The sequence below is a fragment of the Cydia amplana genome, chromosome 15 (genome assembly GCF_948474715.1).
Source record: "Cydia amplana chromosome 15, ilCydAmpl1.1, whole genome shotgun sequence".
NCBI classification, from domain to species: Eukaryota; Metazoa; Arthropoda; class Insecta; order Lepidoptera; family Tortricidae; genus Cydia; species Cydia amplana.
The window spans coordinates 13,164,622-13,236,710 of record NC_086083.1 but is presented as its reverse complement, the minus strand read 5'-3'; the positions used below and the strand labels follow the sequence as shown (position 1 = coordinate 13,236,710).

Sequence of the window (72,089 nt, the reverse complement as noted above, 5' to 3'; positions counted from 1 at the left end):
CACACTTAAAAAACACGAATCATACTATAACTATATAAATAATAATAAAAATAATAATTCAGCGTATATACCTCCCACTGCTGGGCACAGGCCTCCTCTCACTCGCAAGAGGACTTGGGCTATAGTCCCCACGCTGGCCCAATGCGGATTGGGGACTTCACATACACCTTTGAATTTCTTCGCGGATGTATGCAGGTTTCCTCACGATGTTATCCTTCACCGAAAAGCAAGTGGTAAATATCAAATGATATTTCGTATATCATCATCTTCCTCGCGTTGTCCCGGCATTTTGCCACGGCTCATGGGAGCCTGGGGTCCGCTTGGCAACTAATCCCAGTAATTGGCGTGGGCCCTAGTTTTACGAAAGCGACTGCCATCTGACCTTCCAACCCAGAGGGTAAACTAGGCCCGTATTGGGATTAGTCCGGTTTCCTCACGATGTTTTCCTTCACCGAAAAGCGACTGGTAAATATCAAATGATATTTCGTATATAAGTTCCGAAAAACTCATTGGTACGAGCCAGGATTTGAACCCACGACCTCCGGATTGCAAGTCGCACGCTCTTACCGCTAGGCCACCAGCGCTTCTAATTGTCTGTCTGTATTCTTACATCTAAATAATAATATTAAAGATATTTCTAGAGGACACTAAAGTCATTATAAGAGAGGTATGGGCACTGTGAATGTCATCTCGCTTTGAGTTGAACACTCAAAGCGAGATGACATGACATACCTTTTCAACATTCCAAATGTTGTAATTAAATTCGTCTATTGTTCAATCTAGCAGAGCAACCGAAAGGTAGAGGTCCAATTAGGGGGCAGAGATAGGGACGGTTCAAGGATTGCCTTTCTTTAGATCCTGCATTATGAAGCATAGGTATTACAATTTGTTGAAGAGGGTGTACTTATCTAGATTATCTAGAAACCTTCCCTTGACAAGAAAATAATGCCTTTCACACGACCATAGATTAGTATATGTTATTGCACACGACTGCCCAAAAAAGGAGTGTATCTAGGTATTATTTTTTACTTGAACGATTTAACAAATTATATACATTATACATACATAGCATTAGGTTTATGTTAGTAAGTGTTATCTAAGATATATGAAGAGTGAACAAACAATATATTTTACAAATTAATAATATTCGAATTTTCATTGCACTGCTCGCGGAACGAGTTTTATTTAATCACATTATGGATATTTGCTGACGCCGAATGGGTTTGAGTAAACTAATACCGTTAGAATGAGAGCCGATAGACAACGAGGCTTCTGACGGTGGTTGGCAACCAAATTGTATTGCGCCCCGACCAAGGTAAGGGTGACTATAGACCGTTGGAATGTTGATTGCCAGTCGGATAGAACGAATTTAAGCGCCATCTATAAGTATTGATCTGTGAAATGGGTAGCGGAAATCAAATGCTGTGAAATGTAGGTATATGGTTTTGTGAATCGAAATGTAAAGGTGCTTCCACACTAATGCACTTGAGGGTAAACTATGTTTCGCAACAAAAGGATACACGTGTTCAACATGTTACACGTGTCAGAGCCCGTACCATGAGTCATTGACAGTGTCAAAACTGACATAAACGCTTTAGAGAACATAATTTACTTTCTATCAGAGGCGGCTGGTAGCTATGTATTATGGGTGTTCACTCACAATAAAAAACAAAAAACCGGCCAAGTGCGAGTCGGACTCGCGCACGGAGGGTTCCGCACCATCAACAAAAAATAGAGCAAAACAAGCAAAAAAACGGTCACCCATCCAAGTACTGACCCCGCCCGACGTTGCTTAACTTCGGTCAAAATTCACGTTTGTTGTATGGGACGGACGGACGGACGGACGGACAGCGGAGTCTTAATAATAGGGTCCCGTTTTTACCCTTTGGGTACGGAACCCTAAAAACTAAACCTACACATTCAATTAACCGTCGCAAAGGACCTAGATGTCGGTTTCCGTCCACCCGGTCATTGAACTCTCTCATAGATTTTCGGTATTATGAATATCTTGACGACCGATAGACGCCAACTGCAGTTCATTTTACAAATGGATATAATGTTTTTATTTAAATTTTATGGAAAGATGTGCTAAATTGTTAACACACCTGTTTCGGTCCAAACAAACAAACTCACCGCACAGCCGTCGCCCGCGCCCGCGCCCGCGCCAAACACAAAACATATAGGTAACACGAAAAACAAAATAAGCTAGTTACTTTTATCACATTCACACAACACAACCACGGTGTTTTTGCTTATTAATCTGATTTAAAAAATATATAAGTTTTTGCTTTTGACTAACATGTAACATTGCTACGAAAGTTCAAGGTCGTCCATAATTTAACTCGAGTCGATTTTGTAAACTTTTTCACATTCTCACGTTAAATTCATTCATTTTTAAACACCTCACAACAAACAAATTATGTGCTTTAACTGTTTAAACTCTTGTTTCATTATTTAGAATGAAAAAAGCCAAAATTGCATGCCCGCACATACTTTAAAATTGACTAAGATCTGTTTAGAAACAAGTGACAACATTCTCAACATGGCGCGCGGGATGCGCGCGCAGATCAACCGGGCTCGGAGCGCCGCACCGATTTTGCCTCTTCCCTCATAGAAAATATTCTATTTCACGCGCAGAGCTCTGTCGAAACTTCTCTTTCGCTCTTATTGAATTTCCTATTGATCGAATGTACTAAATCTTTTTCCATAGGAGCGCAATCCAAAGCGCTCCGCTTCGCGCGTTACGTTTGATTTCTATGAAATTATAGGAGTACGCCGTGTAGGTAGTGGTGAGCTGTCTATAAACTTAAGTATAATGAATAAAGGTTATTATTTAATTGGTATTGAGTTTTTTACGATAGATCTTAAATAGTAATAGATTAAATAAGTACGATAATTTCATTTTGATTATTTATGGGAGTGCACCACACAAGCGCTCCTTAAGGCGGGCCGCGCCTGCTTTCTATACATCTCGCTTGCACTAATATGCGAGTACGAGCGAGATGCAAAGAAAGTAAATTACGTTCTCAAATACAAAAATACAAATACAAATGTTTATTTCTTAGAATATGGTAGATACAATGATGGTCAAATTACAATAAGTGACGATGACGACGATCTCGATGACGTTTATGTCAGTGACAAACTGGTGGTAGTGGTACAGGTCTTTCTTGAGTAAAGTTGTTTACAAAAACCAAAACGCGAAAACGATTTATGCTTAGATCTTAAATATCTTGACATTTAAATTAGGGTGCCAAACCAATTAAACGATCAGCAAATAAATACTTACTTAACCTAACCTAAACCTACCATGGCAAAAAAAATAATTGCATATCAAAACAACATTCTGGTTTCTGATGTGCGATTAAAAGACACTTATTACAGCGTACATTGAAAATAATATTTAATTTGTATGAAAAAGAGAACATCTAAAGATTTCATAATTTTTCAAAGTTGTTAGTCAAAAGTCATATCATTTGAGGAATACAATATATGGTTTAATTATTTGCTCGTGTTAAGTACAGGAAACACCCGGTGTACGTCTTTTTTTATTTGTGCTAATTTAAGTATGTCACGGTTTCACAATTTTCTTCAACTTATATAACTGCCCATATAAATAAGATTGAGGAAATTAAATTCCATTAACAGTCGAAAATGCTCTTGGCGATGCGAAATAATTTGATTAAATTTGATAGGTTTCGGTATCGCGACACTGGATAATTATTTATTATTTGGTTTAAGGAAAATTGGCAAAGAAAATGTGTAGGTACCTATCAAAGAAAACTCGACGGTGAAATATATATAAACAAATAGTATTTTATACAATCGTGATATAATGAATGGAGAGCCAGCTGACAGTCAGCAGCAGCAGAATTTGGGGAATGATCGAAAAGTTCGAAATTGTTTTAGATTCTAAAAAACATTTGGGTTATTTACCGATAGGTATACAGTGAGTATACACACACTGTGTGCTGTGAAATGTACACCTAAATGTTTTTAAATAATACTTGAGATTAATATTACTAACAAGCACTAACAAGTTTGTCAACATGCGTGTAGTAACATATAAATAAATAAAATAAAATATATTCAAAATTACAATTAATAAGAATTAACTATAGGATACGGGATAGGGTAGGTTTTTTTATTAAGTTAATCTTAATTTATTAACAAGGGTAGTTAGGGTAAAGGCAACAGTGGTCAGCCTTTCTTGCTTATTTTTGGCTGTAATTAGCAAAGTTTTTCTAATTTTCATGTCAAAAGTAGGTGATATTATAGATTGAGAAACTATTAATTGACTTGTCTTGCATGAACCACAACACTACTTTAAACAAGTGCTGTCTTTTGACATGAAGAGTCATGTGATATGCGCCAAGTTTGTGGAGTGTCACATTGTATTTTGATAAGACGTTAACAAATTAAATGTGATTTTTTGTTAAAAGAATGTGGACTTATTCACAGAATTAACAGTTAATCTATCTGCAAAAAAAAAAAACATAAATATAAATCCATATAGTAAAAGTACCATTTTTAAGGCGACTGACTATTGGAAACTACTTTTTTGTACTAAATCCAATAGTCAGCCTCCTTTGACCGACTACTGGGTCTGAGGCAGTAATTTTAACTTCAATTACATTTTATTCTTTTCAAAACATAATTATACTATGTATATTAAATTCTTGAATAATTCTTTTTGGTCAATTAGTAAACAAATTAAATAAAAAAAAAAAAATTTAATTCAGAAAACAGGTTCCATAATTTGGTTAGTAACTATTAACTTAACTTAAGACCTATGTTAGAGATATAAAAATAATTAATAGATAGTTTTACAGGCACACTACAAGTACTACAACGAATGAATCTATGAGCCAGCATATTGCCGCGAACGGACAAATGATCTTGAACATAGAAATGTCCCTATTAACTTTGGTTTATATGGTATTTATGATAATTAAATAAAGAATTTCCGAAAAACAAAATATATATAATTCCAAGGTTCCAAATCCATAAAAAGGACACACGTGTAACAAGGTTATTGTAATTAGGTTAGCGACACTTGCACCATCCCAGTAACCCGGGGTTAACCGGTTAAACCGTTAACCCAGTGTCGAATTATACTGGTAACCATGGTCTCTCCAGGTTTAACCGGTTAACCCCGGGTTGGTGAATGGTGCAAGTGGCCCTTATTGAAGTAATATAACTTTTTGGAGAGGAAGAAGCAACTTAGATTTGTTCTTTACTCTTGGGAAATTAAGCATTTGCGAAATAAACAGTTATGGCAAACAAGTTAAGGTAACCAATAACAAATCCGTGCCTAAAGATGACGTTCGGATGGCAACTGCTGCTGACATTGGGGTCGTCCAGAAATCATGTGATCATATTTGGCCTATTTTTGACCCCCAACGCAACCCGCAGGGGGTTGTGTTAAAATTGCCCCTGCCATAAGATCACGTGATAATTAGGATGCGGGTACTCTTAGACGCTAAGCAAGTCTAATGTCGTTTCTTCTGTATTGCGTATATGTTCAAGGTGCTATCTCTCAAAAACAGGCATCGTAAATATCTGCTTCTCACTTATACAAATAAAAATAGAGCGGATTTATATTTATCAGATTAAATTTTCGAGAAAAATTGCTGTTTTTGGTTTTCCCGCTTTGAAAAAAAAAATTACACTTGATATCTTCTCTGACCCCCCCCTCCCCATCGTGATAATCCGTGATATTTTCCTTACCCCCACCCCCCCTCTAAACGATCACATGATTTCTGGACGACCCCATTACTGCAACGGCCTTGACCTGGGCGCTGTATCTGTCAATTTCCTTGAGTGATGGAGCGTCATAATCGCGGCAGTAGGTAGTGCGGCGTCTAACGTCATTTATTTTATAAAGGTAGTTGACAGATACAGCGGTGGCAACAATGATGCCACAACAGTAATAGTAACAGTAATGCAGTTGCAGTTGACACCAAACGTCACATTTAGGGTAACATTGCATTTCTGACCGCAGCTGCACTACTGGTACTGAACGCGTCGCTGTTACTGTCAATTTCCATACTAAATGAACAGTAGTGCAGCTGCGGAAATGGACTGTCACCTTTACACCGCCCAAATCAACGCCAGTGACGTTGCAACCTTACAGTAATGCTGCTGTAGTGACCATCTGATTCATATGCGAGTTTCGATACAGCTACACTCATGGACAAATTTAGAGGAACGTAAAAAAAAATACTTGATTACTAATTTTGAAATTATTTAGGTGCTGTAATCCAGTAACGAAACCTTTTCTTTGCGTTCCTTTAAATTTATCCATGAGTGACTGATCGAATTGGGTTTACCTCACTAGTCACAGTCACGAAACTGGCTTATTTGGAACTGAAAGTGGCTTATTTTCTCATTTATGAGTGTCACTCTCCGAACCCTGAGAAACGCGACAAGTTCTTTAAAAATAGTCGAGTCACGGACTGTAAGGGGGTTGAAAAATGAGGTTACGACACAATGACGAAGTGCCTGCCTTTTTAAGAAACTGTTACTCAATTGTTTTACACTAATGATCTGAAAAAAAAAACAGAACGATTATTAAGTTTTAAAAAATAAATACAGTCTGGCAAACCGATTTTATATATAATAGGAGAATGAAATAAATGTGTGGGGGATGGTAGACCGATCATAGTTTTTAAATATATTTACGAGCTGTTTTTTTTAACGTGTCACAATATAAAACTACAATTTTGAGTTAGCCCCTCTTCTTTTTCGTGTAGAGGGATCAAACTACATTTTTGTCTACCAATGCTTTGCCCCTTCTAGCCGTTGGAAGAACAAAGAGAAGAAAAACATCCTTTAAATTAATCTGGATGTACGTAATGATATTATATAACCATAGATAGGTTATACTACTTGAGGAGCACAAAAAATACTCCCATATTTATTTCTGTGCCTACGAAGAAATCTGTTATTTTTGATTAATTTTCTCATTCCATCCATCTTTGTCACACTCGTTGTTAAACATAAGGTCGTCTCTTTCTCTTTCGGTGTGCGGGAGCTCGTTAGCACGTGCACATTTCTCGCTTGTCCAGCCGCGACTAAAGGCAACTTGTCCAATTTGTCACAAGCGCTTCAATTTTGGAACGCCTATAACCTATCTTGAGTTAAAAATCATTGGATGTACGGCTGACATAGACGTTTCAATAAAAAAACCTCCACCCATCCTCCACCCCTTTATTTATATCCTTTATATAAATACCCCTTATCTTCATTGACATTTCTTTTTATTATGACATTGTTTTATTTATTAATTTTATATTCTTTTATTTTCTCTTTATGTTTTTTTTTTAATGTTAAGTTGACGATTTTATTTTAGTGAATGCCTTTGTTTTATCCTGTTGTGTAAAATGCTGTGTCTTTTTCTGTACGAAATAAATATATCTAATTTAATCTATCCTCATCTGAGTCTGTTTGGTCTTGCTGTCCGTCGTGAACTAATCTTATTTTGTCGTGTCGTTATCTTGTCTAATTTTGAATTTAAATGTCCGTAGTTCCAAATATGTATGTCAGTCAGCCAGTCCGTCAGTTGGTATATGTCAGGTCGCCACGGAGGTTGGAAGCCACGACACTCATCGCTAAGGGACGTGAAGAATGTGGACACTCTTCACCAGTGCTCTCCAAGCCGCTCTGTCTTGGGCCCGGTGCATGCTAGCCTGCAATGTGGCGTTTTTGTCTGCCGTTATTCTGTCCGCCCAACGCGTGGCCATACGTGGCCCTACTCTAGCTACCTACATATTTGTTTACTCCCAACATTTCCTGAAAACTCTTATTAATATGTATATTGGTTTGGAGTAATCAATCTGGCCTCAATCAGCTTATGTGCTCCACGTTTCAATGTTTTGTCCATCTTCCTCAAATTCAGCTTAGCTTTAAACATGTCCCTACATAATCTGATAAGCGGTTCGGGCCAAACTAAATGAAATGTTTTGCGTCAGTACCTTTTGAAAATTAAGAATGTTTTTTTTTTCAGTTTTGTGATGTGTTTATAGTTTTTAAATATTTTTAGTAACTGAACTTTTTACCTAAGAGTGACACAATCAAATTTACGCTCTCATTTTAAAATGGCATTCTGAAATAACAGGAAAATTGACTTGAACATTTAAGTCACACATAGTTATATCTGTTGGTACTAGTTAAAATTAGAAGCGTGTAGAAGTTTTAAGTAGGCCACTGAAGAGCCTTCCAAATGGATGCCGTTACAATGGATTCATCCAAATGGACGGCATCCTAATATTAAACATTGTACGTTTTTGACATTCACGGACCGATTTTGGATTGCAGCCACGCTATTTGGACTGTTGGAAGGCTCGTCAGTGGCCACCTTTACATAGGTACAATACAAAAATATTTTCTATGTATGTTAAGTAAATGTTCTTGCCAAGTTTCATGTAATTTAAGTATTGCATTTAAAATGAGAGTATAATTTCGATTGTATGGGAGCGTATGGCAGCTGGTGGATTCATGTAGCTCTTACAATGTTATATTTTCTATGAATGTTAGCTGCTGACTGTGACTACTGCAAGTAAGCAAGAAAGTGACATACAAACAGTGTTTTCTGGAAAGGTTTAGTAATTTCTATTTAATTCGCAATGTTATTTCATTCTACAGCTGTTTCTTATTGAATTGTATTACTTTATGTTACGAAAAATCAATAGACAGAAGTTTAAATAGATCACACATGTCATCCCACATTCTTATTCAAATTGAACTTGAAAACTTTTTCAATTGAATCACTGTAGCACTTGTGAGTATTCTTTGCCGGTTCCAAGTCATTTAACTTTTTAATCTAGCTAAGAGATTTCTGGAAAGGCTTTGAAGCCCTGAAAACACGACATTGTTAGAAACTGTCTTATAGGTTACCTATATCATCATTATAGAGTACCGTATAAGAACTTAGTGTTAAGGTCTTACACAGAATTGGTGTTCTAGTTTTTGTTTAATGTTCTAACTAGAAATAGATTGTCGCTTTCTGTGACAATGTATGTTTTTTTCCTGATGTATGGTCTATATGGAGCAGACATCGGCATATAAAATTTACGCCAAGCCAAGTAAGTTGATAACAAAAAATAGTGTTTGAGTAGTGTTTTGGGCGGTTTCATATACAGTTTCTTAATATATTGCACCTCTACAACTAAGAGTTTATTGCAATTATTGCAAATAAGTTTTTTTTGGATTACTGTAGTAATCAATTATGGCATAATAAAAAGAACAAAAATAAACACACGTGTAGGGTATTAGAAAGGTCTCATAGGATTTAATTAGCGACGCGACAAGACGCCCTCATCGCCCATGTTATGGATTCCAAAGATGTTAATAAAAAGGCGTTTTTTCAAAAAGGTCACTTATTTTTGAAATAAGGGTTTTTGAAGTGAAAACTTCTTTAGCGGCGCTGGGCACTTTTTGAGGTTGGGAAAAATGATAAACTCGAGACAGCGTAAGGCGATCACGTGACCGTAAGCCCCGTAAGGTGGCCACTCATAATTTAGATGGCATTTAAATCAATAAAGAAAAACTAAATGTTATTTGACGTTTATGTTGCGGACTCCTTTTCAAAACCTATACTTGCCTTTTTACACACTCTTTACCTATGTTCAAATAATTTGACGTTGTCATGGCAGTATGTAAATAAACATGCCAATGAGAAAGTGTGATCTTATTTGAGAATGATAATAATTATAATAAATAAATAGAATACCTCCGCTAAACGTATTTATCGTGTTACCGGGCGTCAGTAACATAGTGAGGTGAGTTTTCACTTCTATCGGCACTCCCGGAGTGCAACCCGTTATTTTTTTAACTTGGAAACGGGAGTACTTACGACCTACTTACTCAGGTACTGGTGGGATGCCAACAATCCCTATTGATCCTCTATACTCTATTTAAATACTCATAAGTAGTCGGATTTAAACTGCCGTGATTAAACGAATGTTACGATTTAACTAGAGCCCGTTAAAGCTAGGGTTACCAGATACAAATTTAGAATTTCCTGACAAAATTCCTGATTTCCGAATATTTTTCCTGACATTCATATTTTTCACGACGACGGGGGGGGGGGGGGGGGTCTGTAGCCGTTAGCGATGGCCATTCGATTGAGCCGAGAGTGTCATGTATATATGTATGCTTGATTAAAGATTTGTTAATTAATAATTACCTATGACGTTATTGATAAGTTGAGTGGATCTCATTTTTTTTACAATGTTTTTGATTAATTGATTAATTTAAGTAAATAAAAAGGTACTTTATAATACAGTCTATCAATTAAAAAAATTCCTGACATTTTCGTGTTCCGTCCCCATTCCTGACGAAAGGCCAAAATTCCTGACATGTCAGGAAAATTCCTGTCATCTGGTAACCCTAGTTAAAGCTAACTTAGTCTCCCGGGTACATTATTATTAAGCTATATATTAATAATGTACCCAAGGGAATACCCGCTGGAAATGAGACATTTGAAACGTTACATTATTCAAAACGAGAATATTAAATACGAGGACGTCAACAAATTCCTTGGAAAATTCGTCTTATCAAGACCGGGAATAAATGGTTACGATAAATAACTTTTCGTGTGCTGTTCATGTTAAATGAGGTATTGGGAGGACAAGTTGTTTGAAAAAAAGTGTCAAAAGTGACGTTTCTTCAAACAAATGCGTCACTTTTGACACTTGTTTGACACTGACATATCCGATATTTGACGTATCTAAAAGTTCGAATATGGCTGAAAGCAACTTTGTTAACGTAACCCCACGGGAGTTTTATCCGATAAACTTTTGCGTATTGCGCGTCTAGCTGTATGCTTAGTTGCAAAATGAACTACTTTGCGATAGAGCGTTATTTTAGATAAGCAGCGTTATAATATAAATGTTGGGTCCTATTTCAATTTTAACGAAATTGAATGTGATTTTTTTGAGAAAATCATGTCATTTACGAGTTTTTATTACATTACACCTCACAGTGGATCGCGGCTTTTCACCATCCAAGATCGACTCGATTTGCAAAGTGTTATTATCATAGTCTATCTGTACGTTTCACAAATTTCCTATTTTACAAGCTTTTATTTACTTTCACCTGACCGTTGTCTGTTTGTCGGTCTGTAATCAAATTTTGCAAGTTAAATTTGATCCACTTCCCGGTTTCCGATTGAGCTGAAATTTTGCATACTTACACATGTAAGTCGGGTGACAATGCAATATTATGGTGCCATCGAGCTGATCTGATCATGGAGACAGGAGGTGGCCATAGGAACTCTGTGATGAAACAACGCAACCTAATTGTGTTAGGGGTTGTTAGAATTGTCTCGATGAGTATTAGTTGTCTGTCGTAAGTAGAGTACAGTCAGCGATAAAAGCTTGTACCGAAAATGAAATTTTTGCCAAAAACTTATTTCATTTAATATTGATTCCCCTATGGCACGGCTACACAACCCACACCGTTTGATGGATTACAATGTATGTCTGTGGTATATTAAAATTGCTTGCGAAGCCTTACCGCACTTGGGTATTTAATTTCACTTGTTATATATGTTGTGTATATATGTATTTTATGTAAGTATATGTGTATATAGGTTTATATATAGGTATGTTTATAGTTTATGCGTATTTATAAGTATGTAGTACTGGTTTTCTCTGTATTTATTGCTCTCGTCTTCCTTTATGTGTATCCAAAATTCTCATATTGCTATTTGTCCATATTAAATTATCTTTCACCTGTTAGTGTTTGATCCTTTCGAATTTTCTCAAAGGTTGGCTGGAAGAGATCCCTTTTAGGGATAAGTTCGCCTTTGTACATACGATTTTTATTTTTGTTGTGTTTGTCCGTTTTATGTAAACCTGTTTATGTGCAATAAAGTGACATACATACATACATATATAGCCGAGGGATCTGAAAAGCAAACATTTTAATATATATTCAAAGTAGGTACCTAATTGCGTAGGTAACGAGGCAGGTACGCGATAAATATCAAACGTGACACTACACGCTAGATAAATATCACGATACAGGATCTAGGATCAGATCACAAGCATTTCCAGAAATCCAGCGAAATATTGTGATCCGTCAATACACTACCCTACACGTCAATAAATATCGTAATCCGTCAATGTAATTGACGAATCACAATATGGATCTTGCGTGTAGGGTTCGCCTTAATAATATATTGGTAAAAAGAAAACCGTATCCGCAAATGACGGGTAAGAACACGACAGACGTGGATCTACTTGTGATTGATCGAATCTTATAACCAGAATTTAACACATTTCTTATTTTAAGATACCGATGACATAATGGAGATGAATTGGTTGTATTTTATAAAAAGCCTGTAACCTGTAATCGTACCTATACAGGGTGGCCCATTTAGATCGGTCAGTATGGGAAAGTCTGAAACATATGACATCTGAAATATAAGACATACGAAAATCTGTTCTTAGGAACCATGTCATCGATTTTAATAACAAGAAGAACTGCATTGTACTGCCATTCAATGACGAAAAAATGCCATATACATCTCAAAAGCGCCTTAAAAATTGCTAAATAGTGCCATACAAATGTCTATCTTTAGACGTCCATATCTAGCTAACTATAAAAAGTAGAGTGGTGCCTCGTACAGTATATTTTTTGTTGTAAAGAATCCTTCCTAAATCGATGATTATAAATCTAAATTTCCAAAAATAAAAACTTGCCAGACAAATGTCGAAAAAACACCACTCAAAAATTTACCCACATATTTCTTTCTTCCAAATCTTCCGAGCACATGTGGTTGTTAGAAAGAGAGGTAAACGGAGATTGCAGGTTACAGGTTCTCATAAAACGCCATTCTTAAAGCGCTGTCATGCAAACTGAAGATTGTAGGGTGTTGCTTATTTCGTCGAAATTGAAATGTTCTATGTCTCACCCCCTTAAATTACGTGAAGAACCTTTTTTTAATGTATCATAATATGTCCGAGTGTCCCACTACTGGGCAAAGGCCTCTCCCCTTGATCTCCACGACTCCCGATTTGGTGTTTCCTCTGGTCAGTTGTTCAGGAAGCTGTCCAGGCTGTGATCATAATATGTATGTTCACATAGGTATGCCCATTAAGTATAGGTCTCGACAATATGTCGATGGCGTGTATATGTAGACATAGCACTGTTAGAGCATTTTATGATCGAGAGGGGAGGCCACTATACGTATAGGCTTTTAATAATAAACAAATCGACACGCTGAGAAGTGCGCGTGATATACAATTAATACAATCTATCTAATACCTTTAAACGAGCAATTCTTGTTTATTTATATATATATTTCGGGGATCTCGGAAACGGCTCTAACGATTTCGATGAAATTTGCTATACGGGGGTTTTCGGGGGCGAAAAATCGATCTAGCTAGGTCTTATCTCTGGGAAAACGCGCATTTTCGAGTTTTTATATGTTTTCCGAGCGAAGCTCGGTCACCCAGATATTTACAATTATAAGTATCTACTCGTACATTAAGCGTCAGTAAACCACTTTACGATTGGTTTAAATATAAGTGGCAATTTTGTCGACTTCTTTGAACAAAAAATATTTTACTAAGGGATCAGATAAGTAAATATAAAGAGTAACAGAATCATTTCTTTACTTTTCTAGCTAAATATAATTATTTCTGTGATGTACTTAAACGACCGAAGATTATTCTACCTACTCGAAGCTTTTTCTTTTCTTAAAATAACTTAAGTAGGATTTGTAGATATAATAAGTTCTACAGAAAGATACATCCTGAAATAATATTTTATTTGCCATGTTTCATAAACCCACACTTAGCCTTATTGTAGGAACAAGTGTGGGTTTATAAAACGAACGAAGTGAGTTTCATAATAGGATTACAGGAGTGTTTTAATGCTTATTATGTACAGCTACTTACAAACACTGCTGTATCTACACACATATTATGAGCGCTCTATGATGCGCTCCAGAACCGCATGTTACGACTGGCAATGTGGCATTGTATTCATGTCGCGGGTATCACGTCTCTTGCTCATTAATCATTTTAAGTACTGTGATTGATCGAACAATAATTGATCGCTCATTTTACTCGAAGTTTTTTAGGCATGGAAAAACAACATGGTTGCCTCACTTTACATTTTGTGAAACATATTCTTGACTCAAATTTTCCTATCAACGAAAAACCAAGGAAAATTTCGGAAAACTAGTTAAGGAAACCGCGTTTTCACTAACTTAGAACATGTTTGTACAAAAAAACGGATTTTTATATTTCCATTTTATTTTCCTATAAAAATATAATACCTGTATATATTTATTTAGTATGCTTTATGAAATAAAATACTTTTCTTTATTTCTTCCTATCCTGTTGGCACGCGGTATACGTGACAAACCTTTAGCCATAACAAAACTTTGGTGTTTGGAAGCCTTATAAAATGAATTTTATTATTCTTTATTAATGAAAAAGGCCCCGAGGCATAAACAAAAAAAGCGGCCAAGTGCGAGTCGGACTCGCTCATGAAGGGTTCCGTATTTAGGGGATTTATGACGTATTAAAAAAAACTACTTACTAGATCTCGTTCAAACCAATTTTTGGTGGAAGTTTGCATGGTATAATGTACATCATATTATATTTTTTTATGTTTTATCATTCTTTTATTTTAGAAGTTACAGGGGGGGCAGGCACACATTTTACCACTTTGGAACTGTCTCTCGAGCAAACTATTCAGTTTAGAAATAAAATGATATTAGAAACCTCAATATCATTTTTGAAGACCTATCCATAGATGATAACCCACACGTATGGGTTTGATGAAACATTTTTTTTGAGTTTCAGTTTTAAGTATGGGGAACCCCCAAAATTTATTGTTTTTTTTTTCTATTTTTGTGTGAAAATCTTAATGCGGTTCACCGAATACATCTACTTGTTAAGTTTCAACAGTATAGTTCTTATAGTTTCGGAAAAAAGTGGCTGTGACATACGGACGGACAGACGGACAGACGAACAGACAGACAGACAGACAGACAGACAGACAGACAGATAGACAGACAGACAGACATGACGAATCCATAAGGGTTCCGTTTTTTTGCATTTGGCTACGGAACCCTAAAAAATCGAACGGAAACTTAATTACAAATTTTCCCAAACAAATGAACTGCGAAAAAACAATGTCACTTGATGTATTAATTATTATTTTTTTGGTTTCTTTAAGTAATTACTTATTGTGGTTTACTTTTATAAAGTTTTCTCTTTGTTACCTGTTGTTTTCTTATTAGAAATGAATAAGATTTGAAGGAGAACCAAATTCGTTAACAAAGGATAACGCCTTACAAATACGACCGCTTGAGTACAATAATACAATACAAATACTATATTGCACAGCTCAATAAAAGAAAACAATACATAAAGAAACATAAGCATAGGTAAACAAAAGGCGGTCTTATCGTTAAAAAGCGATGTCTTCCAGACAAGCGGAAATTAATAAATTTACATATGTCAGTGTCAGCGTCATACGTATATGTAATATGTAAATAAATAAATAATAGATATTATAGGACAATTTGACGCCCGTCGACCTAGTCCCACAGTAAGCTAATTAAGGCTATAGTTCGTTTTTTTAGCTTTAGAAAGAACTTGAAAGAAGGTAAGCGATTTTGACATGTCTTTTAATTGAAAAACTCTTTTTAAAAATCAATAACTATTACTTATGAAAGCAGAAGACTATAAAAGATCGTATTAGATTCATAATTGTTACATATTTACCGTAACTTATTTTTATAAATGTGTTTTTCAATTAAAAGACACATCAAGATTGTTTACCTTATTTCTAATGCTAAAAAAAACGAAGTATAGTGTTATGGTTACTAGGCGACCATATATCATATAATATATAGTTATATATAGATACTTATGTAGTAGACGCAATGCCATACGACTAAATAAATATATTTTATGGCTGCATGGCATTTTAATTTTATTATTTTATTTCAGGTGAATTATGATTGAATGATACACAATGATACTAATACAGAGAGAGCAATTAAAATATACCTAAACCACGCGCAGTAAATCAGGTAATTGAAACGGGTAGTTTTATAAAGTTTCCAGTTATAATTACACTAGAACTTTGCCTAGGCTTTTAATAAACCAAACCTTGATTGATTGACAAAGATAGCTTCCTTCGAAAACAGGCAAATCATAGAAGTCAATAGACGTATCGAAAACGCCTGGAGGAGCTTCTGGTCCATGAAGGCGCTATTGAAGGGTGACCTTCCCTTGTGTCTCAAGCGCAAACTCATCGACATGTGTATTCTGCCTATCCTAACCTATGGCGCTCAAACTTGGTCATTAACGGAGGCTCTAAAGTCCAAACTCAAGGTATGCCAACGAGCGATGGAGCGCAGTATACTAGGTGTTCGCAGAACTGATCGAATCAGAAACACGGAACTGCGCTCCAGAACTCGAGTTGTAGATGTAGGTGCCAAGACCGCTAAGCTTAAGTGGGACTGGGCGGGACATGTCTGCCGCATGCACCCTGAAAGGTGGGCCAAAATGGTTACCGAGTGGGACCCACGGAACACCATCGTTGGTGTAGGCCGGGGTTCAGGCAGACCAAAGAGGAGATGGCGGGACGACTTGGACGCATTTTATCCGGATTGGCGGGAAAATGCAAACGACAGGGTTGAGTGGAGGAAGGGAGGGGAGGCCTTTGCCCAGCAGTGGGACACTAAACCAGGCTAACAAAAAAAAAAAAAAAACCTTGATTATTATGAGGGCAGTTTTAATTGCGATTCCGACAAAGTGACGCCACAAATTGTGGAAAGCCGTTCAAACATTTTTTTTAAATAATTTTCATATGATAGAAAGGGACTTCCACTTGTATTACAAGTTACAAGCTTTTAAGAAACGGGCCCCTGTTATCATACGGTTAATTTTTTGTTCATTTTCTAGTTTCATTACTCATCTTTCATTCAAAGTGACACATCTGAACACAAAATGAACCAAAAGTGAAAAATGAATTCATTAGTGAAAGGATCCAACAATGTTGGATATTTTCATTCGGCATCTTTCACTCGCACTCCGAATGAACAAAAAATGAACAGTGTGAACACAGAAATGAACGTTCATTCGGATTATGCATATTTTTCTCGAGTTACATACCTACACAATCTACACAATCTAGCTAGACAAAGATTACAATTTGGAGTTTTATTCGGCTAGGTATACTGTCTCTCATTAAAGAGTTTTCTTTCGCTATTAACGGACCTACTAATAGTAGAAGTTCTTCAAAATTATTTTTAGTCATCCGCAAATGATTGCAATATGATTCCGGATCTTCATCGGCTATTACTTCTCTCTGCAATGTTTTCGAGGCTCCAAATAAATTTCGTCTCGCGATCCAAGGTAGCACACACCACCGACGACGCTTCCGCACAACTGCATTCGACGCCATTTAAGTATTGCATTTAAAATGAGAGTATAATTTCGATTGTATGGGAGCGTATGGCAGCTGGTGGATTCATGTAGCTCTTACAATGTTATATTTTCTATGAATGTTAGCTGCTGACTGTGACTACTGCAAGTAAGCAAGAAAGTGACATACAAACAGTGTTTTCTGGAAAGGTTTAGTAATTTCTATTTAATTCGCAATGTTATTTCATTCTACAGCTGTTTCTTATTGAATTGTATTACTTTATGTTACGAAAAATCAATAGACAGAAGTTTAAATAGATCACACATGTCATCCCACATTCTTATTCAAATTGAACTTGAAAACTTTTTCAATTGAATCACTGTAGCACTTGTGAGTATTCTTTGCCGGTTCCAAGTCATTTAACTTTTTAATCTAGCTAAGAGATTTCTGGAAAGGCTTTGAAGCCCTGAAAACACGACATTGTTAGAAACTGTCTTATAGGTTACCTATATCATCATTATAGAGTACCGTATAAGAACTTAGTGTTAAGGTCTTACACAGAATTGGTGTTCTAGTTTTTGTTTAATGTTCTAACTAGAAATAGATTGCCGCTTTCTGTGACAATGTATGTTTTTTTCCTGATGTATGGTCTATATGGAGCAGACATCGGCATATAAAATTTACGCCAAGCCAAGTAAGTTGATAACAAAAAATAGTGTTTGAGTAGTGTTTTGGGCGGTTTCATATACAGTTTCTTAATATATTGCACCTCTACAACTAAGAGTTTATTGCAATTATTGCAAATAAGTATTTTTTGGATTACTGTAGTAATCAATTATGGCACAATAAAAAAAACAAAAATAAACACACGTGTAGGGTATTAGAAAGGTCTCATAGGATTTAATTAGCGACGCAACAAGACGCCCTTATGCCCGCCCATGTCATGGATTCCAAAGATGTTAATAAAAAGGCGTTTTTTCAAAAAGGTCACTTGTTATTATTTTTGAAATAAGGGTTTTTTGAAGTGAAAACTTCTTTAGCGGCGCTGGGCACTTTTTGAGGTTGGGAAAAATGATAAACTCGAGACAGCGTAAGGCGATCACGTGACCGTAAGCCCCGTAAGGTGGCCACTCATAATTTAGATGGCATTTAAATCAATAAAGAAAAACTCAATGTTATTTGACATGTATGTTGCGGACTTCTTTTCAAAACCTATACTTACCTTTTTACACACTCTTTACCTATGTTCAAATAATTTGACGTTGTCATGGCAGTATGTAAACAAACATGCCAATGAAAAAGTGTGATCTTATTTGAAAATGATAATAATTACATATAATAAATAAATAAAATACCTCCGCTAAACTTATGTATCGTGTTACCGGGCGTCGGTAACATAGTGAGGTGAGTTTTCACTTCTATCGGCACTCCCGGAGTGCAACCCGTTGTTTTTTTAACTTGGAAACGGGAGTACTTACGACCTACTTACTCAGGTACTGGAAGCCAACAATCCCTATTGATCCTCTATACTCTATTTAAATACTCATAAGTAGTCGGATTTAAACTGCCGTGATTAAACGAATGTTACGATTTAACTAGAGCCCGTTAAAGCTAGGGTTACCAGATACAAATTTAGAATTTCCTGACAAAATTCCTGATTTCCGAATATTTTTCCTGACATTCATATTTTTCACGACGACGGGGGGGGGGGGGGGGGGGTCTGTAGCCGTTAGCGATGGCCATCCGATTGAGCCGAGAGTGTCATGTATATATGTATGCTTGATTAAAGATTTGTTAATTAATAATTACCTATGACGTTATTGATAAGTTGAGTGGATCTCATTTTTTTTTACAATGTTTTTGATTAATTGATTAATTTAAGTAAATAAAGAGGTACTTTATAATACAGTCTATCAATTAAAAAAATTCCTGACATTTTCGTGTTCCGTCCCCATTCCTGACGAAAGGCCAAAATTCCTGACATGTCAGGAAAATTCCTGTCATCTGGTAACCCTAGTTAAAGCTAACTTAGTCTCCCGGGTACATTATTATTAAGCTATATATTAATAATGTACCCAAGGGAATACCCGCTGGAAATGAGACATTTGAAACGTTACATTATTCAAAACGAGAATATTAAATACGAGGACGTCAACAAATTCCTTGGAAAATTCGTCTTATCAAGACCGGGAATAAATGGTTACGATAAATAACTTTTCGTGTGCTGTTCATGTTAAATGAGGTATTGGGAGGACAAGTTGTTTGAAAAAAAGTGTCAAAAGTGACGTTTCTTCAAACAAATGCGTCACTTTTGACACTTGTTTGACACTGACATATCCGATATTTGACGTATCTAAAAATTCGAATATGGCTGAAAGCAACTTTGTTAACGTAACCCCACGGGAGTTTTATCCGATAAACTTTTGCGTATTGCGCGTCTAGCTGTATGCTTAGTTGCAAAATGAACTACTTTGCGATAGAGCGTTATTTTAGATAAGCAGCGTTATAATATAAATGTTGGGTCCTATTTCAATTTTAACGAAATTGAATGTGATTTTTTTGAGAAAATCATGTCATTTACGAGTTTTTATTACATTACACCTCACAGTGGATCGCGGCTTTTCACCATCCAAGATCGACTCGATTTGCAAAGTGTTATTATCATAGTCTATCTGTACGTTTCACAAATTTCCTATTTTACAAGCTTTTATTTACTTTCACCTGACCGTTGTCTGTTTGTCGGTCTGTAATCAAATTTTGCAAGTTAAATTTGATCCACTTCCCGGTTTCCGATTGAGCTGAAATTTTGCATACTTACACATGTAAGTCGGGTGACAATGCAATATTATGGTGCCATCGAGCTGATCTGATCATGGAGACAGGAGGTGGCCATAGGAACTCTGTGATGAAACAACGCAACCTAATTGTGTTAGGGGTTGTTAGAATTGTCTCGATGAGTATTAGTTGTCTGTCGTAAGTAGAGTACAGTCAGCGATAAAAGCTTGTACCGAAAATGAAATTTTTGCCAAAAACTTATTTCATTTAATATTGATTCCCCTATGGCACGGCTACACAACCCACACCGTTTGATGGATTACAATGTATGTCTGTGGTATATTAAAATTGCTTGCGAAGCCTTACCGCACTTGGGTATTTAATTTCACTTGTTATATATGTTGTGTATATATGTATTTTATGTAAGTATATGTGTATATAGGTTTATATATAGGTATGTTTATAGTTTATGCGTATTTATAAGTATGTAGTACTGGTTTTCTCTGTATTTATTGCTCTCGTCTTCCTTTATGTGTATCCAAAATTCTCATATTGCTATTTGTCCATATTAAATTATCTTTCACCTGTTAGTGTTTGATCCTTTCGAATTTTCTCAAAGGTTGGCTGGAAGAGATCCCTTTTAGGGATAAGTTCGCCTTTGTACATACGATTTTTATTTTTGTTGTGTTTGTCCGTTTTATGTAAACCTGTTTATGTGCAATAAAGTGACATACATACATACATATATAGCCGAGGGATCTGAAAAGCAAACATTTTAATATATATTCAAAGTAGGTACCTAATTGCGTAGGTAACGAGGCAGGTACGCGATAAATATCAAACGTGACACTACACGCTAGATAAATATCACGATACAGGATCTAGGATCAGATCACAAGCATTTCCAGAAATCCAGCGAAATATTGTGATCCGTCAATACACTACCCTACACGTCAATAAATATCGTAATCCGTCAATGTAATTGACGAATCACAATATGGATCTTGCGTGTAGGGTTCGCCTTAATAATATATTGGTAAAAAGAAAACCGTATCCGCAAATGACGGGTAAGAACACGACAGACGTGGATCTACTTGTGATTGATCGAATCTTATAACCAGAATTTAACACATTTCTTATTTTAAGATACCGATGACATAATGGAGATGAATTGGTTGTATTTTATAAAAAGCCTGTAACCTGTAATCGTACCTATACAGGGTGGCCCATTTAGATCGGTCAGTATGGGAAAGTCTGAAACATATGACATCTGAAATTTTTTTTTTTTTTTTTTATTTTACTTTATTAGGTACACTAAACAGACATCGTACAATATCATGGGTAATACAATTGTACATTATGGCTTAAATCTAGCACGAGATCCAAAACAAGTGTACACAGCATGTTTTACAATTTAGCGGAAATATTACAAACTAATTAACACCATATTATAGCTACAGTGAAAAATATCAGAGAAGAAAAAACTATCTAAACATTACAATATAACGAGTAACGAACTTTACATATAAAAACTATTAAACATCACAGATGAAACAAACTTAGAGGATTAAGGAAAGGAAATATAAGACATACGAAAATCTGTTCTTAGGAACCATGTCATCGATTTTAATAACAAGAAGAACTGCATTGTACTGCCATTCAATGACGAAAAAATGCCATATACATCTCAAAAGCGCCTTAAAAATTGCTAAATAGTGCCATACAAATGTCTATCTTTAGACGTCCATATCTAGCTAACTATAAAAAGTAGAGTGGTGCCTCGTACAGTATATTTTTTGTTGTAAAGAATCCTTCCTAAATCGATGATTATAAATCTAAATTTCCAAAAATAAAAACTTGCCAGACAAATGTCGAAAAAACACCACTCAAAAATTTACCCACATATTTCTTTCTTCCAAATCTTCCGAGCACATGTGGTTGTTAGAAAGAGAGGTAAACGGAGATTGCAGGTTACAGGTTCTCATAAAACGCCATTCTTAAAGCGCTGTCATGCAAACTGAAGATTGTAGGGTGTTGCTTATTTCGTCGAAATTGAAATGTTCTATGTCTCACCCCCTCAAATTACGTGAAGAACCTTTTTTTAATGTATCATAATATGTCCGAGTGTCCCACTACTGGGCAAAGGCCTCTCCCCTTGATCTCCACGACTCCCGATTTGGTGTTTCCTCTGGTCAGTTGTTCAGGAAGCTGTCCAGGCTGTGATCATAATATGTATGTTCACATAGGTATGCCCATTAAGTATAGGTCTCGACAATATGTCGATGGCGTGTATATGTAGACATAGCACTGTTAGAGCATTTTATGATCGAGAGGGGAGGCCACTATACGTATAGGCTTTTAATAATAAACAAATCGACACGCTGAGAAGTGCGCGTGATATACAATTAATACAATCTATCTAATACCTTTAAACGAGCAATTCTTGTTTATTTATATATATATTTCGGGGATCTCGGAAACGGCTCTAACGATTTCGATGAAATTTGCTATACGGGGGTTTTCGGGGGCGAAAAATCGATCTAGCTAGGTCTTATCTCTGGGAAAACGCGCATTTTCGAGTTTTTATATGTTTTCCGAGCGAAGCTCGGTCACCCAGATATTTACAATTATAAGTATCTACTCGTACATTAAGCGTCAGTAAACCACTTTACGATTGGTTTAAATATAAGTGGCAATTTTGTCGACTTCTTTGAACAAAAAATATTTTACTAAGGGATCAGATAAGTAAATATAAAGAGTAACAGAATCATTTCTTTACTTTTCTAGCTAGAGACAAACCAAAGAAAGTCTGCAGCGCAATAATTTGACATCGAATTAAAAAACTACATATGGCAATGTTTTTTAAGCAGTCAGTAAACGTCATGCACTATGGTATCTGTTTGTCAAAATCGTTTAAATATTCATTGTGTTTTGTGATGAACGGAATAAACATGGTGAAACCTTACAAAACCGGCGTGCGGGAGTTACTTTTCCGCATGACGAATAATTTTACACTTGTAAAAAGTCAGCACGAGGCGATTCAAGCTGAAAAACGACAATGTTTACAAAATTTGGAGTTGATGACGGGTAAGTGGAATGAAACATCTTAATACTTCACCATATGTACCTACTTAGATAATATAATATTGGTTTAGACTAAGTTTTCACAGCAAATTGAACACACCTAATAGGTATAGGCATACTTATGAACTTCCTCTAACATTTCGAGAAACTCATTGGTACTAGCCGGGTTTTGAGCTCGAACCCACAACCTCCATGCTTATGCTCACGGCATGGGTACCTACTAGATAAAGCTAAAATTAATTTTTAATATATGTTTATTGTTTTAATGGTTTATTTCGTTTTTCCGAAAACTTTACTTAGTTCGCAAATTGCGGGCAATTTCTCTGTCAATCTAATTACGCCTTAATGGGAGTAAAAGAGAAAGATGCTCGCATATTGAGAACTTCGGTGTTCGCGTTAGGCCCTCTGTACCTATTTACCGCCGTCGCGGATATTACAAAAGGTTATTAATTTTGATGAAGCCAAATGTCACATTCTCCCAATATTATTTATCAATATTAGTATATGTCTACATATTAATAGTGACATCTATTGTTGGAATGAAATTTATTTTACCATAAAAATTAAGCTGTGCATACAGCTTAATTTTTTCATAGACGGTAAATATGGTAGAAATTTCACAAGTATCAAGACTATTTAATCCATTTTCTGTGGTGTTGTCGCATACTGATTTTTAAAAACTACTTTTAATCTAGCGCTGCAGACTTTCTTTGGTTTGTCTCTAAATATAATTATTTCTGTGATGTACTTAAACGACCGAAGATTATTCTACCTACTCGAAGCTTTTTCTTTTCTTAAAATAACTTAAGTAGGATTTGTAGATATAATAAGTTCTACAGAAAGATACATCCTGAAATAATATTTTATTTGCCATGTTTCATAAACCCACACTTAGCCTTATTGTAGGAACAAGTGTGGGTTTATAAAACGAACGAAGTGAGTTTCATAATAGGATTACAGGAGTGTTTTAATGCTTATTATGTACAGCTACTTACAAACACTGCTGTATCTACACACATATTATGAGCGCTCTATGATGCGCTCCAGAACCGCATGTTACGACTGGCAATGTGGCATTGTATTCATGTCGCGGGTATCACGTCTCTTGCTCATTAATCATTTTAAGTACTGTGATTGATCGAACAATAATTGATCGCTCATTTTACTCGAAGTTTTTTAGGCATGGAAAAACAACATGGTTGCCTCACTTTACATTTTGTGAAACATATTCTTGACTCAAATTTTCCTATCAACGAAAAACCAAGGAAAATTTCGGAAAACTAGTTAAGGAAACCGCGTTTTCACTAACTTAGAACATGTTTGTACAAAAAAACGGATTTTTATATTTCCATTTTATTTTCCTATAAAAATATAATACCTGTATATATTTATTTAGTATGCTTTATGAAATAAAATACTTTTCTTTATTTCTTCCTATCCTGTTGGCACGCGGTATACGTGACAAACCTTTAGCCATAACAAAACTTTGGTGTTTGGAAGCCTTATAAAATGAATTTTATTATTCTTTATTAATGAAAAAGGCCCCGAGGCATAAACAAAAAAAGCGGCCAAGTGCGAGTCGGACTCGCTCATGAAGGGTTCCGTATTTAGGGGATTTATGACGTATTAAAAAAAACTACTTACTAGATCTCGTTCAAACCAATTTTTGGTGGAAGTTTGCATGGTATAATGTACATCATATTATATTTTTTTTTGTTTTATCATTCTTTTATTTTAGAAGTTACAGGGGGGGCAGGCACACATTTTACCACTTTGGAACTGTCTCTCGAGCAAACTATTCAGTTTAGAAATAAAATGATATTAGAAACCTCAATATCATTTTTGAAGACCTATCCATAGATGATAACCCACACGTATGGGTTTGATGAAACATTTTTTTTGAGTTTCAGTTTTAAGTATGGGGAACCCCCAAAATTTATTGTATTTTTTTTCTATTTTTGTGTGAAAATCTTAATGCGGTTCACCGAATACATCTACTTGTTAAGTTTCAACAGTATAGTTCTTATAGTTTCGGAAAAAAGTGGCTGTGACATACGGACGGACAGACGGACAGACGGACAGACAGACAGACAGACAGACAGACAGACAGACAGATAGACAGACAGACAGACATGACGAATCCATAAGGGTTCCGTTTTTTTGCATTTGGCTACGGAACCCTAAAAAATCGAACGGAAACTTAATTACAAATTTTCCCAAACAAATGAACTGCGAAAAAACAATGTCACTTGATGTATTAATTATTATTTTTTTGGTTTCTTTAAGTAATTACTTATTGTGGTTTACTTTTATAAAGTTTTCTCTTTGTTACCTGTTGTTTTCTTATTAGAAATGAATAAGATTTGAAGGAGAACCAAATTCGTTAACAAAGGATAACGCCTTACAAATACGACCGCTTGAGTACAATAATACAATACAAATACTATATTGCACAGCTCAATAAAAGAAAACAATACATAAAGAAACATAAGCATAGGTAAACAAAAGGCGGTCTTATCGTTAAAAAGCGATGTCTTCCAGACAAGCGGAAATTAATAAATTTACATATGTCAGTGTCAGCGTCATACGTATATGTAATATGTAAATAAATAAATAATAGATATTATAGGACAATTTGACGCCCGTCGACCTAGTCCCACAGTAAGCTAATTAAGGCTATAGTTCGTTTTTTTAGCTTTAGAAAGAACTTGAAAGAAGGTAAGCGATTTTGACATGTCTTTTAATTGAAAAACTCTTTTTAAAAATCAATAACTATTACTTATGAAAGCAGAAGACTATAAAAGATCGTATTAGATTCATAATTGTTACATATTTACCGTAACTTATTTTTATAAATGTGTTTTTCAATTAAAAGACACATCAAGATTGTTTACCTTATTTCTAATGCTAAAAAAAACGAAGTATAGTGTTATGGTTACTAGGCGACCATATATCATATAATATATAGTTATATATAGATACTTATGTAGTAGACGCAATGCCATACGACTAAATAAATATATTTTATGGCTGCATGGCATTTTAATTTTATTATTTTATTTCAGGTGAATTATGATTGAATGATACACAATGATACTAATACAGAGAGAGCAATTAAAATATACCTAAACCACGCGCAGTAAATCAGGTAATTGAAACGGGTAGTTTTATACAGTTTCCAGTTATAATTACACTAGAACTTTGCCTAGGCTTTTAATAAACCAAACCTTGATTGATTGACAAAGATAGCTTCCTTCGAAAACAGGCAAATCATAGAAGTCAATAGACGTATCGAAAACGCCTGGAGGAGCTTCTGGTCCATGAAGGCGCTATTGAAGGGTGACCTTCCCTTGTGTCTCAAGCGCAAACTCATCGACATGTGTATTCTGCCTATCCTAACCTATGGCGCTCAAACTTGGTCATTAACGGAGGCTCTAAAGTCCAAACTCAAGGTATGCCAACGAGCGATGGAGCGCAGTATACTAGGTGTTCGCAGAACTGATCGAATCAGAAACACGGAACTGCGCTCCAGAACTCGAGTTGTAGATGTAGGTGCCAAGACCGCTAAGCTTAAGTGGGACTGGGCGGGACATGTCTGCCGCATGCACCCTGAAAGGTGGGCCAAAATGGTTACCGAGTGGGACCCACGGAACACCATCGTTGGTGTAGGCCGGGGTTCAGGCAGACCAAAGAGGAGATGGCGGGACGACTTGGACGCATTTTATCCGGATTGGCGGGAAAATGCAAACGACAGGGTTGAGTGGAGGAAGGGAGGGGAGGCCTTTGCCCAGCAGTGGGACACTAAACCAGGCTAACAAAAAAAAAAAAAAACCTTGATTATTATGAGGGCAGTTTTAATTGCGATTCCGACAAAGTGACGCCACAAATTGTGGAAAGCCGTTCAAACATTTTTTTTAAATAATTTTCATATGATAGAAAGGGACTTCCACTTGTATTACAAGTTACAAGCTTTTAAGAAACGGGCCCCTGTTATCATACGGTTAATTTTTTGTTCATTTTCTAGTTTCATTACTCATCTTTCACTCAAAGTGACACATCTGAACACAAAATGAACCAAAAGTGAAAAATGAATTCATTAGTGAAAGGATCCAACAATGTTGGATATTTTCATTCGGCATCTTTCACTCGCACTCCGAATGAACAAAAAATGAACAGTGTGAACACAGAAATGAACGTTCATTCGGATTATGCATATTTTTCTCGAGTTACATACCTACACAATCTACACAATCTAGCTAGACAAAGATTACAATTTGGAGTTTTATTCGGCTAGGTATACTGTCTCTCATTAAAGAGTTTTCTTTCGCTATTAACGGACCTACTAATAGTAGAAGTTCTTCAAAATTATTTTTAGTCATCCGCAAATGATTGCAATACGATTCCGGATCTTCATCGGCTATTACTTCTCTCTGCAATGTTTTCGAGGCTCCAAATAAATTTCGTCTCGCGATCCAAGGTAGCACACACCACCGACGACGCTTCCGCACAACTGCATTCGACGCCATAGTGAACGAAAATAAAAAATGAATAATCTTTCCAGCAGTCGTGTGAACGTGAAATGAAAGGAAAATGAAACATTCACTCAAGTGAACATTCATCCGAGTGAACCGTCTGATCCCACCTTTAGTAATTTTTTCTATCGAGCGAAAGTCAAAAACTCGAGATTCGAATCGATGAAATCCCTAGAGAAGATTGCTAATTAAATTTAAGGCCCGACAAAGAGGCCGTTGTCCTAAAGATCGGTTTAAAAAATATTTTGAAATTAAATACATTCTGATCTTTTGAAGTAACCGTTCTTCTTTTGATTTCAAAGGCGCGATCGTTACAAAAAATGACATTGAAAAGTTCAAAGTGGTTGTTTCTTAACATTTCACCACGGTTAATTGGGTTTATGATAAACAAAGCCTAGTCTATTTTTAAATAAAATTCTACGCGAACCTTGTAACTGACACGAAATATAAGGAAAAGAAAATGTTTGATTATTTAACAGAAAGTTTCATAATACGAGTTGATTGTGCGTCGGTTGGCCTTTTTAGGGTTCCGTAGCCAAATGGCAAAAAAACGGAACCTTTATAGATTCGTCATGTCTGTCTGTCTGTCTGTCTGTCTGTCTGTCTGTCCGTCCGTATGTCACAGCCACTTTTCTCCGAAACTATAAGAACTATACTATTGAAACTTGGTAAGTAGATGTATTCTGTGAACCGCATTAAGATTTTCACACAAAAATAGAAAAAAAAAAATTTTTGGGGGTTCCCCATACTTAGAACTGAAACTCAAAAAATTTTTTTTCATAAACCCATACGTGTGGGGTATCTATGGATAGGTCTTCAAAAATGATATTGAGGTTTCTAATATCATTTTTTTCTAAACTGAATAGTTTGCGCGAGAGACACTTCCAAAGTGGTAAAATGTGTGTAACTTCTAAAATAAGAGAATGATAAAACTAAAAAAAATATATGATGAACACTACCATGTAAACTTCCACCGAAAATTGTTTTGAACGAGATCTAGTAAGTAGTTTTTTTTAATACGTCATAAATCGCCTAAATACGGAACCCTTCATGTGCGAGTCCGACTCGCACTTGGCCGCTTTTTTTATTATCTATTTAACTTGCCGTTACTTAGGGCTGATTTAGACGGCGCGCCAACTCGCATGAAATTTTATTTACATTGCGGACCATTGAGGTTACAACAATTCAGCCGACCGATCAAATGACGCAATGTAATGAAACTCGCATGCGAGTTCTCGCACCGTCTAAATGAGTCCTTAGTATGTTAGTTTGGGTCAAATGTTGAAATAAAAATTAGAACAACTTCCTGGCATTCCATAGAGTACATTTCATGTTGGAAAGTGTCTTCGTAAACTGAAAGAATCTTGTTCTATAGGTAACTGCATAAACGCACGTGGAACAAGTTTAAATGTTTGAATAATATAACAGCTTTTGTTCGCGTGCATGATGCCGTCACATTCTTTCGAATCTCTCTAAAAACAGGACCGTGACTCCATATTATTTGATATTATAACATTAAAATATTAAATTAAAATAACTGTCAACATAGAACTACATTGGAACATTCCATGGGCTGTCCCGTCCGTACAAATCCATTTTGTTCGTAACAATTTATTTTGCAATGTTTTAATAATTTTTTGATTCCTTGAAAAAAGAAATCCTTAGCTGCCAATCTTTAGAAAATTCGCGTCTGTACCATCGCCCACACTGTTAACTGTAAGTACATCAGTGGCGATGCCTTATGCCTTTTGTAATTGTGTTGTAAGGAGTGTTGCTTTTTGTACGGGACAACGGTAGACAAATTCGTGGAAAGTTCCCATTGCGGATTTCAGCAGAATTTTATGCATACAAAAATATTTTTTTCTATTACTACATAGTATGTATAAAACAAAGTCGCTTTCCGCTGTCTGTCTGTCCCTATGTATGCTTAGATCTTTAAAACTACGCAACGGATTTTGATGATTAATAGATAGAGTGGTTCAAGAGAAAGGTTTATGTATAGTTTGTTAACCCGTGCGAAGCCGAGGCGGGTCGCTAGTAATAAATAAATCTAATTACAATTCTCCGACAGAAGGAAAAGTCAATTGGATGTAGCCTTCGGCTCTCGACATTTTACAACGTCGGTAAATGTAGCCTGAGAGATATATTGCAATTTACTTCTGTCATCGAATAATATGTGTTGTGAATGAAATGAATAGGCTAGTTTTTAATAAAATAAATAATTTTGAAATAGTTATTTTCGATATAAGTGCGAAAAAGAGGAAATTCGAAACGAGTGGCGATAAATTAAAACACGACCGAAGGGAGTGTTTTAAATCGACACGAGTTGCGAATTACCTATTCGCACATGTGTTATCTATATTAAATAAAAATGTATATTCTGTAATACATGTTTTACACAATGAACACTGCCATACAAAAAAAAAAAAACATTCAAATAAAAAAATAATTACAAAGCGCACATAAACCAATCAGTGGGACTGACCAAGATGACAATAGTACATCAAGAAACGCCCAGCGAAAAGAAAAAATATATTGAGATGACGGGTGATCCCTAGTCACTTGATAAAAATCAGTATTTAAATTCCAATTGGCGTTTTCTATCAACGATTGTAATCATGCGATAAATAATAATATTATTATACTAAGATAATAGCTATCAGGCGCAATGCTACCTATTATAGTATTTTATGCAACCGTTGTTTAAGAGAGGTCAAAAAAGGCGAGTGGCGTGAGTAACAATTTGAGGCGAAGCCGAAAATTGTTAATAAAGACGCCACGAGTATTTTTTGACTCAGTTAAACAACGTTGCATACAATACTTTTTCTACGACCAAGCACTTACTTTGAAATAGAATTGTAAATTTAACAAATATTTTTAATTCAAGAAGTAGCAAAAATGGAGGGTACGGACGGGAAAAGAATGAATGAATGAATGAAATTAAAAAAACACATGTCTATGGTTCACTTATTTGTCAGAGATGACATTTAAAATAAGGTTGGCAACACTGTATTTCATTCAATATTTTTTAAGTGGTCATTACACGAAGTATCGTAAAATCGCCAAAAAGATACTGCGTGTATGCACAAATTCTTTTTTAGGGAATAGACTAAAGACTTGTCTTGACAACTATAAGGTAGGGTTTTAAAGGTGTGTGCACGACCCTTTAAATGACAAATAAAAGTACAGGAGTAGAAAAACATAGTTTCCGAACCTGTTCTGGAATTTACGCCATTACATAGCCCGCGTTAAGTTCTTAGTCCGGAAAAGTTTAGCCTAACAAGAACAAGGGTGGAAACTGTCAGACCCGTCAGTGACTTACTGTGTTGCCTAGGTCCTTTTTACCACCTAGTCCTAGGTTCACTTCGTGTTTCGACTTGGAGGCCGATTATGATTTAACAATTTGTTAAAATTTTGATCTTGTTAGGATACGAGTTTGACAATCGCACACCCTGATTGGTGCGAGCGAAATGCACTGCGAGTTGTATCAAGGTCGTATCATAACAGTATGAAAACTCAAATTCGTATCGGCGTCATGAAATAGGGAGTATTACTGCAATGTTTTGCCGCCAGAGAGCAGCACTAGTGACTTAAGTATACCATAGAGTAACTTATACATACTGTACCTTAAACTGTTTTTTGACAAGTTTTCACAGACAATCAAATATGACATTGATACATCAAGGCGGTTTGTTTACAAAGGGCCTACCGGGAAACGCGAAATCGAAACTCAGCTAGCTGCCTCTTTATCGCTCGAATATGCAAGAGTGATAGAGAGGTTAGATAACAAAATGTCGACCTTGGGTAGACCCTTAGATTGTTTACTTGTTGTGGGAGTGGCGCCCCCTACGCAGACTTTCGCGTAATATTCCCAATTGCCAGCGCCACTTTAAATTTAGAATTCTTCATACTATTTTATTATATATTATTATTTATTTATTTATTAATTTCAAAACAACTTAAACATCATAACAGTAAAAATAGGTACCAAACCACTGCTAACTTACACAAATGCGTGTAACTTCATTCGTTATTAGCTACATTTGCCTTATCGCCATTTGGCGGGAAAATTGCGACACACGACCTGTAATTCTAAAGGGGAAAAGGCATGTGACAGCCAACCCACATTTGCGTTTAGCTCTTATACTATAAAATGCAACTTGGCACTTGAAAATTATGAGCAACCTTATCTTGGCAGCAAAATGCAGACCTTGTTGGCTTTCTCCTTAATGAGGTAATATATCAGAGAAAATGAGCATTTACGTTATAAAAACTGTGTATTACCCGAGTCACATTCTAAGTTAGAATTTCTAACTTTAAAAAACTCACCCTGCAGGCGAATTAATGATGGCTTTATCCACATGTTAATATTAGTGTCACTTTTTAACACCACGTGATTGAAAGAGACGGATCTGTTTTTATGCCACTGTCAGAGTTACATGAACATAATATGGTTTACTAATGAATGGGCCAAAAACGTTTCCCAAAGTATCACATCCCAAACTATGTTTCCCAAATTATCATTTCCCAAAAAAAATGTTTGGCAAAACAACTTATCGCATTAATATTGTGCTCATTCAAAAGGATGCCTTTACGAGGAAGGTTGTCATATAGAGAAGTTCCCGTTTGAGGAAGTAGCCATAAGAGGAAAAGGCCGTTTGAGGAAGTGGCCATAAGAGGAAAAGGCCGTTTGAGGAAGTGGCCCTAAGGGGAAGAGGCCGTTAGAGGATTGTGGCCTTTCGGGGAATGTTGTTTGTAAGAGGCCCTTAAAGGAAGTAGCCCATCGGGGAAGTGGCCGTTCATAATACTTGGCCTTAGAATTAATGTGGCCGTAAGTGACCGGATCCCAATTTTTCAGTTAGCAATAGTCTTTTTTGGCAAGTTATTGTTTAGCAAATAATTACTTGGTCAATTTTCATTTTACCAAGTATTATTTAGTCAAATGTATCATTAAGCATAACTTACATGTCCCAAAATATTACATGGCATACAATTTACATACCAATAGAGGGCCTGCAGTATTTTTATTTTTGCTTTCATTTGAAATACTTTATCCCGACCTTGGTTTTTTTTATCATTTTGGTTTTTTATGTTTTACGCAAACGGATGGAATTTAATAAAAATATAATTCCTGACCTGTTAAATTGATTTTTTTTTTCAATCCCAATCCACGCCTTTTCTGTTACATCTTTTCTGACATAATCTGGCAGCTTATAATTATACAAACATGGATAAGTTTCCACCTCCTGAACAAAATTAATAATAAAAGTTTGTTCCGCCGTCGTTTTGTGTACGACGCTTATACGACTCGAGTCGCGTGCGACCAGACTACTGTCTTAGTAGCGTGCGATTGATATCAAACGTGTCGTCGACGCGACGCGGCTACTCACAAACGACGCGTAGGACACGCGTACGAAACACAAATCGCTTGAGAGTAGCCTCGTGAGAGAAGGGCCTAAGAATGGAGAAAGCTACTGATTCTGAGTAGTAAATATTATATAAATTCAAAATTCTAACAGAACGAATTTAGGTTCAAATTTAAATAGAGATGCCTATTTGCCAAATTTGCGAAGTGACAATTTGAGCAAACATCTTTTTGGAATATAATATTAGCCAATAAAAAACGTTTGCTAAATAAGTTTTTGTCCTAATAACATTTGACAAAGTAAAATCATGCCAAATGATAATTTGACCAAATAAGTTATATGCGAAGTGTAACTTTGCTAAAGGTTTCTTTGGGAAATGAAACTATTGCGATAAGTTTGTTGGGAAGTGAAATTTGGCGAAATGTATTTGGGCCAAACGGAAGTACACCACATAATATGTATCCGTGCTTATGTAGTATGCACTTGCAGTTCATATCGCTTTGGCTTATAGGTACACATTTTGGTACGTGCTGATAAATTAAATATTATCATCATATTAATCATTTTTCTACGTATACCGAAATATAAATATGTATTTTATCAGTAGGTTCTAATATCACCCAAACGATACCAATTCGGGCATAAAACATGCATGCCAAAAGGTGGTAAATATTTTGATTATGGCACGTTTTTGGCAACTTTTGGAAAAAAGAAACTTTTTGTTTTAAAAAGTTGCAACAATAAGTACGATAAGATTTTACTCCTTTGGAGTATTACAATGAGAGCACTGCATATATATATTTTTTTTAATTTCAACTTTGATTGATTTTACATTAGCAGGTAGGGAGATTCCGGGATAATTACCCAAGAGGGAGACACGCACCATTTTATACAAATAGAAATAATCTCTCTCCTTCTACGCTTATATATTTCCAGCAATGTATTCAAAACAACAAACAATAAAAAATGATGATGAAAATGAAATGTGATGGCTCGGTAGAGTTACAGAATAAATAATAGTAGGTACTAAGTACAGTAGACTCATTCTAACAAAACGCGTCTGTTACGATCAGCACAGATATGGCCGCTAGGTGCCGACAGCGCCACGCGCGGCTTATGGCATTCCCCAAAATTGGGGCCGAACGGATGTACTTTTAGCTACCTGTAGCAAAGCGACGAAATCGCGGAGTGAGCCACGCCTGGTAGAGTACCCAATTGCCCATAAATAAGGTCGGTCGCGCTGGATGGAAATACTGATCCGCTGAGCGGAAAATTGATAAACCAGCCACCACCAGAGTTCCAACTTATTTTAGTTGATTCCACTGTGCCACCAACATTAGTCAGTTTTCTGACTATAAAAGAAACGTGTACTTATCTAATGATTAGCCACATGCGAGAAACTAATACCACTGAAATGAGAATATGCGTTCAATTCTTTTACTATTAGGAGGAAGTTATAACAGCCCCTGTAGGGCTAAGATGGCCGGCTCTTTATCATTTGTCACCATGGCTGTCACGTTCTAACAAATATGTAAGGGCGAAAGTGACGCATAGCATGACAAGTGATAAAAATGCGACCATGATACGCCGCCTGAAGGTAATATTTTTCTATAAATCCACTGCCGCATACCTCTTTTTAACACTGACACATACATAACTAAGTGAAGACCTCAGACAGTATACATTGGATCTGCCAATTGAGGAAAATACTGAATAGTATTCGAGATAATAATTCAGTTGTAGTTTTAGTTCGCAATCCTTTGTTGTCGTAGCCCGTTGGCACTTAGAGGAAATAAGATAAGATTTTTGTTTCTTAGGTGTAGGTTTATTCGACCCCTGATCAGTATTAGATTACTTTAAGAGTCTTAGGAACCCGCCACCTAAAAGCCGCTTCCACACAAACGAATTTACCTACTTATAATTGTTGGCTAGGTATAGTATAGTCACAGAATATGTAAGAGTACGTATAGTATAATGTACCTATAGGCATAATATTCACGACGCATAATATTAAAAAACAGAATTTCTCATGTTGAATGAACTTATTGAGTTGAACTTTGACTAAATTCACAAAAACTTTCCCCAAAATGTATCATTTCATAAATTATTAGTCACTAATCATCGCTTTACCACAGTGTTATTTACTCGAGGCATTATCTTATCTTATACCTTTAAACGAGCAATTCCTGTATATTTATTTATTTATATGCATATATTTTTTGAGGATCTCGGAGATGGCTTTAACGATTTCGATGAAATTTGCTATATGCGGGTTTTCGGGGGCGAAAAATCGATCTAACTAGGTCTTATCTCTGGAAAAACGCGCATTTGAGTTTTAATAATGTTTTCCGAACAAAGATCGGTCTCCCAGATATTTAAGTTTACTTATTCAATGTTTAGCAAAATGTGTTTAGAAATGAAAAGGGTCCCGTAAAATATTCAAGGATAATGTCTTTAAAGATCCCGAGGGACTGGGTAAGGAGAAACTGTTCAAGATGTACGCTACGTACGAGCTCACCATTTTGGCCACCTGAGGGCCTACCACGAACCAGTTGCCTCCCTGTCACACTCACGTACGAATTTACAAGTGCGACAGAGAGGCAACACGTCGAACATGGTTCGCGGTAGCCCTCTGAGGTCGCGACCCTTTACTAATAGGAGGCTTAGGTTAACCAATAACATAGTTACCTATTTGAAAAAACATGAAAAGGTTCATTAAGATCAAACGACGTCCCACTGGTGGTGTGGTACCCAAACTAGAATATTTTCCTGAACTTTAAAAATGAATTATTACGTCAGTTTAAACCTTGGAGGATATAATCAAACGGAGACGCCATGTCTGTAATTTTCTGTACAAAACAGTCTGCCGATTTTTGCGGGGGAGGGGAACGTCAAATGTATGCGTAACGTAAAAATAGCCATGTCAGATAAACGTCAGTCCATACATTGTGTATGACCGTTGGCCGCCTATTTTCGACAGAGGGGAAAGCCTGTTAATGGCTACTCCGTTTAGTTGTATCCTCCAAGGTTTAAACTATATACTAGTCTTTGTAGAAAAACAGCCTAACGATTTAACTGACATGAAGATGTGATAAATATTGTTACCAATTTTTTGTAAAAAACATAATAACACTTAATAAAATAAAAAATTTGGCCTAGGTCGTGGTCGCTCGGTCGGGTACCCAGAAGGCTGGCCGCATTGCCCCGCTGGATGGCAATACTGATCCGCTGGGCAAAATATTGGCCAGCCCTCTGGTCATCAGAAGCCTCTATAAGGCGCTTTGACAGCTTCTTATAGAGAGAACATTTTTAAATGCAAGTATTTAACTTATTTTGTCGCAATTTTTGCAATATTTGCTTCTTATTGGACACTGATTTTATGAAATGTCGTGAATTCTAATAACAATCTGCGCTTGTGTTCATGAGTTCATTAAACTATCTCCTTTTTGTGACAGAGTCTGACTTGCCTGAACCTGTCTCAACCTGTGTGAGCTCAATAGGCTACATGACTAATTTTCATTTATGGTATCAATCGATCGGGTTTGTTTTTAGGATCAAATGTCTATATGGGACCCATTGCATTAAAGTAACACAAAAGTCAGAAATTGTAGTCAAAGGCCGACAGTCGCACTTCACTCGCGAATCGCCTTATACAAAACGACAAGGGAACGTGACGTCTAGGTCTCTGGGAGCCCATCTTGTAGTATGGACAAAACAAGAAAATTGCGTTTTTGTCGGTGAAATATTGCGTTTATGTATATAGCTGCTATACAATATTTTTTTGGATGAAATGTAAGGAATCGAATGGTACCCTTACTTTTATCGTTTTTGGAAGTTAAAAAAAAACTTACATTTTGAAACTTTCAGGTCCTGTATTTTTGTAATTTTTCAATATTTTATTTTAATATCCACATTATTGTGATAAATTGCTTGTTTGCTATCTATTTTACTAGATTTTGTTATAAAATTCAACATGTGTCATCATCCGTATTATGAGTGACATGGCGCAATTTCACGCACACGGCTATAACTCGTTTAAAGATTAATTTATGTTTTGACGTGACGTGTACCAAAACGAGATATCACTCATAAAAATCATAAAAAAAGCAGGTAGGTATTTTTGTATTTGTTTTAGAAAACCGTGTTTACAAAAGAAAGAAAGATTCCCTAGCGGCACTTTCTATGTCTGATGAAACCTTTTAGTCAGAAATACGCGGAGGTATGACGTTATTTCTCCTATCATCAAGAATTTAGGGTCCCTTGCGGAAACACTCGGTCGAACCCATGGGAATCTTTGGTGTAATCGTATTTTTTGCGCCTACTTAAGAGCTTGCTCGATATAAGATTATTATACAGCATTCATTACATTTTGCGCGCTATTTTATAATGTACAAATGCACTGCACCTATCATCATCTTCCTCGCGTTGTCCCGGCATTTTGCCACGACTCATGGGAGCCTGGGGTCCGCTTGGCAACTAATCCCAGTAATTGGCGTGGGCACTAGTTTTTACGAAAGCGACTGCCATCTGACCTTCCAACCCAGAGGGTAAACTAGGCTCGTATTGGGATTAGTCCGGTTTCCTCACGATGTTTTCCTTCACCGAAAAGCGACTGGTATCAAATGATATTTCGTACATAAGTTCCGAAAAACTCATTGGTACGAGCCGGGGTTCGAACCCGCGACCTCCGGATTGCAAGTCGCACGCTCTTTACCGCTAGGCCACCAGCGCTTCACTGCAAATGCACTGCACCTATATGGGCAACTATGTATATCCTCAGTCCTCACCGTGCGTTTTACGCGGCCTTAAATGCTAGCGACTGCGTCAACTCAAACGCAGTGCATCTCGCTTGCACCAATGTCAGTACGAGGGAGATGCATTGTAGAGTAGAGTAGAGAGCGTTTATTCGTGACCAAAAATAAATTAATATAAAAAAACAACAGGTAACATAACAACATAGCAGTCACGAAATGGTCCCGACTCAGCATGGTGCTAGCCTGCATGTGGCTAGGTTAGCGCTGGTCTTCCGTTTGGGCCATGATCTGAAGTTATAAAAAGCACACATTATAAAAAAGAAAAATTGTGAGTTAGTGTACGCAGTCGCTAGCGAATGTCAGTGTCAAACTCATGATAAGGGTACTGCTCTAGATACATTCGTAAATAAAGGGTTAGGGACCTTTCTATCGTGCCTAACTTTTACCTTTCTTTAAAAGCACTTGCCCTAAAATACTTGAATGTTCACCCGTAAACACGACTAACCTTAAAAGGCCAGTAGTACCTAAATCATGACGTGACGGACATAGGTCCACTTTTTTACTCACACTGGTCATATGGTGACCACGACCTGTCATTCTGAGCCGAATAAGCCCCCTAATCTCGTATGACGCGCTTGAAACACGCGTCTGCAAGTCAAACAAAGAACGTTTCGTAATTTTACGTGTCTGTTTACCCCCTCGTTAGTTACATACCGTTATCACAACACTTGGGGCCCGATTCGGATTTTGTAATAGACATCTATTAGATATCTTTTAGACATCGCCAAGATACGATAACGATATGTTTAAGATCTAACCTGTCAAATTTGACATTTCCGCGATTCTGGAGATACTCTTGAACGATTTCCAAAAGATATTACTTAGAGATTTAATTCACATCTAATAGATATCTAACACGATCTATCGTAAAAGTGACATTGGTTGCCCGAATTGCGCTGCAAAAGAGAACTAGTTGAAATCTAAACTATAACGTATCTAGAATAGATCTAGTACGTGTCGTCTCTTGTGAATATCTTGAAGTTCGAATACGGCAGTTGGTACGAAACATTTTACACACAGTTGAAGGATATAGAGTTAAGTAAGATTTATTCAGGAACTTTATCAATACTAAGCCTAATAGGGGTTATGCACAAATCACGCGAGGTGTTTTCGGCCACTTTTTGCACAAGCCCTTACTGACATGGGTCATCTTGGTGACCATCCTCGAAAATGAGGAAAAAGCTTTCGGCAGTTTCATAGTTTCATACCTACATTTGGGCTGGTCACATATGAAAAGGGACCTTATTTTAAACTGTTTAGACGACAAAGGTTTCACTCACTTGAATTTTTAGTCGCTATTGGCGACATGTTTCGGACTCTTCGGCGGTCCTTTTTCAGGCTCGAGTGCACGAGTTGCAGTCGCCGCGAGCACTCGAGCCTGAAGAAGGACCCCCGAAGGGCCCGAAACATGTCGCCAATAGCGACTAAAAATTCAAGTGAGTAAAAGGGACCTTATTGTCGATGGCGCTTACCCCGCACAGCGTCGCGCGGCATTGTATTTATATCGGAGCATCGTTAATAATGGCGTAAGCGCCATCGACAATAAGGTACCCTTTTCATAGATAACGTCACATATAGATATTTTCTGTGAGACTGACACCTTTTATGGCTATTTTAAGATGGGTTCCATTGGGAAATGGTTCAGTATTATCTACGGCAATGTGGCAACGGCAGCATCTTTCTGCAGCAGTCACGCTGCCACAGTGCAGTCGCCATCCGAATGTCATAATCATTATAAATTCGAAAGTAACCCTGCCTGTCTGTCTGTTACCTCTTGACGGTTAAACCTCTGAACCGATTTCGATGAAATTTGGTACCTATCGAGATAGTTTGAGTCCATGCAGACGAAGTAACAAATACGTTTTCACACCACCTATTCGGAAAAGAGCTTTTTCTTCCCTGAGGAGGGATCAAAGTGGCACTTTTCCTCCCTGCTATGATGCCTGATCCCTCCATCAAAGTAACACTTTTCTGTTCTAGCTTAAATAATCTGTTTAAGCATCAGATTGTGTCAAAACTAAGATTTTTTATTTTCCTCATAGTTGATGTGAAAAGCAGTATGTGTCACACGGTATCAAAATTATTTCGTCTTCTAGAATCCATCGCTTCATTCAGGATTCAATGTACGCCCTTGACGGAAATATATCATTTTGATCCCTTGTAACACAAACTACTATTAGATACCTATTTAAAATACAAATGTTTTATTCTAAAATCCAGACAGTAAAAAATCAATAGGTCGTACGTACAACGAAATTGGGTATTGACGAAAAAACTCTATCCGTACCATCTAGTATTTGTTTGACGTAATAGGAATTCCACAGATAGAATTTCTCTTTTTGTTTACCAAACGACACAAATATGTACCTACACTAGATAGTGAAAAGTGGAACTTTGTGAAGAAAATTTCATAAATATAATCAATCGGAAAATTGCAACAGCACTTTTTACTGCAGTAGTTTGACATGCGTTGTAGCCATCTATTTCAGTTAATAAAAATTACTAAATTACCTACTAATTATTACTTTAAATTGTAAATGGGCATAATTTATTTAGATAATAATGTAACATTCAGTCAGACACAAATTGTATTATTTTAATGAATAAATGAAATGAATAGTTTATACGAGTATTGTGATATAGTAGTGTGACTACTTAAAAATACAAATCAAAATATTTCTTAAAATAATTTGATTTGTTATCTAAGTCGGTTCTTATTTATTAATAAAAAGCCGTATTTGATTTTCGAACAAATAGGGAGTATTATTGCAATGTTTTGCCGCCAGAGTGCATCACTAGCGACTTAAGTAGGTATACCATAGAGTAACTTATACATACTGTTCCTTAAACTGTTTTTTGCCTTTTTTTCCCAGACAATCAAATATGACATTGATACATCAAGGCGGTTTGTTTACAAAATGTCCACTCTCTCGTTTGCGGTAGACCCTTAGATTTTGACTTATTGTGGGAGTGACGCCCCCGTAGACTTTTGCGTAATATTCCCTAAAGTGTCATTCAATAGAACTTGCTAACTATGTAAACAAACCACCATACTAAAATTGACACTGAATGTCAATTTACTAGTAACTTTTGTTTACATAGTTAGCAAGTTCTATTGATTGACACTTTATTGATGGAATTTCCGAATTATGAAAATTTAAATGTCAGAAATCGATTGAAATTTAATTCAGAAATTGAATGAACGAAATGAAATCGAAAATCATGTTTGGATAAAAATAAAGCTAATTGGATTTTTCGATTTTAAAACCCATGTCTGCTTGCTTGCGTTATATCAGATATCTAGGGCATCTGCAGTTGTAATATTAAGTCAAGATAACTTTGTTATAGTCTCCATCTGGTAATCTACGGTTTTACAGTCGACATATGTTTTCATTTATAGTAACATACTGAGGAATATCGGAGAAGTCATAAAATGTTTCACTCGGTTAGATGTAATTTTAATAGGGATGTATCCTCTACTTAAAATAAATTATTTCACACCGTGTACGAAATAAAGCACCAGATAATATTATTAGAAAAACATAGATTGCAGTTATTTTTAAACACAATTTGTATTTTATAAATCGGATTGAAATATAAAAAGCAGGTGAGTTGACCGTGAGAGCCGTTTCGCACTACGTCCGATCCGAATCCGATCCGAATCCGTGAAAATATGGTCCGAAGCAGCCGTAGAACTATTTCTATGGTGATTTAGAAATAGTTCTACGTCTACTTCGGACCGTATTTTCACGGCTTCGGATCGGATTCGGATCGGACGTAGTGCGAAACCGCTCTGACGTCACTATACTCGTGTTCATTTAAATTCCATATAAGCAAATCGTTTTGACAGTTTTAAAAAGAAACTGATTTGAATCGTAAGAAAGTAGCCTAGAACCTAGAACTAAGTTAATTAGAATCTAAATAAATAGATGATACCAATATACACTACAGCACAAAAGGCTATTTTATGCAGCCTACACATGTACCGACCTCTACGAGCATGAGAAGTGAAAATAAAATTGTTGCAGCGGCGGTAGTGGTGGCATTCTTCGTGTGCTGGGCGCCGTTCCACGTCCAGCGCGTGTTCTACGTGTACGGCCGCCAGCACCCCAAGTACGAGCTCATCAACGAACACCTCTTCAACATCGCCGGGGCCCTGTACTACGTCTCCGCTACCGTCAACCCGATACTGTACAACGTCATGAGCGGCAGGTTAGTCAAATATCTTCTTTATTTGCCATGCCTTAATATCGGCGATCACCTTTGCCATCTCTCTCCTGCTCTTAGCCATTCTTGCCAGTGTGGCTGCGTTATCCATGTTCGTCCATTTTTAGGGTTCCGTACCCAAAGGGTAAAAACGGGACCCTATTACTAAGACTCCGCTGTCCGTCCGTCCGTCCATCCGTCCGTCCGTCCGTCCGTCCGTCCGTCTGTCACCAGGCTGTATCTCACGAACCGTGATAGCTAGACAGTTGAAATTTTCACAGATGATGTATTTCTGTTGCCGCTATAACAACAAATACTAAAAACAGAATAAAATAAAGATTTAAGTGGGGCTCCCATACAACAAACGTGATTTTTGACCGAAGTTAAGCAACGTCGGGCGGGGTCAGTACTTGGATGGGTGACCGTTTTTTTGCTTGTTTTGCTCTATTTTTTGTTGATGGTGCGGAACCCTCCGTGCGCGAGTCCGACTCGCACTTGGCCGGTTTTTTTTAATGCTGTCAAGCCAGGTGACCCTCCTTCTTCCCCTTACCCTTTTGCTATAATTTTTTCCTTCCAATATTCAATAGTCAGATAATATCTGATACCTATAAAACGCCTTTCGTTATGAGTCAAGTTATTGTAAAAGATACCTTTAATTAACATACATAGTTACCCAGGATTCTCCTAGAGATTTCGCGGTTAGACCTAATCCGATTGTGCTAGTAGTTTCAAACAACCGAGAACATGGCATTGTTCTCGGTTGTTCACTAAATAAGCTGTCTATACTCCTAGTTGGTCAGCTTAAAAAATTACTACTATAATTTTAACGAACTTACGAATTTATAAATGCTTGATTTGTTTTTCACATAAGTTTGTATGATTATGCTTTGAGCCACGTGACTGCAAGTAATGTCAAATCAAGTAAATATTTTCAAGTTAAAATCCAGTATAGTCGTTGAATACAACATGGTTTCTATTATGTTCTATTAGAATCTATTGTTGAAGTCATTTAACTAAGTTTAACGAGTATAGTCATCCGACGCTCGGCGTTAAAATTCAATGGCTGAAACTAAACTATATCATATTTAAGTATTTATTCATTGAATTTAATACCGTGACACCAATTTATTATTCAATCGAAACGTTTTTATATCTCTCTACTAAGCTTCATACAACAACTACTACGCTGTCAATCATATTTTTAAAGACATTCGGCACAGTCTGTTTACAAATCGATCTGTACGAGTAGGTACTTCAAGATGCCTCACAAGTGTCTCATATAGGAAAAAGGGTAAATATTGACAAGAGTTTCGGATATCTACCTTTAGCACAAAATAGCTGTCCGTTTGTGTATCAAGCAAACATTGGCCTTTCACAGTGAGAACTTTATTATTTACTTACTATCCCATTTCTAATATTTGTGTGTCTGTCGTAATTATTTCCTAAATTCTAAAAAGTAAATCCAATCACAATGATATTTTAGTTATCTTCACAAGTTTATGCTAACGATTAAAAACATATACCTATAATGTATTTTGTTCTTACAAAAATATTATATATATCCATTCATAGTATAGCTTAGCTTCGTTGTTCGTAATAACATTTGTATTAAAAGTTAATCATTTATTATGGCTATATGCGAGTCCTCACATATATGATGCTTGGATATTATGTGACAAACTCACTCTTAAGATGTTACGAGTATATACGAACAATATACAATGACTAGAGCAACTAAGGAAACGCAAGAAAATTTATGTAGGTAATCGCCGAGCGAACAAATTTCGCTGTCGGAAAAGTATCTTCAATCACTTTTCTCGACTTGCTTATGTTAAAGCATCCGCATAGCCAGAATAAGTTGCTGTCATAATGCGCAGTTCCTCTCTAGGAATATATCATAGGCTATACTAAGTGTGGAAAGTGAAAATATTTAGGGTAATATGTACCTATGCCTACTTTTTAAGAAGTTCAAAGCTCATAATTTTGAATATGTCCGTATAGGTCCAGCAAGAAAATTAGGCTATGATTTATTTTATGATTTCGGAAGTCTCATAACAAAAACTCATAAAAGAGTTTTTACAGTACATATGGGGCTACTTTTCCGCACTAGTGCGTAAAATAGCACTTTACAGTACATACGGGGCTACTTTTCCGCACTAGTGCGTAAAATAGCACTTTTCGTGCGTATGTCGAAACTTTAAAGTGCCATATGTACTGTAAAAGGTTATTCGATACACGTGCGAATAGGTAATTCGCAACTCGTGTCGATTTAAAACACTCCCTTCGGTCATGTTTTAATTTATCGCCACTCGTTTCGAATTTCCTCTTTTTCGCACTTGTATCGAAAATAACTATTTACCCACTCGACATCATATTTCGGTGTGGCCAATAACGCGTAAAATATTTACGTATTCGTATAAGTCGCACTCTTAAAGCTAGCGCACTAAAGTTCATATTCCTATAAATCTTATACATTTTATTAAGCATGATCTTAACCAGGGATGTTGCGGATGCCGATTTTTTGACATCCGCGGATGCGGATGCGGATGCGGATTTTTAAAGGCTCACATCCGCGGATGCGGATGCGGATGCGGATGTCAAGATAGGTACATAAAAAACGTCAAATATTACATTTTAGTAATTTTTATTTCAAAAAACCGGCCAAGTGCGAGTCGGACTCGCGTTCCAAGGGTTCCGTACAATAAGTCCCACTCACGCTTGACTGCTAATTTCTAATAGGTTTTTTTGGCTAATTACTAAATTACCTAGCAGTCTAGCACTTCCGCCGATGCTAAGACGTTCCTGTACCGAACTGTTCCACATCCGCATCCGCATTAAATCCGCATCGATTTTATGCGGATGCGGATGCGGATGCGGATGTTGAAAATAATGCGGAAGTTCCGCGGTTGCGGATGCGGATGCGGATGTTCGCAACATCCCTGATCTTAACCCCAAATCCACGAAAATATTCGCTTACAAAATGACGTATCTCAGATGAAAGTCGTTGTCACATACGTCCTTTGCTAACTTATTGTTCCACCATAAAACTTGTCAACTTGTGTATTCACTGACCTGAAACTCACAAGTGCTTCCTATAAGGTACCTATAGTGGATTCTCTTGCGCGTGCCACGCAAAATTCAACCTTGTATCAATGCCATAAAGATTTTTTTTGTAAAATAAATCACCGTACATTTTTTTCCTATTTTCACCTTAGATGGAAAAGGTTTCAGAATTGATGACCCTTGCGTGTGAACATCATGACGTGCTATTTGTAACCCTCTGACGGGGGACTTAGTGTAAGGCCTGAGTGGACGCTCGTGTTGGGCGTGCAGCGGGGCGGGGCGTGCGGCGTGCATGTTAAACAAATGCAAGCGTATAGGAGCGGCCTTAGTGCACGCTGCTCAAATCACTTGTGAGCCCGACGCCACGCTGCACGCCCCGCCGAACGCTCCGCTTCGAGCATCCACTTAGGCCTTACACTTAGTGAAAAGTACGGAATCGATGTAGAGCGGAAAAATGGACACCTGAAACGAATGGATGTAGATCGGGTGACAATATTTATTTTTCAAGAATTTCCCTAGTAAGTCGGACAGAGTTGGTCACAAATTATAAAAACTGCATTCCAGGCTGATTTTAGTGTAGTGTTTAGTTTTAGGTTGATTAGGACCCTTACCACCGGTTTGACACAGGTATATTCGCTAGCGTGAGCGTAACTTACTTTCTATGCACCTCGTTCGTACTGATATAAAAGTGCGAGAGAGATGTATACAAAATAAGTTACTGATGTAGTGCATAATTGTTTTCCTTCGTATTTTCTCGGAAATGTTCGTATTTGTCAAGCTACTTGACATGACAAATACGAATGTTTCCGAGAAAATACAATGGAAAATAATTATGCACTACATCTGGGGCCTATTTCTCAAACGGTATTAGTCTAATATTATTAGTGTGTTGCCATAGTAACCTATACGATTTGACAGTTCGTGGACTAATAATATTAGTCTCATACCGTTCGAGAAATAGGCCCCTGTAGGTACCTAATATATTTGCAAGTACCTTATTGTCCTTATCAATAAAGTTGTAAGCCTTAATTAAACTTGTCATTAATCGTTAGCCAAGTGACTGACTTTCAATAAAGCGGTCAAATTTTTGCCAATATATTTGACAGCCAATTTCGGGTATTTGCCGTTTGAAATTGAGCGATATTTATAGTTGATTTCATTATCGCGCGGCCGAATTTCATCTTGTTTCTGAAGACGATGGGATGTCAAATGTGTTTGACAGCTAATCAGGCAACCAATTGAAGGACGTTCGTCCAATAAAGTTCAAGTCGAGGTGGCGGTAATACTTTTTTAATACCATGTCGGTGGCAAACAAGCATACGACCCGCCTGATGGTAAACGGTCACCGTATCCTATGGACGCCTGAAAACATGGTAATTACATGCGCGTTTCCAACCCTTTAACCAGTTTAACCCATTCAGCGCTAATCACGACACGTTGTCGTTTTACGTCTACGAAGGATTTCCGCTAAATAAGTTATTTTAAATAAGTCTTCTGTTTTCAAAATAATATAAAACCTCATGAGTTACAAGATATTTCTTCGCAAATGGATGCCATCGAAATTTTGTAGACTGATGTGGCGATTTTGGAGTGGAGGGGCGTGAATAGGGAATATTACCACAGAATAAATAATAATAGTACTAAGTACAGAAGACTCACTCTCTAACAAAACGCGTCTGTTACGATCAGCACAGATATGGCCGCTAGGTGGCGACAGCGCCACGCGCGGCTTATGGTATTCCCCAAAAATGGGGCCGAACGGATGTACTTTTACCTACCTGTAGCAAAGCGACGAAATCGTGGAGTGAGACACGCCTGATATTACGCGAAACACTGCGTAGAGGGCGCGACTACCACAATCACTCACAATCTGAGGGTCTACCGCTAACGAGAGAGTCTAAATTTTGTTAGCTAACTTCTCTAGACCTGAAATTCCATATTCCATATTCGAGCGATAAAGAGGCAGATAGCTGAGTTTCGATTTTCGCGTTTCCCGGTAGGCCCTTTGTAAACAAACCGCCTTGATGTATGAATGTCATATTTTATTGTCTCTGAAAACTTGTCAAAAAACAGTTTACGGCACAGTAAGTATGTACTACAAGTTACTCTATGGCTTACGATGGGTGCTAGTGCTGCACTCTGGCGGCAGAGCATTGCAGTAATATACCCTCTATTTAAAAATAGTTTATCCCTATTTTCATTTTAGCGGTATAGTTTTATTGGCACCGCAGATACACATATTCATTTCCCAGAATTACTATAATCAACCTTTGTCGGTTAAACGATCAAAAAGTTTTAAATGCCAATTTATTCCCCAGCGCTTCCCCGTGATCGAATCTCGGTCGCTTGGCTCGCCTAAACGAACCTTGTGAAACTTTTTAAAAATTTGATGAATTTGGATTCATTTTTTAGTTTTTAATTTTCTTATAAGTAGTTTTATACATACATTGACTTACTTAAATACATTGATTTAAATAAATAAAAAAATACTTCTGATTTAATTTTGACTACTGGTCTGGCCTTGACCCGCCGCCGTCTGGCCTAGTGGGAAGCCGCGGTCCTGGATTCGAATCCCGGTAAGGGCATTTATTTGTGTGATGAGCACGGATATTTGTTCCTGAGTCTTGGGTGTTTTCTACGTATTTGTATATTATATATATCGTTGTCTGAGTACCCACAACACAAGCCTTCTTGAGCTTACTGTGGGACTTAGTCAATCTGTGTAAGAATGTCCTATAACATTTATTTATTTATTTATAGGTACATGTAATGTTTATTTAACACATTGAGTGCCTATATGAAATAAATTTACTTATTTTGTGATTAAAATTGGATTGGCATTTCGACTTGCTGTATCCAATACAGTTACTATGGTGCACAATCTTATAAAAGAGGGGGTAAAGCCAGAAAATTAGAAGGAGACGAACGATATGGCCATCGCGTAGGTTTTTGCCTTTTATTTCAATTACTCTAAAAAGAAGCGCTGGTGGCCTAGCGGTAAGACCGTGCGACTTTCAATCCGGAGGTCGCGGGTTCAAACCCCGGCTCGTACCAATGAGTTTTTCCGAACTTACCCATGTACGAAATATCATTTGATATTTACCAGTTGCTTTTCGGTGAAGGAAAACATCGTAAGGACACCGGACTAATCCCAATGAGGCCTAGTTTCCCCTCTGGGTTAGAATGTCAGATGGCAGTCGCTTTCGTAAAAACTAGAGCCTACGTCAATTCTTGGGATTAGTTGTCAAGCGGACCCCAGGCTCCCATGAGCCGTGGGAAAATGCCGGGATAACGCGAGGAAGAAAACATACCTGTGTTTTAAAAAATCTCGTCAGAGATATATACAACTCAAAATAAATGTTAACCTTACACTTTTAATGTTTTGGTTGGATAGTCTACCCTTGCTAATATAGTTGTATGAATTTATTGGTGACATTTGCATTTGATTAAAACGTGTAAAAATTCAATATTAAAACTACAATTTTGCGTAAGTCCCCTCTTCAAAAGAAAGCTATGGACTCCGTTATTACGCCCATTTTATTTAATAGGGCACCCTAGTTGATAAATGTGACCATAAACAATTTTTAAGCTTTCACGACAAAACCGTACAGCATTAGGTATGCCGTTGGTTTATTAAATTTTATAAGCCAACGGTGTCAAAAACAGCGAAATATGCAGTAATAGGTATTGTTAATAGTAATAATAAAAAAGGACGCAAAAACTACATATTTTAATAAATATTCATGTCATGTAGCTTGCTAATACAAATAGTCACTGAGCTAAGTCATGGATGGACCAAAATAGTAATTATTATTTAATTGGTAGGTATATGATTGCTATTAAAAAATATGCACCTGTTCCAAAAACAGGAAAATGAAAGGTTAAAAAACAAACTTCAACTACCTGCACCAAAACTAGAACTATTCCGAAGCAGCCCCCTATATTCCTCTGCAAAATATTACAATAATCTTCCAAACTACATTAGGTCAGAAGAGAAGGACGAAACGTTTGCAAAAAAGTTGAAGGTATTTCTTATTAATAAAAACTATTATAAAGTTGACGATTTTTTAAATGATTCCGATGTTTGTAACTTTGTACCAACCAACAATGTAAATAATTATAATTTTTATTAATATCATATTTAATAGCACTAGTCCTAGTTTTAAGTTTTAACTGCCATACCCGTTCCGGGTCCATGAGATGCGTTTTATGTTTTAACATCTTGTAATTACCATGATGCAATAAAGAAATAAAGAATAAAGAATTACGTCTTCTATTCTTTAAAATAAAGAAAACCACCCTAGTTTCTGGTCAAAACTTATTTCGGTGAAATTTAGCCCCACGAAGATAGGTACAACCTTAATAAAAAAAACTTAACTCGGAAACAGAGTGAACAGAAATACCTAATTATGTGACACACAAACAATCTTAGGTAACTACAAAAATAGTTTTATTTGGGTACTCCAATTTATGTTAAAACATGTTAAAATTACGACAATGACTTGCTTAGAGTCTGTGCGGAAAGAGAAGAGTCGTGGTATGTATGGGGCCCAATACATTCCACGACTCTTCTCTTTCCGAACAGACTATAAAAACATTCAACCAGAGGGCCTACCGCGAACCACGTTCGACGTGTTGCCTCCCTGTCACACTTACGTACGAATTCACAAGTGCGACAGAGAGGCAACACGTCGAACGTGGTTCGCGGTAGGCCCTCTGCTACACCAGACACGACTCAAATCAAGAATTCAAGAATCCAATCTCATAAAAGTCTGACTTCTGCCTTTTTTAGGGCTTTCCGGTAGATTAAACTTAGTTTCGAAGTCGTAAAGCCGGATTAGATTAGAATTGCTGAGGCACAGTAATGTCGAAACCTTAAAATACCTGCGACTGAACCCACATTTCTATCATACTATAGCATATTTTAGAAAAAATATCACTTCTGTGGATAATACCTACAATTAATTTAGCTCAGACCTGCTAGCATGAGTTGCGTTCTGGCGCGCGACTCCATACATCCAGCGCGACTTCAAGTATGGACTACTATGGACTCCCGCGCAAGAACGCAACTCATGCTAGTACCTTACCCGTAATATGAAAATCATAATATATGTATGTATCTATCTAATACCTTTAAACGAGCAATTCTTGCATATTTATTTATTTATTTATATATCTATATGTATATATATCACTTTGTACTACAAACAGGGATAGATGGAAGTCCTTGGAGGAGGCCTTCACCCGATGAGGGGTTCTTGTCCACCACAAATAATTAATACTTTGTATATTTATAATATTGAAAATTTACTTAACAATAACAATAAATACCTCATTCTAATTGACATTATACCTAAAATAAATACTTATAAATAAATGCTAACTTATTTTGTTGTAATGTAATGAATGTAACAAATTGGACTTGAAATAAAAGGCTTTCTTATTTTTTATTTATTTTATTTATATGTATATATATTTCGGGGATCTCGGGACCGGCTCTAACGATTTCGATGAACTTTGGTATATATGGGGGTTTTCGGGGGCGAAAAATCGATCTAGCTAGGTTTTATCTCTGGGAAAACGCGAATTTTTGAGTTTTTATATGTTTTCCGAGCAAAGCTCGGTCTCCCAGATATTATGAGTTTAATTTGCCAACCAAATCAATTTAGATCAGCTCAGTATGACATTACTTGCAAATTGATTTTGAAATACTTGCTAACCTTAAGTTGCTGATAAAATATACATTTTGGCTGACCAAATATATATTCTTGTTCATCAAAATAGGAATGTTTTGCAGGCGGTCTAGCATGAGTTGCGTTCTGGCGCGCGACTCCATACATCTGGCGCGACTTGTATGGAGTCGCGCGCGAGAACGCAACTCATGCTAGACCGTCTGGTCTATTAAATGACACCCGTTTAAAAATTACCACGCCTGTAACTTTGCTATGTCTACGGAAAAGACGCGACCAAGTTAAGCATACATACTATAGTTCGTTTTTTTAGCATTAGAAAGAACTTGAAAGAAGGTAAGCGATTTTGACATGTCTTTAAATTGAAAAACACTTTTTAAAAATCAATAACTATTACTTATGAAAACAGAAGACTATAAAAGATCGTAGTAGATTCATAATTGTTACATATTTACCGTAACTTATTTTTAAAATGTGTTTTTCAATTAAAAGACACATCAAGATTGTTTACCTTATTTCTAATGCTAAAAAAAACGAAGTATAAGTATAAAACGAGTATGACCCTAATAGTAAGAATTTAGAGCTTAAATTTGCGCGTGTCCTTCCTGACCCATTCATTATCTTTTCTCGTCAGAACTCAGATGCTGCGGGTTGTTTGTATATGTCGGCGGCCGATCGTAAGATCAGGCAGATCGTAATGTTCCTGTGTAATGTTTTGACGATAGTGACATTAAACCAATATATAGGTAGGATAGGTTCTGCCCAGAAATAGGAGCCCCGCGTAGCGGGGCTCCGTCGACTCAGGTAACGGGTCAAAGATTTCACGATAAGTATGCCTGATCTTACGATCGGCCGCCGACATATAGACCAAATACAAGAAGTCACAAAGTGAAACGGTTTTTTTTACAAACTTCACTCCTTAGTATATTTGTGTGCTTCAAATCTTGTACTACTTCCTGTACCCGTACCATGAGTCACTGACAGTGTCAAAACTGACATATACGCTAACGTCTACGTAACTTACATCTCGCTCCCACTCATATGCTTGTAATGAGCGAGATACATAGAAAGTAAGAGTTACGTTCTCGATAGCGTTTATGTCAGTACCAAACTGGTGGTAGCCACACTATGCTCTCATATCACGCGAGCGATTAAAATACGTGAGAATCCGTAAAATTAGTTTAAGACCTATTTTTAATGCCTGCTAATCTTAATTTATTTTTAGAATTCCAAAAAAATATTAAATTATCTCACTATAACTTAATTGAATTTGTATTAGGCTCCGTGCGTGGGCGTGATAAATCCTTACAGGATTATATTCAGAAAAGCAAAAAAATGTATTTAATTTTCTGACGACAGCCTGGCTCAGTCTCAGTAGATACATATGTCAGCTTTATTCCTACTGATGTTCATCTTGTTACTTAATTTTATTAAATGACGTAAGCGTTTTTATTTCGGGAGTCCCTTCAACTTAATTCTTGGAGGCATTCGAACAATGTTTATAAGAAATCACAGCGGTACGATACCGATCTGTCAGTGTCAAACGTGACGTTTTTTGTTGAAGAAATTTTACTTTTGACACTGACAGATCGGTATCGTACCGCTGTGACTTCTTATAAGCATTGTTCGAATCAGGCCGTAAGTGGGTTCAGAAATGTTAATAGGTAAATCTTATAAAGTCATTTGATTAAAAATCTCCTCGTATCTGAAGGCCCTCTAAGAAATATGGAACCCTATTGCTCAGCCTCAAATGTCCGTCTGTCTGTGTAAATACGAAGTCACGGAAAATGTCGAACTAGAAATAAGCCTATGTCTTTTGATGTTTATTTTTTCACGTTGATTCTAAGTCACCATAATCCTCTTTTCCAACATGTTAAGTTCCATCCACTTCCGTGATAAAAAAAGTCTGTCATGTTTATATTAAAGTGCGAGCACATTTTTATTTTGGTACAACATAATTATATTCCATTTTTTCTATTGCGCGGCGAGACTTCTGGGCACCCTGCCCGTTGACGGCGATTTAGGGCATTTTTTAGGGTTCCGTAGCCAAATGGCAAAAAACGGAACCCTTATGGATTCGTCATGTCTGTCTGTCTGTCTGTCCGTCCGTATATCACAGCCACTTTTTTCCGAAACTATAAGAACTATACTGCTGAAACTTGGTAAGTCGATGTATTCTGCGAACCGAATTAAGATTTTCATACATAAATAGAAAAAAAAACAATAAATTTTGGGGGCTCCCATACTTAGAACTGAAACTCAAAAATGTTGTGTAACTTCTAAAATAAGAGAATGATAAAACTAAAAAAAATATATGATGTACATTACCATGCAAACTTCCACCGAAAATTGGTTTGAATGAGATCTAGTAAGTAGTTGTAGATTTTTTTTAATATGTCATAATTGTCATAAATCCCCTAAATACGGAACCCTTCATGGGCGAGTCCGACTCGCACTTGGCCGCTTTTTTACATGTAGCATAAGTTAGTGTAGTGTAGTAGGTTTAGTAAGTTTTATTCTGTTGTTTTTTTGTTTTGTGTTTTAATAAGTAAATTCCATTACTTAAATATTATCGAATTCTATTAATGGAATCGCATGTCATGGGCCAATAAAATGGGCGAACATCAGGTGTCCAGTAGTAATTGCCAATTTCGTTTTTATGCCGATTGGCCCGAATTTAATTAACGCACACACTAGCCAAACTGGCAGTAACTGGCAGTGGCGTAACTTTTGGCACATGTATGACACTGGCATATCCGATCCATACCGTTTCTATATCTAATATTTGACGCATCTTAAAGTTCGAATATGGCTTTAATTCGAGTTTCGTGTCCACAGAACCCAAGTGTGATAAAAATAACTGATTCTTTGAATAATAAAATAAGTCTTTCTTGGTTCCGCCACAACCCTCAGGTATTACCGTCCGTCCCAAGCCGCTTATCGCACCTCTTCACAAACTTATAATCGTACCTGCCTACCTTGCCCACGCGACCAGTCCGGCAATTCGATGAAAAGATTTTTTACAGGATGGAACGGTTTTTTAAATCCCTTTAAAAGTTTAGGATAAAATAAGATAGAGATAAAAGATAGTTTATTCAAGTAGGCACATTACAATGCGCTTATGAACGTCAAATAAAGCAACACCGGCTCCAACCCTACACCTCGGCCTCGAGAAGATTTAAATCCCCCCTCAATTAAATTTTCTGTGTTTACTGACGTTGATGAAAACATGTCATACCATATTATTATGTAAGTACGGATTTGCCAATTTGAACTCGGAAATCCGACCATACAAAGTCATGTTGCGTAGTTGAGTCTCCGAGTTATCGTTAGGCTAACGGTCCGTGTATACGAGTATAATCGCTGATCCGAGTCCGAGCTTTGCTCGTAACCAAACTCCGGGGTGTTGAGGTACGGAAATGTTTTACACTAGTCAAAAAATAGGTAAAAAACGTAAATTCAAAAAACTAGTTACTTTAACATTACTAAGCACATTTGGAGCTTAATACATATTTTAATAAATTGATAGTTTGGTAACTTTACAATAAACAAAGTTTTAAATACACGAAGTGATTCCCGCTCCCAAAACCCTATGCTGATAACAAAACCGGCCGTCAAACAACAGAACATGACCGCGCCACCACGAAGTGTCGGAAGTCTCGGCTCGAACCCGTATAGCCGAGCGATATGACAAGCGAAATTTTAAACGAAAGTAAGTACCTATATTTTCAGAGTAATTGAGATAAAAGTTCAAAACACGCACTACGCAAAATTTGATTGGAGAATCTATTGTCTCCTTCTAATTTCCTGGCTGTACGCCCCCTTTTCAATAATACGCCTTTCACGAGCTGCAAAAGTACGTTTTCACACCACCTATTCGGAAAACAGCTTTTTCACCTCAGCAGCTCGAACAAGGGTACTTTGCTACTTAAAAAAAGTGAGACAAAATGAGCAAAATGTGATTTCGCTCACTGTATTTAAGTAGCAAAGTACCCTTGTTCGAGCAGCTGAGGTGAAAAAACTTAATTGTTGGTATATCTTAAGAAAACATGAGTGAATAGAGGTAAGTGATTAAGAAGGAATACATTTTTCGGGTTCTCTAATATGTTTTCACTGCTGAGGTGAAAAGTTTTGTGAACTACACGAGATCAAAGTTATTTACATCTCGTGCGCTTTTGAGTCCCTTACTACGCTCAAGATTCTATATTATGCGTATTAAATTATATTATGGGCGTTATTCACGAGCGTAGCGAGTGAATCTAGTATAGAATCTTTCGCTTGCACGGGACTCAAAATAAGCACCCGAAGAAATATCAAACTTTGATCAATTGTTGTACAAATAACTATTTCTTCCCTGCTAGGAGGGATCAAAGTGGCACTTTTCCTCCCTGCTAGGAGGGATCAAAGTAACACTTTCTATTCTAGCACACTATTTTTACATTTTTATGCACATTATTTTTTTAGCTTAAATAATCTGTTTAAGCGTCAGATTGTGTCAACACTAAGATTTTTTTATTTTCCTGATAGTTGATGTGAAAAGCAGTATGTGTCACACGGTATCAAAATTATTTCGTCTTGGGCGTTAACACTTGAATACATCTGTAGAATCCATCGCTTCATTCAGGATTAAATGTACGCCCTTGACGGAAATATATCATTTTGATCCCTTGTAACACAAACTACTATTGTCGTCTTTACTTTGTAAAAGCGCCCCGTTTTCAAAAAGCAAAAATATTTTTATTGCATAAAGAGATTTACCGCCGCGTTTACTCAATTTGTGTCGGCAGAGGCACGGAGCGTGACTGTGGTTGGGATTATTTTTCCGACGTCTGCACATCGCTAAACCTATTAGAGTAGGTATATAGTCTACGATGTTACCTGCGAATTGAAATGTCGACAAGCTGGTTCTCTTTATTCAATTCAATCTTTATAAAGATACGAAAGACGGGGATACCATATACAAATACATTCACAATAAGTAATACACACATTACATTACAGTTAGACACATTTACATGTTAGCGTCTAATTGTACAGTATCTTACAGTCAAGAATAAAAGTTAGGACGCATACAACTTAGTCAAATAATGTCAAATTTTTAAATTCTCTTAGCTTTGAGACATATTTTTGAGTCAGTTTGTGTGCACATAGGTATATATCTTAAAACTATATATAACGGTTTGGGAAAAAGCAATTTTAGTTATTTTCCAGATCATGTACCTACTTGATAAATAATAATAAAGAAAATAGAAGCCACCCAAATAAATGCCAATACCAGGATTCGAACCCAGAACCGTGTGCTTCGTAAATAGACAGGGTCACCACCGACTAGGCTAGAAGTCCAGCCGTCATTTGAGAAAAATAGTAACATTTCTCAAAAAACATTTAAACGACCCAGTTTTATCGGGAAATTTTGAGAGCACGTAAACCTATGACGAAACCATTAAAATACTCGTATGGCTGTGGCACCTGTCAGCTCCACAAATATTTCACGCTTCTAACCTCAAAAATTCCATTATAATACTATTCGCTAGGTGCACAGCTGGTGCTGCCCTCATTTTGGCAGACTTTCTACGTTAAATCTTATGGAGTAAAATTAGTTCAAGCAGCTGCCTCTAGTACTAATGTCAGACATTCCATAAGATTACCTGTGTTTGTGACGATCAGCGCCACTTCCCCCTCCACCGACTGCGCACCTTGCCAATAGTAGATCCTAGACTCAAATGGTGCCTTACCCGAGTTAAACACTCTACTTCTCATTTCGAATACGGGGAAAGTAAAATAAATGTGCATTTAAAAAAGTTTGTCCTAATTTTTCCAAAATTATATGCCCAGGGCCAGAATTTCTTCAGTTCGAATTGTCAACCAATGGCATCGCTAAATCGTTAAATGCTTATTGATTACCTACATTAAATTCGATTTAAATATAGATAGGAAATTGTATCGATACTACCTACTACACCCCTCTTAAACCTGACTGAAATTGCTTGCTAGTCATACGTACTACCTATAAAGCTCTCTGCTGCTTTAATAGCTTTTCATCGGACGTAAACTGGTTAAATGCAGTTATTCAATTACCGGCTTAGGGCCACCCCACATCTAGCGTCTTTCGAGCGTCGGCGTCTGGTCAGCGCTATGGAAAATGACGTTGCGTCGACGTTGTGTCGACGTTCGGCCATAGAGTTGTAGACGCCGACGCTCGAAAGTCGCTAGATGTGGGATGGCCCTTACTTTACACCAACCACAGTATAACGCTACACAAGCATAAGCTGACCTTCAGCCGCAAACACTTGCTTACAATCTTGGGATCAATTTATGCTGCTTGATTCGTCAGCCGAATTCTAGCCCCCTTACTCATAAAACTTTACGGGCCTGGCGGTCTAGCATGAGTTGCGTTCTCGCGCGCGACTCCATACATCTTGCGCACGAGCGCACGAGCGAGCGCAGCGCACGAGAACGCAACTCATGCTAGACCGCCAGATTTAGTTAAATTATGTTTTATCCCTTTCTTACAAATACATAAATCAAAATGACAGATAAGGACAAATGATTACGAGTATTAGCTAATTCAGGTTTGTAGCGTGATTAATGAATAAGGGGGTAAATGTTTTGTGTGAGGCACGTCAGGCACGCACGATTATCCTTTGAAACCGACACGTGTCAATTCCTATCGTAATTGGTTTAAGCGATGTCGAGAATTTTGTAAGAATTTCGAGGATAAAGAAATGTTTCAATAGGGTATTTCCTTGATGTTTCACTCAATGTAGGTAAATAACACATTTACGGCATACTATGCTTCGCACGGGTCACACAAAACCTTAACAAATTTTATTATACACCTAAACCTTCCTCAAGAATCACTCCATTGATATGAAAATCCGTTCAGTAGTTTTTGAGTTTATCGCGGACATACATACATACACACAAATAGACAAACGCGGCGGGGGACTTTGTTTTATAAGGTGTAGTGATTGAATGAATTTACTAAATAAATGATGTATAGCGTTAGTAATAGCACAAGCGCTCGTGCATGTCACGTAACAGCGTATATAAACGTGAATTGATGTCACCGAGCTTGTTTTACAGCGAAATAAAAGTGTTTTATGTTGCCCGTGGTCCGACCAACGTTCAGCACTAACTGATAAAATGCTTAAAATGTTGGCAGTGGCCTGTCCATAACCTGCATTGAAATAGTAGATTGTTAACCAAGGGATGAAAGGCGCTCATTTCTGCCGAGGTAGCTTTGGCGCTCGAACGCAGTGAGAGTTCTATACCTATTCTGGATATTTTGCGTATAAAAAGTCCTAATACCGTTTTAAACCCACTTAAAATATTCAATCGGAATAGGGATGTTGACACATGTTGAATTTTATAACAAAATCTAGTAAAATAGATAGCAAACGAGCAATTTATCACAATAATGTGGATATTAAAATAAAATATTGAAAAATTACAAAAATACAGGACCTGAAAGTTTCAAAATTTAAGTTTTTTTTAACTTCCAAAAACGATAAAAGTAAGGGTACTATTCGATTCCTTACATTTCACCAAAAAAAATATTGTATAGCAACTAATATATACATAAACGCAATATTTCACCAACAAAAACGCAATTTTCTTGTTTTGTCCATACTACAACGTGGGCGATGACGTCACGGCCTCTGGCCGTTTTGTATAGGGCGTTTCGCGAGTGAAGTGCGACTGTCGGCCTTTGACTACAATTTCTGACTTTTGTGTTACTTTAATGCAATGGGTCCCATATAGACATTTGATCCTAAAAACAAACCCGATCGATTGATACCATAAAAAAAAATAGTCATGTAGCCTATTGAAGCCATCTTTAAGCACCAAAGTAAGTCCCCGAAGTTAAAGATATCAAGCCTTTTTCGTTAATAAGGCTATCAACATCGTCGTAAACACATTGTGTGCCTTTATTTATATCCCCAATTGGCAACCAAGCATGTTTATTTAGGTCCAAGTGTTTTATTCAATCCAAAAGGGCTGAAGATTGTATGTAATGCTCGATTATTCAAGCCCTTTTTGAACGCAATATTTACCTGGATTTAGTGTTTTCGCAAGGGTTGCGTCATTTTCATTCATTTGGGTATTGAATGTGACCTTAGTTAAATACTAGCAGTTTACGCTTCAGAACACACAAAGATAGAATACGGCATTTAAGATAGCAGACTTGTATAAAGTGGGATCCCAACCTAATTAGATGACAATTTAGTATTACGCACTTTGTACCTATCTCACTAATGCTTTAATTTTTAATAATGATGCGCAATACACTGTAACTGTATTAACTGTAATTAATGTCATATTAATAAAAAAAAAACAAGTTTAGATCTAAGTTCCAATACTGTTCCAGTGTGGCACATGAGAAATGGCCGGAAATCGTACAATAACAATAAGCTAACCCTGAATATTTATTGGCCTTCGGCGTGTTCCTGATTTTTATTAGAGCAGAGACTGTTTGACAACAGACGATATAAACAGGAAGAAATGAAAATAAAATGTAATATTATATCTGAATTCGTATACAGCCTGTTTACAATGAACAAACATCCCTTTTGACAACAATCTGAATGCTCAGTGAGTGTTCAAAAATACAGAAACTTTTACAAACAAAATCTCCGATAAATACCGCCTCATTCTCGCACGAATGGTTCCGCTACGTGTCAATATTTTTTTCCTGAAAGCGCCTTATATTTTACAGGTTTTTGCTATTTATAATTCATGCACGGCTGGATTGATTTTAATGATTTCTGATTTGTTGGATTCGTCTTTGCCCCGCTTAACAGGATAGCTATTAATTGTAAAAAAAATGCTTGCTCACAGCTTGCCCCTTCGGTTGTTTTTATTATTATTATTATAAGACTAAGGATCTTATAGAAATTTGTGTGGAATTAGGTTTTAGCTCTTAATTATAGTTTTGCACACTAACCTAACCTTATAACTGAAACTACGTAACTTAACAAGCCTTAATTAGTAAATGTACCTATGTTGCCCATGCAATTTTACAGCTCGCTATCCATGTTAAAGTACTAAATATAATTTTGATCAGTGCAAAATACCCACAAAAATAACGTCATCGGATTTCAACCCACGACTATCAAAGGACCGATTTGACGTTCAAACAACCTCATTGATTGGATTTCAACCCGATTAAGTTAAAACCTTATTAATACAGAGTGAAATTTTAATCACCAGCCATACAGTACTCTGCATAGTGACTTTACGTAATACTGAACAACTTTTATTATGGGACCAAGGCAGAAATCGCGAAAAAAACTTTGGCTGTCCCATAGAAATCAGCAGCATCACAATCAGCGGGAATGTATGAAACAGTCGGCATTGGTCCCATAAGAAAAGTTGTTCAGTGTGACTTAGGGCTCATTTAGACGACGCGGGAACTCGTATATGATTTTAGTTACATTGCGGACCATTGAGGTTACATCAATTCAGCCGACCGGTCAAATGACGCAATGTAATGAAACTCGCATGCGAGTTCTCCCACAGTCTAAATGAGCCCTTATAAAGACACTACGCAGAGTATGGCTGGCGATTAAAATTTCATCCTGTATACATATGCAAATTCATTTGTAAAGCGTGTACGTTATACGGTCGTGACTTCACATTTTAATCATCTCCATGGGTAAGAAGTTAAAGAATGACATAATTTTCACTTGATTTTATATAACTTAATTAGAAGTCATGACATGAAAACATGTTGGCGTTTGATAAGTTAATAATTACGTTTCATGGTGCTCCCACACTGCAGCTAAATAACCTTATATGATATATCGTATGACAGGGACAACGTGATAGTGTTGTCCCTGTCACACGATGTAATATTATAACATTAACGGTAGCTGTTGCCAGTGTAGGAGCATCATAACTTCAAACTGTTTGCAGGCTTGATTGTGTGTGACTGATTTGTATCCCATGGTAGGTATTAGGAATATAAGGCATGTACGTAAGTAGGGAAAAACATATTCTACCTACTTTTAAAAAGATAAGAAAGATAGTTTATTCAAGTAAGCATATTACAATGCGCTTATGACCGTCAAAAACTAGATTTAGTCTCAAAACTAAGGTACATTCTACAAGAAAATCATCTATAATAATTACACTAATTACTTAATTAATTTTGAAACAAAGGAGACACATTTTACGGTATTTACTTATAATTGTCATTTTATTAATTAAAATATAACGGGTGAGTCACGTAAGCTGTAACACACTTACATCATAATATTAAGTTTTAATAACCACGTACTCGTTAGCTCTAATATTAATTGGCTCTTCCAAGTATTAAGAAAATTAATTAATGTCTAGATTAAGTACCTAAGTTCACTCTACTAATCGCTGGATCACTATAAATCGTGGAGTAAATCTTACCTTAAGTTAAGGTGCAGTAGTTTCAGAAAACGGAGTTCTTAAAAAGTCGTACCGCTTTTTCGGGTTCCGTAAGTATCACTAGTGTGTCTGTCTGCCCGTCTGTCACAGCCTATTTTCTCGGAAACTACTGGACCAATTAAGTTGCAATTTGGTACACATATGTAAATTAGGGACCCAAAGATGGACATGTAAAGTAAATAAAATAAATTAATTAAAAATTAAAAAACACGACTGCAGTTTAAAAGCGAACTGAAAAGCTAGAAATAATTTTTAGTTAAGTTAGGTACTCAACTTAATGAATGTAAAATAGAATATATAAGTGTTCAGTCAGGGTCGTAAACAGCAAACGGAAAAGTTTAGGCTCATTTAGGATCGTGACTGTACCTGTATATTTTATTTCGATGCAGTCGGGGACCTGTGAATGGGAAAATTTCAATATATCAAGGTCCCCGACTGCAATCGAAATAAAATATACAAAGTACAGTCACGATCCTAAATGAGCCTAAACTTTTCCGTTTGCTGGTTACGACCCTGACTGAACACTTATATATTCTATTTTACATTCATTAAGTTGAGTACCTAACTTAACTAAAAATTATTTCTAGCTTTTCAGTTCGCTTTTAAACTGCAGTCGTGTTTTTTAATTTTTAATTAATTTATTTTATTTTATACATTTTAGTGACCATACAAACCAACCACATTTTTTATATGATTTAAGGCACTTAAGTTGCTTCAAAGAGCTTTCACCATGTTGATATTTGATATGCTAGCATAAAACGTGCTTAAAAACCTAAATAGGTCGGACCCAAAAACCAGGCGTATTGAAAAGTGCTATGGCTTTAATATCTCTGCAACTACATAATTATTTCCCATTAGTTGGCTTTCGGCCTTCGCAATTAAGATACTTGAGGAAGCTGCAGAAAGCGTGCAACTTTCTTACGTTCCGGGCCTTCGGCCCTACACGAAGCTCGGCCTTCGGCCTTTGCAATTAAGAATCTTGGGGAAGCTAAAGAAAGCGTGCACCTTTCTTACGCTCTGGGCCTTCGGCCGTACGCGAAGGTCGGCCTTCGGCCTTCGCAATTAAGAAACTTGGAAAAGCTGCAGAAAGCGTGCACCTTTCTTACGCTTCGGGCCTTCGGCCCTACGCGAAGCTCGGCCTTCGGCCTAAGCAATTAAGATACTTCGAGCTGCAAGAAACCGTGCACCTTTCTTACGCTCCGGGCCTTCGGCCCTACGCGAAGCTCGGCCTTCGGCCTTCGCAATTAAGATTCTTGGGGAAGCTGCAGAAAGCATGCATCTCTCTTACGCTCCGGGCCTTCGGCCCTACGCGAAGCTCCGCCTTCGGTATTTACAATTAAGAAACTTGGGGAAACTGCAAAAAGCGTGCACCTTTCTTACGCTCCGGGCCTTCGGCCCTACGCGGAGCTCGGCCTTCGGCCTTCGCAATTAAGATACTTGGGGAATTTACAGGAAGCACGCACCTGCCTTACGCTTCGGAGCGTCGACCCTATGCGGAGTTCAGCCTTCGGCTTTCGTTATTAAAATACTCGGGGAAGTTGCAGGAAGAGCCCATCTGTCTTAAGCTACCAGTCTTTGCTTCTCGTAAAATATTGTTTCACAACAGTAGCACGTGTGCTCCGGGATTTGCAAAATTTGTCGTGCAAAATTAAAATCATCATCAAAGACCTGCCTTCTACAGTTATGGTAATATTAGTGTCGCATACCTGAGAGACTTTCTTCACGAGAAGAATTAAGGTATCTCTTGTGCACGTGCTGACGCCGAGTACTCGCGACTTTGCGTCAACCTAGTATCACGTGCAGTGGGAGACTCTATATAGCTCCCGGACAAGTGATGCGTGTTCACGCATCTGAGTAAGTCTTGCCTCGTGTGGAGCAGGAGACTCTATCTCCCTCATCATTGAAGCATACTCTCGCTTCTGTGCCAAACGCTTATCACGAGATTTGGGAGACTCATGCTCACGCATTAATGAAGCGTGTAGGCTCATCTGAGTCAGCCTTGTAGAACGCGCAGACAAGGATTCCTCTTGTCGTCTTTGTGACATTTGTAAGCGATTTGTAGCTAAACATGCTTCTTTTTGGTTGTCTGTTTCACGCCTTACTAGGGAATACCTATTTTGGGCAGATTTTTTGGAAATACTCTGCTTTGGTTCGTTAGACAGTTGAGAATAATGTTTAGACATGCTTTCTTTCACGCTGTCTAGCCTATTTTTGCGAGAATGCGGCGATTCATTCATACGTTTATCGAAAGCTTTACGTGCCCTACTTGTTTTTTTCAAAAGAGCCATTTTCCATAGAAAACTGTTACATTCCATTCAAAGTCTCAAGTTAAATCTTATAATAAACAACACAATATGTTTATTCAGAGTATGTATCTAGTCAATCGTTCAAACCCAGTTCAAACCGTTCCTTTCGTATTTGACACTTTCGCAATTGAAAATAACGTAAGGCACGTATGACGTTGTCGTATATAGCTGCAAAGAGAAATGTCATTAGCGCGATGTAGAACATTTCGTATTTCCTCTCCAACGATACAATTAAATATATAACTTATATATATTCATATGATCGCCTTAAAAAATCCTTTCTTTTAATATCCCATTCAATAGATTTAGACAATTCATTTATCTCTGCGTTATACTTATATTTTGTAAAATCTTGTTCTACCAAATGAATAGTTTAAACCATATTTTGTGTACAGTTTTAGAATCGTCTTTCAAAATCCTTTATTTTAATACCCAACTCGATAGGTTTATAAGTTTTATTTTTGTTTCGGTTGCACAATTTGCAGTGCATAATCCGCCATATTGGTTTTGTGATGACGTCATATAGCCTATGTTACTCGGGATGACGTAAGGATTCCAATGATATCTCAAACACCTAAATCGGTTCAGGCACTTAGCTGTTACGGTGTAACAAAGAAACTTACATACCCACATACAAACATGAACCCTGAAAACAATACACTCTTTTTTTGGGGCAGTCGTGTAATAAATGAATTTTTAACATGGGGGCCACTTTTGAAGGGTAAATGAGAAAGTTAATAAATAAAGTTTTTCAAACTATCGGTTGCAGACGTTTCTGCTTGTTAAAAATTAAATTAGTATTTATCTTGTTTGTTATTTGACTGAATACGTTTTTATCGTTATTATAAAGTTGCTAAAAAATGTTAATTTACCATACATGGCCGGTGACAGAACCGGTGTTTGTCATCTCATGTGAAAGTTTCCTGTGAAATATTCCTGAAATTTCCGAAAACTTTTGCAAACTTGTGGAGACTTTCCGTATCTTGCACACGTGTAATTTAGCCATAGCGCTTAAATGTAATTATAAAATATTTCTCTCCAAAATAAATGTAAATTTTTGTAGAAAATTTAGGTAATAATGTTAACATTTTGGTGCCTATTAATATTGCTTAAAATGAATAGCATCATTACTTTTTATTACAGAACAGCAGACACTGCTGTAATTTGTATTTATGGTCCAAGTTACCTTAAATTGAGGGTGTCATTAATGTCATTATATATTGAATTGATTAATTTTGTAATATAAAAGAGATACAATGTACCTATGTATTATTTATAATAAATGCTGGTACGGAATTTGTGCTTTTCTGCATCGTATAAAGGTACGAAACTCTTTATTGTGCTTCCAATTATTTTTGGTTTTGACGACTTTTTAGGGTTCCGTACCCAAAGGGTAAAAAAACGGGACCCTATTACTATATGACAAACAATACATTATGACTTAAAACTTTATGGGTGTATAATTCAGTGTATAATTCAGTGCCGTGATATAATATTATGATATGTGCTAGTTTTAGTCTCAAAACTCGGCTACATAATACTATAGCCACCTAGTCGGTTGCGTGTGCACAGACGTGCACATGCGCTAAAATGTCGGAGCCGTGCACGCACACGTCACGCAAGCGGTGTGCCGTCTCTCACAAGGATCTGTATTATACAACGGGCACGTCTACGCACACGTGCACAGGTCCTAAGTCTTACAAACAGAATGACGATAGTCTATGTCCGACAAAGTGCCACATAAGTTACGTATCGTGATCGATGGCCCGCATGCCCCCGTTACATAAAAGTATGCTGAGTAGGTACATGTGTGGGTACATATATATTTGTATGAAAACGGCGCATGTCACTATAAGTCGCACGGAGACACGGCTTTTTACCGATGTCACGTAGTATAGGGAACCAAAGTAAATGGGAAAAAGTAGGGTGACTATTATAGTTATTGGCTACACAGTAATTGGCCACTCCTAACCATAAGACTTCTTTTCGCTTGTTCCTTTCTGATTTGTTAAGAATGGTCAATAACTCTATCTTATTCTTCCTATTCTTACGCACTAGCGGCTGTAACATGAGCCGACGCGCGACGAGAGATATAATGAATAATGACCCATTGAACAGCGCGCTACAAACTATAGAAATTAAAATTTATCATTTTACAAGTTATTACTTAAGAGCCCATCAACGTGCACACTAGCGCCACTGCTAAATAATCGTGATTATTTGAATTTAACGAAAGATATTTAAAAAAGGGGGCCGCTACGGACTGTATCTTGTATTAAAGTACCTTTTGAATACATCAAACTAGTTTTTATGTTGCTGGATTCGTCGATCTATGAACTCGAAACAAAAACGGCCGTTTTAACTTTGGACGCATAGATTGACGAATCCAGCAACATAAAAACTAGTTTGATGTATTCAAAAGGTACTTTAATACAAGACACAGTCCGTAGCGGCTCCCTTTTTTTAAATATCTTTCGTTAAATTTAAATAAACACGATTATTTAGCAGTGGCGCGAGTGTGCACGTTGATGGGCTCTTAAGTAACTTGCAATGTATGGTATGTTCGGGTCAAAAATTTCAAGACATTAGACCCACTTCCCATTATTCGATTGAGCTAAAACTTTACATAAGTAAGTAGGTAACAATGCAATATACCATCCAGCTACCATCGAGCTAATTTGATGATTAAGATAGGAGGTGGCCATAGGAACTCTGTGATAAAACAACGCAATCTAATTGTTTGGGTTTGTGAGAATTTACTTGATGATTATTACTTGACTGTTGAAAGAAAATTACAGTTAACGATAAAAGCTTAATTGTAGCGAAAATAAAATTTGTAACAGAAAACTTATTTCAAACCTAAATTAAACCGCTATCGCTACAGTGACTAAACTGTAAAGACCAGTGACGAGTACACGTACGTACCTGTACTATGGAATTCCATTTTTTTTATTCTCAGAAAATAATAATGAGTCTGAAATAAACTTTTCCACAAAGGAAATTTGTATCCAAAAATACTTGCTGTGTTATTTATACGTACCTTCATATATTTTTGCGTATATTGTGTGTATTTCTTAAAATGGAATCAAATTTCAACCAAGTTCTATTGAAGCGGAAAGTAGATACTCGATGATTGGAAAAAAAACAAATTGGTTTTAAAAATAGGTGGACTTTTACTTTTAATGTACTTTGGTCTGACGTTATTATTATTTATTAATATCGTTATTGGCTGTATTATGTCAAGTTAAGTTACTAAGAGGCAGTCCATTTATATTCGTACAAGATTTGCAATTGGACAAGACAAGTGATAGTGACAGTTATTTTAACTTTTACATCTTTGGACAGTCTGTCGTGAACTGTCTCATAGAGTCTGTTCTCTTTCCGCACGGACTCTATTAGACAGATATTTCCAGTTTTTAACCGACTTCCAAATCTCAAAGGAGGTTATCAATTCGGTTGTATGTTTTTTTTTAACCGACTTCCAAATCTCAAAGAAGGAGGTTATCAATTCGGTTATGTTTTTTTTTTATTTTTATTTTTATTTTTTTTTTATTTTTATTTTTTATGTTTGTTACTCCATATCTCCGTCATTACTGGACCGATTTTGAAAATTCTTTTTTTGATTGTGTGTATATGCATACAGATTGGTCCCGTTTTTGTCAAAACCCAGTTCTGATAATGGGATCCATGAGGAATCGAGGGAACTCCTCAAATCTTAAAGGCATACATATAGTGATTTTTGTGTTTTTATCAACAAATCAAGCATATACATTCAGAAACGTGACATTTGATGAAGTGGAACTGCTGATGATGATCAGAACGGAACTCTTCAACGACGCATAGTTCACGTTTGGCGATTTGTCCTCTTCGTTATGTTTGTTAAGCAAGTTAAGTTTTTAAGCCACATTTTTGTCAAGCTCGAGTTCTGATGATGGGATCCATGAGGAATCGAGGGAACTCCTTAAATCTTAAAGGCGTGCGTATAGAGATTTTTGTATTTTCATCAGAAAATCAAGCATTTTTATTAAAAACTGTCGCATTTGATGAAGTGGAACTGCTGATGATGATCAGAACAGAACTCTTCAACGACCCATAGTTCACGTTTGGCGATTTGTCCTCTTCGTTGTTTGTTAAGCAAGTTTAGTTTTTAAGCCACATTTCTGTCAAGCTCGAGTTCTGATGATGCTCCATAAGGAATCGAGGGAGCTCCTCAAATCTTAAAGGCATACATATAGTGATTGTTGTGTTTTAATCAACAAATCAAGCATATACATTTAAAAAGTAACATTTGAGGAAGTGTAACTGCTGATGATGACCAGAACGAAACTCTTTAACGACGCATAGCTCGCGTTTGGCGATTTTTCCTTTTCGTTATGTTTATTAAGCAAGTTAGGTTTTTAAGCCATATTTATGTCAAGCTCAAGTTCTGAACATGGGATCCATGAGAAATCGAGGGAACTCCTCAAATCTTAAAGGCACACGTATATAATTTTCTGTATTTTCATCATAAAATAAAGCATTAACATTAAAAACTGTCGCATTTGATGAACTGGAACTGCTGATGATGATCAGAACAGAACTCTTCAACGACGCATAGTACATGTTTGGTGATTTCGAATTTCGACTTTGACTTGGACTGGGACCCTGACTCGGATCCAGATCCGGCCTCGTACCCGGATCCGGTTCGGACCCGGACCCTGACTCGGACACAGACCCGGACCTTGACCCGGAAAACCACTATGATACCTAAACTAAACAAACTACTATGATTACCTACCATAAAATGTAGGTATAAAGTATGATGAGGCCAAACCCCTCCCGCTCAAACCCCCGTACACCGCACCGCATGCGCCGTTAAGTGGGTTAGGTTAGGTTTGAACTGCTATCCTCACAGAACCGAACAAAAGTGGGTTAGGTTAGGTTAGAACTGCGAGCCTTACAGAAACGAAATGCTACTAGAAAAGTGGGTGGTTTTACCTCCTTTTCTACATAGCGCACCATATACAATAATCTTTCACCGGGCCGCATAGAAGTCGGTTTTTTTTTCTTAAAAATTATTAAATGTCCGATTTTAATTTAATATTTTTCGTTCCAAAATGTAAGTCAGTCAGCATGTCGATGTTTGGTCAGTACTTATACTTAGGTACCGAAGTTGCAAGCCCCTACATAATGGCTCCTCTACACGATGGGCCAACGCCGGCCACTCCAAGGGACGCATTAATGCGTTAGAGGGAGCAAGTGATATTGCTATCTCATTCTACCGGATGGCTGCGTCCCTTGGAGTGGCCGGCCTTGGCCCATCGTGTAGAGAAGCCATAAGAGAACCTACTCGTTTTACTGTGGCAACGTGCGAAACCAAGCCCTAACACACGTTTATCAACGTCTATAAAGGATTAGGTAAACCGACACTGCTAAGGGTCGTATTCCACCTGTCTAAATTCTTGGTCCAATCTGCATTGCGGCTCGCTCTCTCATTAAGCAAAATGTGGCAAATAAGTACACATGGGACCAATAAACTGGACATGGAATACCACCCTAAAGACGTGTATAAAGATAATTCGTTATTGGCAACGCCTTTGAGATTCTTTTCGGTGAGAAAAAAAATACAAAAACAAACAAACAAAAAAAGCTAGCTATTCTAACAACTATTAAGCCCCGAACTGTTCCCTGCCTGGCCCAAACGTCCCAAATATGCTAGCTGCATTGCCACGTTGAATCGCTAAAGATATTTGTTGGACCAGATAAGAGCCAGCCCTCGGGTCACAGCCCCTGTCCCTTAGTCGACGCCTTAACCTTTTGGACGCCAATGACCGATATATCCGCACCGTAGGTTCAACGCCAAAGACCGACTAATCGGTCACATATCACAGAGCAACATAGACCTACGTGCATATGCATAAAGTTCAATTTCAGTTTTGACACTTCGGTGACGTGGCGTCAGCGTGACAGCTTTTGTGTTTGGCACGGCGTCGAAAAGGTTAAATACATATTATTATGTTATAACCACCGACAATATGTCATTGACCCAATCCCAAATAAGTATGTGGCCGATTCAGAGATTATAGATACGTTTTCCTTGTTACAGATACCGCATCGCATTCCAAGAAACCCTGCTATGTCGCAAAGTACGGAGGGACTCGCGTCTCATGAACCTGGACCACACGAGTGCCTCCAAGGCATCGCAGTACCGGAAGAGAGAGTCCCGCATAGCCTTCATCAGTAAGGTGAGATATATGCGGTTTCAGAAGAATCTATGCGTTTTGCATGCATCTGACCGGTTTCGGAGTATTTTTCGTATATAACTGGAATGAACTCAACCAACTGGCCAATTCTAGTTTTCGTTATTAGATCTGTTTCCAACATGATACTGATTTGTCACTGTCAAAATTGACGACTCGGACTCATCCCATAAGACGCCTTTTTACCAATAGCTTTTTTTAAAATTAATTATATGAAGCAGATACACCTGCTAACGAAACCACAATGTTATGGGTTAATGTTTTCGAACGAACGAATCAACATAGCATTCAAAACATGCTTGCATATTATTACTGTTATTACATTATTGACCGTGATTGACAATGTTATTATTCAACGTGTCACATCACTAGCGCCCGGCAGATATTTCTGTCTGACGCCCACGTGTCTTTGAACGGACCAATCACGGCACGGGACTCGCTCACCTCGTCCCCCGCACCCCTGTATTTTTGGCAGCATTGGTTTCATAAAAGAATTGGCCTAAGGTAAGTCTAGAGGCTGGATGGTCAGTGGCTCCCAGATATCCGGAACACCATTGATCCGTGATAGGACTGATAGGTAAAGTAGTATATCAGATTGTGCAGTTTAAAAAACAAACTTTTTTGTTCAAGGTGGACTACGTGAAAGACCAACCGGCGCCATTTTGTGGCGTCAATGGCGACATCAAAATGGAGGACAGCACCGTCTTCTACTTCTACGACGACAAGCAGGATGGGATGCAGATTGACAGCTGCATGTAAAATGTATTTTGACATAAACATACATACATTGGGCAGTTTGTGACATATCTCTATAATAGTTATTGCCATGTAAAGTCAATTTTTTATTCGGTAGACTAAAATGACATTTCATAGTATGAACATAAAATGTCATTTCATACTATGAAATGTCATTTTAGCCTACCGAATAAAAAATAGACTTTAGGTATACCTCTCGCAACGAATGATCTCGCATCCTATGACGGTTCCTTCAAGTCTCACTTAGTAGGGCTTAATTTAAAAAATAAATAACGAAATAGGTATGTTCTTACCATGTTTTGATTACATATACTTACTTAAATGTTACATTTCTAAATAAATTCATGTGTAAACTTGAAATTTTACGTGACAGCTTCTCCAAATAAACATGAACTGTCATATGGACAATCACTCGATGAGTTCGTCATGTGACAGGCCTTCACAAACACATTAAATTGAGAATAGAATAGAATAGAATAGAATTTCTTTATTTGCCAGAATACGTATGGTACAAGATGACAACAGAAAAGGTTTTACCATGTGAGTATCAGTATTCGGTCGAAGTCAGAGATAGTGAGTTGGATAGTCACAGGGTTTTCTAAGATAGATAGGTAAGATATTGGTGTAGTATCTGTCGTAACAAGTATTTATAAGTTACATTACGTAGTTTTTGTATGGTTTGTTAGTTTCTTGTTGTAAATATTAGACTTGAAATTTGTACTTCGCTAAATGAGATTATATAAGGAGCAAAATCTTGGTTTGTAGAGCAAAATAGAGATTTGTATCTAGTTATGATGTTGCAGTAAATATAATTACCAAATACTATTTATTTCAATAAGGAAAATGTACATAGTGTAAATAAAAAATATGTTAAAATTAACTAATGTGTGACTCACATTTGAATTTATTAATTTCCGGGTTGTTCCTACTCGTAAAAAAATTGTTCGGTTTAATCGACAACACGGGATGGCCCAAAAATACGATGACAAATATTTTTTAACAATGTTTTCTTCCCCGTATCCCCGTATATTTCTCACTAGATAGTTAATGTACATGTAAATAAAATTAGACTTTTTATATCTTGTAAATCTTAAAATAAATTTTCTGATTCACTCATATAAAGTTTGGTGGAAGTTGATATATGTGTTAAATATATTAAAAACGGGTCACTCACGTATTTTTGCAGGTACGGAGTGAAACATGTCGAGGGTTTTCGACTTAGAATACGTGAGTGACCCATTTTTAATATATTTAAATATGTCTGTGTCTCACGAAAGTTTTGTTATTAAAATTAATATATGTGTTGTACGTTTGGCATAATATTGTTAGAAAATAAATGAACGTTTGAACAAAAAACCTTATTTTAAATGGTGCCCCTAAAAAAATCCTATTAGCATACGTATGTTAACAACAAAGATGCTTGTTATTTCGTT

General features: G+C 36.9%; 1 protein-coding gene across 1 annotated transcript; it reads left to right on the top strand.

The window, feature by feature from the left end:
* Nucleotides 1-41,974: 41,974 nt before the first annotated feature.
* On the top strand, nt 41,975-70,661 carry LOC134654830 (neuropeptides capa receptor-like). Its single transcript, XM_063510301.1, has 3 exons — nt 41,975-42,186; nt 69,747-69,885; nt 70,531-70,661. The coding sequence occupies exons 1-3, from the start codon at nt 41,975-41,977 to the stop codon at nt 70,657-70,659; spliced, it is 480 nt and encodes a 159-aa protein (XP_063366371.1). The 3' UTR covers nt 70,660-70,661.
* Nucleotides 70,662-72,089: the final 1,428 nt, after the last annotated feature.

What these genes read in the sequence shown, in the direction of transcription:
- LOC134654830 (XM_063510301.1), top strand. Translation starts at nt 41,975, where the DNA reads ATGAGAAGTGAAAATAAAATTGTTGCAGCGGCGGTAGTGGTGGCATTC. An exon ending in TACAACGTCATGAGCGGCAG is followed by an intron (nt 42,187 to 69,746) that starts GTTAGTCAAATA and finishes TCCTTGTTACAG; the next exon opens with ATACCGCATCGCATTCCAAG. An exon ending in GCATAGCCTTCATCAGTAAG is followed by an intron (nt 69,886 to 70,530) that starts GTGAGATATATG and finishes TTTTTGTTCAAG; the next exon opens with GTGGACTACGTGAAAGACCA.